The 72089-nt window shown below is 33.9% G+C and overlaps 4 protein-coding genes and 1 pseudogene across 4 annotated transcripts in view; 1 reads left to right on the plus strand and 4 right to left on the minus strand.

The window, feature by feature from the left end:
* Positions 1 to 200: 200 nt before the first annotated feature.
* Positions 201 to 12155, minus strand: LOC134237476 (uncharacterized; annotated as a pseudogene).
* Positions 12156 to 24212: 12057 nt separating this feature from the next.
* On the minus strand, positions 24213 to 26581 carry LOC134237461 (uncharacterized). Its single transcript, XM_062719546.1, has 5 exons — positions 26487 to 26581; positions 26076 to 26158; positions 25418 to 25864; positions 25028 to 25335; positions 24213 to 24272 (listed from the first exon to the last, which is right to left on the minus strand). The coding sequence occupies exons 1-5, from the start codon at positions 26579 to 26581 to the stop codon at positions 24213 to 24215; spliced, it is 993 nt and encodes a 330-aa protein (XP_062575530.1).
* A 19696-nt stretch (positions 26582 to 46277) lies between these two features.
* On the minus strand, positions 46278 to 47818 carry LOC134237462 (putative nuclease HARBI1). Its single transcript, XM_062719547.1, has 2 exons — positions 47079 to 47818; positions 46278 to 46578 (listed from the first exon to the last, which is right to left on the minus strand). The coding sequence occupies exons 1-2, from the start codon at positions 47816 to 47818 to the stop codon at positions 46278 to 46280; spliced, it is 1041 nt and encodes a 346-aa protein (XP_062575531.1).
* Positions 47819 to 48608: 790 nt separating this feature from the next.
* Positions 48609 to 51613, plus strand: LOC134237463 (putative nuclease HARBI1). Its single transcript, XM_062719548.1, has 2 exons — positions 48609 to 49348; positions 51481 to 51613. Exons 1-2 carry the CDS (start codon positions 48609 to 48611, stop codon positions 51611 to 51613), a joined length of 873 nt encoding a protein of 290 aa, XP_062575532.1.
* A 19989-nt stretch (positions 51614 to 71602) lies between these two features.
* The window catches only part of LOC134237475 (uncharacterized), a 4280-nt gene continuing 3793 nt past the window's right edge, over positions 71603 to 72089 (minus strand). The window contains exon 5 of the mRNA XM_062719564.1: positions 71603 to 71850. Within this exon, the coding sequence (XP_062575548.1) occupies positions 71606 to 71850 (245 nt within the window). The 3' untranslated portion in view covers positions 71603 to 71605. The remainder of the gene's footprint in view (positions 71851 to 72089) is intronic.

Genomic DNA, 72089 nt, shown 5'->3' on the forward strand with positions numbered 1-72089 from the left:
TTCCAAATCATGACAAGGAGCACACAGCGAGTGAGACCGGTCGGCAGGGGATGCTCACTCCTCCACTGCACCTGATCCCGCCTCTGATGTTTTGGAAATTCTTTGCTCTGCTCCTTTTTTTTATATTGTTATATGGACTTTTGACCTATATTGGGAATAGAAAAAACAGCAAACTTATATTGCACTATATTTTTTATTCCTTATTTTTTGGAACAGACAGCACAAACTATTTCTCTTCCCTCAACATATGGTGGACATTTTAACGAACCACACCGACCTTCTACGAAATAAAATAGGTAGCCATTTTGATTAGATTGACCATCAGGCAGTGTGTCTGGATTCTTGTCTACACATGTGTATGTTTTGCCCGCTGCATGACCATAATAACCAGCCATTAAATAGCCCTGGTACTCGAGTGCCCAGCCCTTGTGGCATGTTTTCTGTGCTGAAACAAAATTTTACAATTATTAAATAAATGATATTAAAATTTCCTTAAAATGTATAGCTTTTTATGTTAAAACACACCATCTGAAAGAGACAATGAAGGAACTCAAGGCATTTTGCCATTCATCCATAAAATGGATTCTCAAACTGCTTTCATTACAATAACAATGTGTCACTTTGTTAAATAGAGCGTATTCTATTAAAGATTTACCTGTTGATCACAATATTTTCAATTACAGTGTATTTGGTCGTTTGACTTCAATTAAAGAATACAACTTTGCATATTAACAGAGAAGCAAACAATGGCAGTGTTGTTGCCTATTCCAAATACCGTCTTTGTAAAGAATCTTTCAATCTAATTGGTCAGTATTATAAGCGTATTGTTGGATTCTCTATTTCATATCCAATGTAGTATTCATTTCATTGAAATCAAACATTCAATCGATGCGAAATGTGGTGAACAACAAGTATTAATACAAAAGAGACTATAAAAGAGCGGTATACATGTATTACAATTTATTAACAAGACTTTTTTTTATTTAACACATTAAATATCAATTCAATATCTAAAAGCATTAAGGGAAAAGAAAATGCAGAAAATCTGGCCTAATGTAACAGACTCACAGACAGAGAGACTGCTAGACAGACGGAGGGACAGACAAACTAATGGACAGACAGATGCAGAGAAAATCTCTTGTGGTTTTACCGGTAGGGATGTTATGAGATGAACGCTAAGATATAATAACAAACGTGTTATCAATATCAAAATTCAACATCAAAAAGGAGAAATATGTCAAAAATATTCTTGAAAATTCTAGAAATGTCAAAAAACAGAACGTGCATTTAATCAGCATCGAAACTAAAATAGTTCCAAATTTCCCCTCAAATTATAAAAGAGCAGCACCGTTATACGTGTCTGTGTTGTCTGTATGAAAGATTATGCATGGATATTGCAAACAAAAATATATCCTACATGTATATATAATGTAAACGTTTTTGTACTCTTGTTATCCCGTATCATGATATTCAATTATTACTATTTTTTATATCAAGAACTAAGTTAAACATAGATCTAGGATTTGAAATATAACGATTGACCCATGTTTGCTATTATTATGATAACTAGATACTTAATTTTCAAAAATCTGTCAATGACAAGAAATATTGCTCTAACCTGCTTTGGTCGTAATGAATACCGATTTCCTACGAATCTATATTTACGGTTAAAGGGGTTCTTATCAATTTTATAATTGACATATTTAACAATTTTTGACTTGTAAATTAAACCAGAAGTTTCGGTCTCTGTATACATGTAGCTTTACTGCTCTGTATTAGTTAGAGAGAAAGACAACGTACATGTAGCAGTTAAATCTGAAAATTTGCAAAGCAATAATGGAATATCGATCCAAATGATTAAGAACAGCGTAATTGTAAGCCATGTTTATTATAGTGAAATCAGGCCAAAACCAGGAAGAGTAACATTTTGAAAGAAAAATTTTATTTTAGTAACAAAGGCATCATTGTTCATCGAAAGCTAAAAAAGATATGTCGTTTATTGTAGTATACTTGTGTTTCAAAATATAAAGAAATCAAAATCAACTATAACAGTAGGAGCTGTAAACTTTTGATAGTATTTTGAAGAATTTTTTTATTTTTACTCACCATGGCAGCACCCTTCATCGAAATTAAAAACCGATACACAGATACACATAATTATGTACATGTATCTTTGTGTAATCTACTTGTGTACCAAGTTTTAATGAAATCAGTAATTGCATGAGACAGGAGAAGCATTTTGAAAGTTCTAAAGAGAGCTATTTTTAGGAAACTCGGTACCACCATTCATCGAAATCAAAAACAGAAATATTATCACGCATTCTCTGTAAGCACCAAAAAATCTTGGAAACGACATGTCTCGGATTTTGATGAAATTTTCACCATAGGTGTGTCTTGGTACAAAACTAGTAAATATGGTGTCGGAAGTTCCACACGTGCACTTGGTTGCCATTTTTAACCCATTTTGACTAAATGAAAACATAAAAATTGAGGAAATGTAAATGAATATTTATCGGTATCTAATATACTCTAACAAAAATCATTGGATCATTTGATAACATGACCTTTTAAGGTACACAGAGCATATAATCGTTTATTCTAGAAATATTCTTCCTGTAAGAAAAAGGTCATGCAAAATGACATGGTTTCTACAAATTTGAAAAATGGGAAAATTGGAATTTTTTGAGATCTTTGAGGCGAAATAAGAAAAATTGTCCGCGGAAATTTCCCAAATCTTATATGTGTAATTATACTTGGGAATAAGTAGTGTCATTTCATGAAAAAACATAAGTGGGCTTTTGCTCCTATTTTTAGTAATATGTATCTATAAATAGATAAATTTTAGAAAAATGTGAAAAATCAAATTTTGGCAAAGTTTTAATTGTCATTACTGCATAATTAGAACGTATGTTGTAAAATTTGAAATTTTATTGACAAGACCTGGACACCTCTAGCTAGTATGGATAACGGTTGAGGGGAATTCCCATTTCTATTTTTAGTAACAGGTGGCTAAATATAGATATGTCTCTGAATATTAGGAAAAATGGCATTTTTGTTCTAATTGGAAACTTCATATAAAAAGTTCTAACAAATATTAAGCTTTCTACAATATGCTTTCAGAATGTACACGTGTTTGTTCAAAAATTGCTACAGTATTGAGGTTGGACTCTTGTTCATTTTTTGGCAACAATGGTCTAAAAATAGATTACTCGAATAATTGAGAAAATGTAGATTATTGTACCTTTTCAGGCAATTTTTAGGTGTATTTGCTGCATAAATAGGAAATATTTTGTAAAATTCTAGATGTAAGTGACAAGAACTGGACACCACTAGCTGGTATAAATAATTGTTGATGGGAATTCCCATTTCTATTTTTAGTATCAGGTGGCTAAATATAGACATATCCCTGAATATTAGGAAAAATGGCATTTTTGTTCTAATAGGAAGCTTCATATAAAATGTCCTAACAAATATAAAGCTTTCTATAATATTTTTACAGAATGTACATGTGTTTGTACAATAATTGCTACAATATTGAGGATGAACTCTTGTTTCATTTCATATTAACAATGGTCTAAAAATAGATTATTCGAATAATTGAGGAAATCTAGATTATTGCACCTTTTCAAGCACATTTTAGATGTAATTGCTGCATAATGGGGAAATATTTTGTAAAATTTTAGATGTTAATGACAAGATCTGGACACCACTAGCTGGCCAGGTATGGATAATGGTTGAGGGGAATTCCCATTTCTATTTTTAGTAACAGGTGGATAAATATAGATATGTCTGTATACTAGGAAAAATGACATTTTTCTTCTAATTGGAAGCTTCATATGAAAAGTCCTAACAAATATAAAGCTTTCTACAATATGCTTTCGGAATGCACGTGTGTTCATACAATAATTGCCACAATATTGAGGATGGACTCTTGTTTCATTTTATAGCAACAATGGTCTAAACATAGATTACTCGAATAATGGAGAAAATGTAGATTATTGCGCCTTTTTAGGCACTTTATAGATGCCGTTGCTGCTTAATTAGGAAGTACATTGTAAAATTCGAGATGTTAATGACAATAGCTGGACACCATTAGTCGGTGTGGACAATGGTTGAAGGGGGTCCCCAATTCTATTTTTAGTATCACATGGCGAAATGTAGATTTGTCTCTAAATATTAGGAAAAAATGGCAGTTTTTTGCTAATTTGAATCTTCCTAGAAAATGTCTTAAATATAAAGCTTTCTACAATATGCCTTCGAAATGAACACTTGTTTGTACAGGAATTGCTACAATGTTTAGGACTGACCTTTTTTATGCCAACAATTGTCTAAAAAGATTCCTAGAATAACCGAGAAAGACATCTTAAAAACAAATTACAAATAAGAAAATGTTAACAAAGCAGTGGTTACCAGTATTCGCAAAATTTTGATACGTAAAAATTAATAAGCACAATTTTGACCTGAATTCGCAAAATGAAATCGACGTAAAAATTTCCAGATTTACGGTAGACCTTATGTAACTGACAAATACTTCCAAATTATTTAGTGAAATGCACACTATCTGAACGGGGGGCTCTCTTTTCTATTTATAGCACATCCACTTATATGAAGCAACTTCTCAGCAGAAGAAGAAAAATGGCAAAGGATTAAAGGAGCTTCATTGATAACATATTTACGAAATATACTGCTGTATTCAACATGTTCAATATGTCATGAGTATAATAAAGTTTTCCTAGTAAAATAATCATGTGACTGATAAGTATAAAATATATGTAATATCGGTAGTTACCGTTAACTAACAAGCATAAAAACAATGATGATATTCAGTTCTACTTATATTTGAAATATGCAAAATCAATGAGGACTTCCAGTTCTATTTACAGAAACAAAGAACAAGGTACAGTTTCAATACAAAATATTTAAAGCCCTTTATTTTTCTAAAATATGAAAGTGATATAAGAAATCAAAATTCACTTTTTCTGAATCATAAGAATTCCCTGCAGTAAAAATACACAAATCGTTTTTCTTATATGACCTCCTAAATGCTAATTGTGACGTCATTAACTTGCGTATTTTCCCGTATTTTCTTAAAAAGTTGCAGAAGACATCAATTTTCAGTGGAATATTTTCTTTCAGAAGACATACTCTGCCACTCTCGCCCAGAGAGATTTTGAGATAACCGATATGTGATTTTTCATAGCAGTTTACATAATATATCCAAAAATTAAAGAGGGCGACGGTGGCTAAAGGAAAATCAGCACAGAAATGAGTCATTTTGAGGCTTTTCTGTATTGAACTTAGAAGTGTACCAAATTAATGACGTCATATATCCAGAACGATCCTCCTTCATGTCATATTGTTTAATGATCTATCATATTCATCCACTCAACGATTGTGAAAGCCATTTTCACAACTTTCTAAGAACATTACATTTTAAGGGCACAATAAAGCTCAATCCGTACCTTCTTATAAAAGAGACCAGAGGGCATCAACAGTCATGAGAGTAACCCTGTAACAGATCAGTGAAATGGCATTTTAACAAGGTCTTGTTATTAGAGATTAGATTCCCTAGTATCTCCTCTTGTTTCAAGAGAAAATCCCTATGTTTAGTACATGTATTAACAAAAATCCTTAGATACTCTGTGACAATTTTGACAAAAAATGACAAAAGGTTCTTGAAATATGGTGACTATCAAAAAAAAAACAAGAGGCCCACGGGCCTTATAGGTCACCTGAGCATTATGCAACAACTTTCCAGTTACAGTGTATTGAATTTGATTCAATAACATGTTTTAAGCCAGATGCTATATGGCATTCACAATTTTGAAAGAGCACCATTGATCATCATAACAATAAACTTAGCAGTCGCTTAGCTTGGTTACTGAATACCCATATGCAGGGTAGGGAACAAAATGCACTCCAACTAATCAGTAATATTCATCAATAATCAGTAGTGCCACTAACACTCTGACCCTAGGTTGCACAAATTTTTAAAAGGCACCCTTAAAATTGCCTATCAAAAAGTATAAATGTTTTATAAATACAAAGGACCAGATTTCAAACAATTAATTCATTTCCAGTATATAAGTAGAGCCCCCCACCCTATATAGGTAGTTCATCTGCTTCATACCAAGAGACAGAGTAGAAAATTTTCAAAGAGCCCCACCCTTACACCAGAACCCCTGACCCTGGGGCCATATAATTCACAATTTTTGTAGAGGCACTCTTGCTCATCATAACTTTGCACTTAATTGGTTTATTTAGGAGCAGAGAAGAAGATTTTCAAAGAATTCATGTAATTTCACTATATAATCAATAGAGCCCCCCCCCCAACACCAGAACCCTTGATGATAGGGCCATGAAATTCACAATTTTGGATGAGGCACACTTGCTCATCATTACTATGCACTAAGTTAGTTTATTTAATACCTAGGAGCGGAGAAGAAGATTTCCAAGGAATTCACATATTTTCACTATATAATTAATAGAGCCCCACCCACCAGAACCCTTTACCCTGGGGCCATAAAATTCACAATCTTAGTTGAGCAACACTTGCTCATCATCACTATGTACTTAGTTAGTTTATTTGATACCTAGGAGCAGAGAAGAAGATTTTCAAAGAATTCATGTATTTTCACTTTATAAACAATAAAGTCCCCCCCCCCACCAGAACCATTGAAGCTGGGGCCATAAAATTCACAATTTTTGTAGAGGCACTCTTGCTCATCATAACTATGCACTTACTTAGTTTATTTCATACCAAGAAGACGAGAAGAAGATTTTCAAAGAATTCATGTAATTTCACAATATAATAAATAGAGCCCCCCCCAACACCAGAACCCTTGACCCCGGGGCCATAAAATTCACAATTTTGGTAGAGGCACTCTTGCTCATCATAACTATGCACTTAGTTAGTTTATTTAATACCTAGGAGCAGAGAAGAAGATTTTCAAAGAATTCATGTAATTTCACTATATAATCAATAGAGCCCCCCCCCCCCCCAACACCAGAACCCTTGACCCTGGGGCCATAAAATTCACAATTTTGGTAGAGGCACTCTTGCTCGTCATAACTATTTACTTACTTGGTTTATTTAATACCCAGGGGCAGAGAAGAAGATTTTCAAAGAATTCATGTAATTTCACTATATAATCAATGACCCCCCCCCAACACTAGAACCCTTGACCCTGGGGCCATAAAATTCACAATTTTGGTAGAGGCACTCTTGCTCATCATAACTATTTACTTACTTGGTTTATTTAATACCCAGGGGCAGAGAAGAAGATTTTCAAAGAAATCATGTATTTTTACTATATAATCAATAGAGCCCCACCCTAACACCAGAACCCCTGACCCTAGGGCCATAAAATTCACAAATTTGGTAGAGGCACTCTTGCTCATCATAACTATGTACTTAGTTGGTTTATTTAATACCCAGGAGCAGAGAAGAAGATTTTCAAAGAAATAATGCATTTTCACTATATACTTATTTAGCCCCGCCCTAGCACTAGAACCCCTGACCCTGGGGCCATGAATTTCACAATTTTGGTAGAGGACTCAATGCTGATTACAATCATGCAAATAGTTTGACTGCTTGATGTCCAGGAGTAAAGAAGAAGATTTTTAAAGATTGCATTAATTTTAGTGGTTTTTGCCCCACCCCTCAGGCCCCAGGGGGGCAGGGATCATGAAATTCACAATTTTTGTTCCCCTTTACCCATAGATGCTTTGTGCCAAATTTGGTTGAAATTGGTTCAGTGGTTGCAGAGAAGAAGCTGAAAATGTTCAAATGTTAACACACGACACACGACACACGACACACAACACACGACGGACGACGGACGACGACGGACGAAAACGGATAGCAATAGGTCACCTGAGTTTACTCAGGTGACCTAAAAATGCAGACCACAGAAACTGCCATATAGAATACGCTCTTTGAGTCTTCGTCTAAAAAATTTAAAAGTCTTTGGACAAAATAAACTTGTAGATGAAAATACAGGTACATTGTCAAAGGCTAGAATTAGGACAATCAGGAATTATTTTACAGAACAATTGAAAAGATTTTTAAAGTTTTCCTATAAATGGCCTAAATATCTATATTTCGCCGCGTGATACTAAAAATAGTAATAGAACCCCCCCCCCCCCCCCCGTCAACTATTGTCCACACTAGCTAGTTGTGGCCAGCTACTGTCATTAACATCTCAATTTTTACAATATACTTCCTAATTATGCAGCTATGACATCTAAAACGTGCCAGAAAAAGTGCAAAAATCTACATTTTCTCGATTATTCCAGGAATCTATTTTTAGACCATTGTTGCTTTAAAAAGAAAGAAGAGTTCATCCTCAATATTGTAGCAATTATTGTACAAACAAGTGTACATTCTGTAGGCATATTGTAGAACGCATTATATTTATGAAGACATTTTGTACGAAGATTCAAATTAGCATAAAACTTCAATTTTCCCTAATATTTAGAGTACTTCATATCAATATTACGCCACGTGATACTAAAAATAGAAATGGGAATCCCCTCAACCATTGTCCACACCTGTTTAAAGTGTCAAGCTATTGTCATTAACATCTCAAATTTTACAATATACTTCCTAAGTAATCAGCAATGACATCTTTAAAGTGCTTAAAAAGGTGCAGTAATCTACATTTTCTCCATTATTCGAATAATCTATTTTTAGACCATTGTTGATATGAAATGAAACAAGAGTTCATCCTCAATATTGTGGCAATTTTTGTATGAACACATGTACATTCTGACAGCATATTGTAGAAAGCTTAATATTTGTTAGGACTTCTTTTATGAGCTTCCAATTAGAACAAAAATGCCATTCTCCCTAATATTCAGAGACTTATCTATATTTAGCCACCTGATACTAAAAATAGAAATAGGAATTCCCCTCAACAATTATCCATACCAGCAAAGGTATTCAGATCTTGTCATTAACATCTAAAATTTTACAAAATATTTCCTAATTATGCAGCAACTACATCTAAAAATTGCCTCAAAAGGTGCAATAATCTACATTTTCTCAATTATTCGAGTAATCTATTTTTAGACCATTGTTGCCAAAAAATGAACAAGAGTCCATCCTCAATACTGTAGCAATTTTTGAACAAACACGTGTACATTCTGAAAGCATATTGTAGAAAGCTTAATATTTGTTAGAACTTTTTATATGAAGTTTCCAATTAGAACAAAAATGACAATTTTTCCTAATATTCAGAGATATATCTATATTTAGCCACCTGTTACTAAAAATAGAAATGGGAATTCCCCTCAACCGTTGTCCATACCAGCTAGTGGTGTCCAGCTCTTGTCATTAAAATTTCAAATTTTACAACATACGTTCTAATTATGCAGTAGTGACAATTAAAACTTTGGCAAAATTAGATTTTTCACATTTTTCTAAAATATATCTATTTATAGATACATGTTACTAAAAATAGGAGCAAAAGCCCACTTATGTTTTTTCATGGAATGACACTACTTATCCCTAAGTATAATTACACACATAAGATTTGGGAAATTTCCGCGGACAATTTTTCTTATTCAGCCTCAAAGATCTCAAAAAATTCCAATTTTCTCATTTTTCAAATTTTTAGAAACCATGTCATTTTTCATGACCTTTTCCTTACAGGAAGAATATTTCTAGAATAAACGATTATATTGTCTGTGTACCTTAAAAGGTCATTTTATCAAATGATCCAATGATTTTTGTTACAGTGTATTAGATACCGAAAAATATTCATTTACATTTCCTCAATTTTCATGTTTTCATTTAGTCAAAATGGGCCAAAAATGGCCGAATTCAATGGAACCGTCTCCATGGCAACCAAGTGCACGTGTGGAACTTCCGACACCATATTTACTAGTTTTGTACCAAGACACACCTATGGTGAAAATTTCATCAAAATCTGAGACATGTCGTTTCCAAGCCCTATAGTAAATTCGTTGGTGCTTACAGAGAATGCGTGTTATGTACCCTAGTGTAGTGGACCTGTGTACCAAGTTTTATTTAAAGCAGAGGAAAATCGTAGGAGGTGTAGCATTTTGAAAAAAAATGTTTTCAGATAGACGGATAGATGAATAAAGTTAAGCAGAAAGATAGACTGAAAGATAAGGTCGTAATATTATCTCACCTGGAAACATTTGAACGATTGATCTGTTTTGAACAAGGCACACAGCACACGGTACATCATGATCATGCACGGAAGTAAAGTGACTTGTAAAGGTATTTGTTTCATACTCTGCTCCAAATAAATAATCCTTATCTCCTTCATTTCCATCTTTGTATAACCCCCACTCTGGATCCCTCGGTAAACAAAGAGGATCTACAGCCGCTCCTGGATGAGTATAATGTGATCCTCCTACGAATCCTATTAAACGTTCACAAATACGTACTTTATGATTTCTTTTATTTTCTGTTATCATTTTCTAAAGTTGAGTCGGAATTTTTTTTTTCAACGAACAAAATTTACAAAGCAGGTGTTTTCTTATGAAATAAAATATTTTTACCTGAATAGAGAAGTTTTGCGTTTGAAGGACACAACTTCTTTCCCCATCTTGTATATATAATGTCCCTGTTTACAATACCTACAAAAATGTGTTTTAGAAACACTGACACCAATGTATCGCTATTAATTGTATAAAAAGGATTTCTTAGAGGGATGTCAAATGTCAAGGTCAAAACGTCAATATTTTTGTAATCCATTAAGGATCGTCTTGTCACAAGTAATGCACGTAGGCATTTCAACTGCCGCTAGGGTTCGCTGTTATGAACGATAACTCATTGATGAGACTTGGTTAGAGCAGGTCCGAGGTATATCGAACTGTAAATACACAAGTCAGTTTTTAGCATTTCCCAAGTGTTTCTTTGCTGTCAGTAGAATCCAGAGAAAATTTAGCACTAATGTTAAAATTATTTACTTTACTATTACGGGCATCGTTGAATTACATATACTTGTAAGTAAAATTTTTCATTAAAATAAAAGTGAAATCCACCCTTCTTAGTTCTAACCTACATGTAATTTAAGTTTAATACTCGGTCGTTTTTCTTCTTGCTTAGTAACACAAATAAAATAATTAATCGTTGTATTTACTTATAAAAATGTATAATATTTATATAGGAAACGCAATAGTGCGCATACATAAATCATGATATTAAATTTTCTTCTTGTTTTTTACCATTTGTGTAACTTGAAAAATTAGTAGAAAGGTCTAATGCACATGCCAACTATGAAAACCCTAGTTCTAACTGTTCAAAGGTGATGACAAAAAGTTTCTTTAAAAGGGAGTCAAACTACAAGGTCAAAAGGCACAGAAGCAAAACCCTAACACAACTGTTAAAAAGTAATCGCTAAGGTTAAAGTGGATCAAACTCTAAGGTCGAGTTCAAAAGGTCAAAATGATATAGATCTTTTGAAAGGTCTTTTCACAATAAATAATAACAATTGTAAGTACAAAAGCCCTAGCACCAACAGTTCAAAAGTTTGATTAGTTTTAATGTCTCGTGTCAAGAAGTCAATTTTGGTAGAGGAATTTATCACATGGGAAAACATCTGGGGAAATATTAATGTATAACCGACATCATCTCGAAAGTTTTGGACAAGATTAAAGATCTCCAGGCAAGCAGGCAAACCAAATCGGGACATTCCGGGAACAAAAAAAAAATTAAGATAGTTCAAACCGAGAAAACTTACAACTGAATTTTAAATTTTTTTCAGATAGATAGATCGATATCTGTCATAATAGTACCAGTAAAAAACCTAGAGAGTTTATATTCAGCAAATTAGCATGCACTCTAAAGTCAAATTAAGTAAAACATGGTATGAGAGTTTATATATTGTTGTTTTGATAAAGAAAGCCACAAGTGCCTTAAAAAATAGAATGAAATGTATTAAACATTAAGTCATACTTCCTTCCTATATGCTCACGTAAACTGCCTCCTTGAACTTTTTCATCGATTCCTCAATGACGTCGGTTAAGCTTTTGAATTCCCGTCTTAAAGATTCTTCCTGATACGAAAGTTGTCCTGTCAGGTAACCTTGTAAAACGTCTTTACAACTTGCGGTCTGTGTCTCATCTCCATGCGTCGTGTGGAGAATAAAAACCACGACAAGATATACATGCAGCGCCATCATCTTATAAAAATGTGGGAACACGAAAAATAATATCCAAATCAACATGTTATTGTACGTTCATAACATGCAAGATTTCCTTTATTAGGAAATGTTTTGAAATTTGATATAAGAATATTGTGGAATTTTATTTTTTAAAGCATACCTTTGTTATGACTAGTTCCTTTCTCAATGAAAGATTTTTTTGTCATTTTACATGTACATGTATATATGTATATATAACAAAAATCTATATAGTGTATCAAATGGTGTAAGTTTTATGAACATCTGTTATCAACCTTACAGTGATACACGAAAAAGAGAAATTAAAATGAAACTCAATACTTATGCAAAGTAGATAAAATTACACGTTGAAATCTGAACAAAAAATCAGAAAAAGAGAAAAATAAAATGTATTTCAAGTCAAGTATTAGTGATACAGATGAATGAAATCATTTGTATTTCAGTATCCAATGCATATAACTTTGTATCAAAGAAGTCAGTTTTAATAAAAACCTTATCAGCATGCTCTTCTATTCACCTTTTTTCTGGAACTGATTTCCTTAACTAATTCAATGTGATATTTCACATTAAATTAAAATGATATAGCTAAATAATTCTTTTGTTGGAAGAAAAAGCTATAATTCTCACAGTACTTGAAGATGTACAAATGTTTTTTTTTATATACTTTTATGTTATTTTTGAAATATTAATTATGAAAAAATCGCATAAATTAAAAAAAATAAACCTTACATTTCATTTTCAAATCAGATGTAGTGTGCATCTATCATTTCAGCAAATGCAATTTACTCCAATAAAGACAAAGAACTTACTTTAAAAGAAATTATTGGAATAAGTGCTGAAAAAAGTCTTTTGAAGGGTCACAAATTTGCAACACAGTTCCCAGTCCAAGGAAAGATAGCGTATTAGTTATTGATATGAATGCAGTTGACGAAAAGGATTCAACATGCGATGATTCTGGTACGTATGAGTCGTCAATTCCTAGCTGTGATTTGTGTTGTGCGTCAGGATTGCAAAACGTTTTAGTCCATCTCAGTGTGATATTTGTTGCAGCAAATGTGTTGGAGTGAATTCTATGGCATCTTTCTCTGCTTGCAAAGTCATGACATACAAAGTTGGACCCTTTTATACAACTTGCTTGAGTTTTCTAAACCCAATGTTTGTACATAAGGGAGATCAACAAAAGCATCCAACTTTGTTTGTGGGCATGTCAATGAGTACAGGTAGGCAAAAGGAGGATTAGATTTACCTGACTGGAAAGTTAAGATAAAATGGAATGGAAAAATTGATCTATGGAACTGACGGAGAACTTGCCTTGAAGCTAGGAATGGAGGTAGTTTTTCCAGCGTCTCCCAGTCAAACAAAAGTATAAAGTTAAGATGCTTTAATCATGTCAAAGATGACTTACTTACAGAGCTTAAGAAACATACAAGTCTTGAAAAAGAATCAGTCATTAAGTCAATATTGGTTGAAGAATATAACGGAAAGAGATGTTCAGGGCTGGTAGATTCGAACAACTTTGAGGAAGATTATAGGTTCTGATCTGCTCAAATGCCAATAAATTTAAAAAAAAACTTAGAATCGACAGAATTAAAGGTACCATCATTGAAGGATACATTGAAAAAATGCATGAGAAGAGAAACTAGAACAGCAGTCGGGCTTGGAAATCCTCCAAATAAGTATGACAATCAAAGAGCAGAATCAATAAACAACATACTGAAAGAGTAACTTGGGTCCCATTTTGTTGACCAGGCATCGGTGCACGCAGGGGTGATAAGGAAGCATACAAAATGTATACCTTGACTAAATCAGTGCTACATTATGACGTCATAGTAGGCTAGATGATGTCAATTTTAGAACACAAGTTTTCGTAATATATTGGTATTTAGAGATGTAATTTAACGCTTTAAATGATTAGAAACGAGTTAACATTAACAAAAATAAAATGTTTTTATCTTGTTATGCTGTATCTGTCATTTTGATTAAAATCTACCACCGATGACGTCATATGTGTACATCAAGTAACTTGGGAATTGATCATGTTGTGTAAAGAGAATTTGGCTAAAACGGCATGTAAAAAGATACGTAAAATGGAGTTTAAAAGGAAATATTGTGAATATTATGTGAAATTCATTTGGAGTTCAGTTAATCATACAGGTATGCTAATTTATTTTCATCGATTATATTCTCTTTCGAAGACAGTCAGCTTTATACGTATCCCGTTCGGCCTTTCCTCTGTCATTCCCGAAAAAAATAATGCGGTAGAACAACAATAAGCTGGATATTTCAAAACATAAGATTTGTACAGATGGAAAGTTTGCCCTCTGACAAACTTGGAAAGTGCTGCTAGAATCCCGAGTTAAACATGGTTTTACGAAAAATCTCGGTTCATATGTATAAAATTCAAAACACAGGGTAAGGTTTCGTGTGAATATATGGAATAATTATTTTATTGACAGGACAATGGGATTCTAGCAGCACTTGTTAGGCAAAATAGATAAATTTCAACTATATTATTTCCTCAAAGAAAGTATAAAACTCCGGGATATTGTTGTTCTATTAGCTTTTTTATTAAGGAAAGTTTCGCTATTAATAGAAGTCACGTGATGCCGTGGCGGTGGTGTATGTCTTTGCGTTAGACACTGTTTTATCTGTTTGCAATAGTTAATAACAGTTTACGTTTATCAGCGGTTTTGGTAATTTATCAAATTAATTTTCTTAAAAAAGTCTAAATTTCCCGAGAAATGACTTATATGCTTCCTTAACATACCCGCGCATGATCTTGTTAAAGAAAATGTCATAATTCCACAGGAAAGAGAATTGATAAAAACTGTACATGGACATGGTGATTATCGTAAAATCCATCTCAAGAATGAAAAACCAAAAAAACTTGCGATACAGCCTGAAGATTGCCGGTCTATCCTTGCTGCCCTTCCACAAACCCTTGTAAGGGTCATTGTCGTGATGAGGGGTTCCGGTCACGTGATGAGCCGAGCGTAAGTGTTTTTTTCCAGCTCCGCTGTTTTTCTCTTTATTTTGTCCTTTTTATCGTGTGAGACCTTTAAAATAGTTCAAAACTGTCCAGCTGGTTTTATAACAAGTATAAGTAACTTTAATTGAAATTTGTAAACTTTTGTTGTGAAGAAACAGTGATTTTTCCAACACCTTATGTACCGTGAGTAGCTACAATGTCAACAATGTCAACAATTACAACGCAGAAAGATGGTAAAAAATCAGAGAGTGGGGGAATCGATAAAAAGGCTAAGGGGGACAAGAATACTCCAGACAGAAAGTTGGTGCAATTGAACCTCCAGTCAATTCCTGCTTCAATTAAAAATACGGTGGTGTCAGGAAAAAATGCCGCAAAAAAACAAAGAAGTAGCAGTTCTGATTACGAGTCAACAAGTGGTGTCAATAGTGCATTGGGTGAGCTCAGTCTTATACAAGAAGGCATATCGGATATAAGGCGAATAATGGTCAGTAAAGATGATGTAAAAGGAATGGTTGCTTCAATCGTTACGGAATTAAAGGGTGAACTAAAAAATGAAATCCTCGCTGAAGTCAAAGAGTCACTCATACCTGAAGTTAAACAGAGCGTGACGGAGCAGGTAAAGAAAGAATTCGGGGAAAAGATAGACAGAAAAACAAAGGAGTTTCAAGATCAAACTAAAGATATCTCAGAGGGGTTTAATTTAGAGTTTGAAACACTGAAAGAAAAGTTTCACGAGCAAGCAAAAGAACTCAGGGCCCTAAAAGAACATTTGAAACGCTATCAATATTTGACTGAAACAGCGGTTACTTTAGCAAACAGCAATCAGCAGTATTCGCAAAAGGACAATATTAAGTTCACCAAATGGAATGAGCAAAAAAACGAAAATCTCCGTGCAGATCTCTGTGCAATCTTGAAGGAGACAGTTAACGTTGATCTACAACCAACAGATATACTGGCCATACACAGAGTCCCAGGATCGGGTGGTAATGTCGGACCAAGGCCAGTCATCGCCAAATTCAGGAATACCGAGACGAAAGTGATGGTCATAAAGAATCGCTCAAATGCGGAGTTGAAGAAGCGCTTTGTGATGCACGATCACGTAACTCCTATGAACGCCAAACTTATAAAAGACTTGAACGAGGACGAGCGTATTGAAAGTGCCTGGTACTTTAATGGCAAAGTATTTGCGTTGGATTACGATGGAGACAGACACCGATTTGACATCCTGGACAGTGTGTCTGACAAACTTAAATACAAATAGCACGATTTATGCATAAACAGCTGGAGCACGAAAAACTTCCAAGAACTTTTAAGATCGGGATCGGGAAGCAGTAAACTTTGTGATCGGGATTGATTGAAGCGAGAGAATGCGAAAGTGTGTGACATGGTATGTGTGTGAAGATTATCCACTTTTCTTTTGTTTTGTTGCTTATTTCTCCAAAAACTATATACTTCAATCGTCATCCGCTTCTTTGTCTAAGTACTATTCTTTTATTTTGTATCAGATTTAATGTCAGATAATATAAAAGTTGTTACAGTGAACTGTCAGGGCCTTGCAACACCATCAAAACGACTAGATGTTTTAAATTTTTACAGAAAAAAAGGATATTCAATTATATGTCTGCAAGATACTCATTTTACTACAGAAATTGAACCATATGTTGAAGCACAGTGGGGTTTCAAATGTATATTTAATTCTTTTAAATCTAATGCAAGAGGGGTTGCTATAATGTTTAATAATAATTTTGAATTTAAAATACACAGTATAAAACGTGATAATAGTGGGAATATGCTGGCATTAGACATTACAATTGAAGATAATAGAACTACTATCATAAACATATATGGTCCTAATTCTGATAATCCAGGATTTTATGATATAGTTAGAGAAACTTTTCTTGAATTTGATAATGAATATCTGTTACTTTGTGGTGACTTTAATCTTGCTTTAAACCCTTCTTTAGATACTTTCAATTATCGTAGTGTCAGTAACCCAAAAGCACGTGAGAAACTATTAGAGGTTATGGAAGATATTCAGTTAATTGACTACTATAGAATTTTAAACCCAGACAAAAAAATATATACCTGGTTGAAAAAAAATCCATTTAAACAAGGTCGCCTTGACTATATTCTTATTTCAGAAAGTCTTTCAAATTTGGTTGAAAACTTTGCTATTAAACCTGGTTACAGGTCTGACCATTCTTCAGTTATAATGGAATTAAAATTTAATTCTTTTGAAAGAGGGCGAGGTCTATGGAAATTCAATAACAGCTTATTAACAGATAAAACATATGTTGGAAAAGTAAAAGAAACTATAGAAAAGGTAGTTGCCCAATATTTACATGTTCCAAATAATGACGGTAATCAATGTAATGTTCAAATTGATGACAGTTTGTTTTTTGAAGTTCTTTTGATGGAAATTCGAGGGGTTACTATTTCTTATTCATCTTTCAGAAAAAAAGAAAGACAAAATTCAGAAAAATTATTACCAGAGGAAATTGAACATTTAGAAACAATGACAGAAATTAATTTTGAACTTTTAGAAGAAAAAAAGCTGAGTCTTGAAAATTTGAGAAAAGAAAAATTGCAGGGGCATATCATAAGATCACGAGCTCGATGGATTGAAGAAGGGGAAAAACCGACAAAGTATTTTTGTAATTTAGAAGCCAGGAATTTTTTAAATAAAACTATTAAAAAGGTAGAAGTAGAGAGTGAGGGCACAATATATAATCAGGCAGAGATCTTAAATCATGTGAAATTATTCTATAAGCATTTATATACAAGTTCAGATTCTGAGCTCTTAGATATTAATTTAGAAGAAATTATTCAAGGACAAGATGTCCCAAAGTTAGATAAGCATGCATCTGAGAAACTTGAGTGTGATATTAATGAAAAGGAAGTAGCAGAAGTGCTTAAAAATATGAAAAATAACAAATCTCCAGGTAGTGATGGTTACACGGTTGAATTTTTTAAATTCTTTTGGAATGATTTAAAGGCTTATTTACTTAAGGCAATTAAATGTATTTTTATCAATAACGAGCTCCCAATGTCACAAAGATTAGGTATAATTTCATGTATTCCAAAAGGTGATAAACCTAGACAGTTTCTAAAAAATTGGCGCCCAATAACACTTCTAAATGTTTTATATAAAATAATATCAGGATGTCTCGCACAAAGAATTAAAACAACATTAGATTATTTAATATCAGATACTCAATCAGGATTTATGAAAGGGAGGTATATAGGTGAAAATACAAGATTCATGTATGACTTAATCCACTACACAGATTCCAAAAGCATCCCAGGTCTATTAGTTTTGATTGACTTCGAAAAAGCCTTTGATTCAATTTCATGGACATTTACATATAAAGTTTTGAAGTATTTTGGTTTTGGTTCAAAGATTATAAATTGGGTCAAGATTCTAAATTTTAATTTTAAAGCTTCTATTTTACAAAGTGGATTTTTATCTGATCAGTTTGATATACAAAGAGGTTGCAGACAAGGTGACCCTGTTTCTCCATATTTATTTATTCTATGTGCAGAAATTCTGGCAATTCTAATTAAACAGAATAAGGACATTAAAGGTATTGTGGTAGATAATAAAGAACATAAATTATCTCAGTATGCTGATGACACTTTTCTTGCTTTAGATGGTTCACAAAAATCCCTTTTTGCTGCTCTTGATACCATTGATTTTTATTCAAAACTTTCAGGATTGAAAATTAACATATCAAAAACTAAAATAGTGTGGATTGGATCAAAAAAGTATTCAAAAGAAGTTTTCCATCACACAAGGTGGAAACTAGAATGGGGAACTACAACTTTCAACTTACTAGGAATTCAGTTCTCAGTTCATCTTAAAGAAACTGTTGATATTAATTATGACTTACAACTACCTAAAATAAGAGCTTTGATTAAACAATGGAAGCGAAGAAGCCTAACTCCAATTGGTCGCATAACTGTTGTTAAGACGCTTATCCTACCTAAGCTTAATCATTTATTTATTTCTTTGCCATCTCCTAGAAAACAGCTTTTAGTTGATTTGCAAAAAGATATTTTTGAATTTATATGGAAGTCCAAATCGGATAAGATAAAGCGATCCCTTGTCACACAAGACTATCTTTCTGGAGGTTTAAAAATGGTCAACTTAGACAATTTTATAATTGCTTTAAAATCTTCTTGGATGAAAAGGTTAACTCAAAAACAAAAGCCATGGATGGATTTCTTTTTTGCATTAAATGGAAAAGATGTTATTGAGAAGTTATTTCATTTTGGGGATCTGTTTATTTCAGAGCATTTACTTCCTAAAAACAATTTTTTCTGGCAAGATGTATTAAAATCATGGCTGGAAGTCATGAAGTGTTTAAATAATTATAAACATGTAAAAAGTAATTTTTTAAATATGCCGGTGTGGTACAATTCTAATATCTTGGTTGGCAAACGGTCTGTTTTTATCAAAAATTGGTATGAGAAGGGTATCAGAGTAATAGGAGATTTTTTAGATAGCGAAGGAAAATTTTTATGCTTTGATTCTTTACAAAAAAGATTTTGCCTCTCACAAACGGATACAAATAAGCAGATTATGCAATATAATAGTGTTCTTACTGCAGTATCAAAATATTTGAAATGTATGTCTATTGACAACCACTTATTCACAAAATCTTACAATACACTTATGCCCTTTTATTATGAATTGTTGTTACAGTCAGAAAAATGCACTAAGCCAATTTACTCCATATTAAACACAAATAATGTTAAACCTACATCTATATCAAAATGGATTTCCATTTTGAGTATCTATGGGCAGTGTAATTTTGAAATACATGATGTTTTTAAAGTTTGTTTTAAAGTAACAAGTGATACAGCTGTACAATGGCTGCAGTTTAGAATACTGCATAGGATTCTTCCTGTAGGTTATTATCTTAAAAAGATTAATATCAAAACTACTGATTTGTGTACCTTTTGTAAGAATGAAAGTGAAACAATCCAACATGTATTTTTATTTTGTAATAATATTTTGGCATTGTGGAGTAGTCTTAGCCAACATATATATAGAGCTACTTCAAAAAGGGTCGGATTTAACATTAATAATGTTATATTTGGAGAGATTCCTTTGTCAAAAAATAATAGAGCTGTGAATTTTATTATATTATACACTAAACAATATATCTTTACTTGTTTGATGCAGAAGAAAATGCCAAATCTCAGTGCACTCTTATGTCATCTAAGAATCAAATATAATGTTGAAAAATTTGTTTCAATCCAAAAGAATAAAATTGTGTATTTTAATTCTATATGGTCTACATGGAAACCTGTTTTTGAGGAGTGACAGTTCAGATGGCATTCACTATTGTTACTGTCTTTTTTTTTTTTTTTTTCTTTTTTATCCGCATATTGATAAAAGAATATATGTATAATTCAGATAATTTATGCACAATGTTATAAGGCGTTGGAGGAAATAGTGACGAATTGAATTTACATTTATTATCTTTTTTTTTTTTATCTCTCTTTTAAAAATTATCTATAGATGGATAGTGGATAGTGTGAAAGGGTGAGTGTGTTTGTGTGTAAGGCATAAATGTAAATATGTTCATCTATCTCTTTGTTTATTATGAGAAAAAATATAAATAAAAAAAAAAAAAACCCTTGTAAGGGACCTGTGGAAAGAAGCAGAATTGATTAGTTCAGACAACAAAGTGGATGAATTGCAAAACGGCAACTTTTGTTTTGCCGAGGATGAACAGGTTTTCATACTAAAGGAAACACCGAAGGATTTTCTTGTCAGTGTTCAAAGTTTAAAAAACTTCGAATTTGTGGTTATTTGATTGTTGTTGCTGATGACAGGGGTAGACTGCAAGATATACCAAAGAACTTTAAATACAATCTATCAATGGTTATCTACAAGAACAGACCAACTTCCTCTGATGAAAAAAGAGTAAAAAAACCAAGAATATTAAGAAAATGCCAGTCATTGTCGACGAAGTAGAAGGGAGTGGCGTCACTTGTGAACTTAACGTTCAGCGACCATTCAAATATTGTTAGTCATGGCATAATGATGAGCCATTTAAAATTGTCAGGGTTGAATCTATTACTGGAAAACGAGCAGCATTTTGTGCTATATACACATCTTTGATCAGCAACAGGAATCCTTTGCCCCCATTGGACATCATCTTTTCCCATCAAGAAAGATATAAATATCCACAAAAAATGAGGATGGGTAGTTGGTTTGGAAAACAACGAAGAAAAAATGAGACCACATTATTATTATATTAAGAAGAAATGTCTTCTGAGAGTCACCCTTACTTTTGGTTAGATCTCATAGATAAAAGTGAAGTAACCCTTCAGGATATTCACATAAATATGTTAAGAGATGTTTTAGGATTTGAGATTTGAAGTTTTCCTTAGCTTGAATTACAACATTGATAGCAATAAGTGAACTCGTTATATTAACGAGAAGTGTATCTGTATTTTGCACATGTTAGGCTATTTCTTGTTTATTTCATTTATAGTTTCTCCTTTAATTGGGTAGATTTGAAACAAATGTGTTGTTTGTTTTATTTTCAAAACTACAGTTAATTTGTATATTTTTTATTTATGCATACATGTTTTTCAATAATCTTATTCTTTTTAATTTTATTTTGTAAGAATGTTCATATGTAGGCTATTTTTACCGAGTAGTTGCAATGAGTACTGAGTATTGGTTTCACTGTATTATTTTATTTCGGAAAGTTATTTATGATACGCTGGCTAAACTAACAGGTAGTGTTCTTTAGGAACAAATATGAAGAGCTGTTAAAAAAATTGTTTATAAGAATATCTGATTAAGCATATTGTTGTATTTAAAGGACTACTTAATTGACTTGGCACAAGTTATTCCAACTGAATTTTGAATATGAGGAAGAATGCAGTTGTAATGAGAAGGATTATGTATTGAAAGAAACATTAAATATATATTGTTAGTTGTACATCTAAAACAAAACAAACGAGTTGAACATATAGATACGAGTATCTTGTATCTGTCAAGTGTCATGTTACTTGACACATAGTGATTTGAATTTTTTTGGAAATATGTCTTAAACTGATGGAATATACTTTGATACTGTTATGTTGTCATATCCTGGTGTAATTGTGTATGATGATCGTGTGATAGAGAATCATGATTTGTGGTTTTCTCATTTCAGAGGATGATAATGTGTTAGAAGGTGGAGAAATTATAAATTTTCTATAACTAATTATAATAAATGGAAAATAACCAATAAATGTCATGCTTTACTATGCTGGATATATGAATAACTTTCCGCTAAACGTCTGCGTCTCTTATATCTCTTATATTTTATTTCACCACCTATACATTCAAGCTTAACTGTGTTTCGTTTCGTTTCGCTAAATATTTATACCCACACAGATATTAGTATTTAGCGGAACGGGACGGAATCAGAGAATGGCCATACTTGCAAAGCGCAACAACTCTCTTTACCTTTAAACTGCACATGAACGATATTCTTTTTATAATAAGCTATTGACAATAAACTTTGAAAGAAAAACAATAAATTTTTACATCAATGATAGGGGTACGTCTCTCATTCAATGCAGACCACATAGTAACTACAGATATTAGTATTCAGTGGAACTAAACGAATCTCGGCAAAATTGAAACACAATGAAATAAATACCGGTATATGAAGAAATAAGTTGTTACGTGAATGTCATATATTTCTTTAATCAAAAATGACTTGTTCTATCAGGTAAACTAATTTTGGAATATTCCGATTTACCAGGATTCATGAAGGCTTAAAAATTGGCTGTTCCATACTACTGCAGATTTATGTTGTTTTTGGTTGGTTCTTGTTTTTTTTCTTTCCAATTGAAAAGATGTGGTTCTGTTTGTTCCAAAAAGTACCGATACCCGTGTGGATATTAGTAATTTGCAGAACGGAACGGAAGAAGATTTGATCATTTTGAAATACTTTTCTTACCTCTTCTTTTCAAATATAAATGGTGTTTAATTTTCTTACAGAAATGAAATGTTATCAAAACCTTTTGTTTGATTGTATGTAAAGAAAACAAGAATTTTTTGGACTGTCGCCGGTCAAATTAATTTTTTCTTGCTAAGCGTGATTTTTAAATTCAAATCATTACACGAACGAATATGACGTCGTTCATTCACAGGGTTTTGAAACCCTTGATATTGTTGTTCCGTTTCGCAAGGTACTAATATTGTATTTTGCGAAAAGGGAAGGGAACCTGTTATGTGTGTTTCTTTTCTTATTAGCGCAGAACTGAATGTTTAAGATAACAATCAAGGTTCAGGTAGTAAACATATTTGTTAGCATACAGCAAATTTCAAATCACGCGTTTTAAGATCTACCTTTACACCATAATGTTAAACTTATTTTGCATATCGATTTAGTTAAAGACAGAGATATGGTATTTACGTTTTTTATCAACATCAAGGCCTGCGATTTTATTTGTATAATTATATAACTGATATAAAGACAATACTTTTGAAAAAGCTTGAAAGGTAAAAATATAATGCTTTATTATGCAGGAACGGAACCAGAGAATAAACATACTGGCAAAGCGCGACAACTCTCTTTACCTTTAGACTGCACATGAACGATATACTTTTCATATTAAACTATTGTCAGTAAAATGTGAAAGAAAAGCATGAATATTTTTTTACATTAATGATAGCTAAGTGTACACCTCTCATTCAAAACAGTTCACATAGTCACTACACTTGACACAGCAGATCAAAACTCAACAACAAAATAATTCATCACTTATAGACATTATATTTCATGGTCCTCTACTTAAGACATTTGACACTTCTTTGGTTGGTTTCCTAAGATATAAAATCGAAGAATAATTTGTAATAAAGTAACGTATTATATTAATTTTTATTATATATAATATATTCATATTTATTCCATCCCCTAGGGTGCCCCACAACTGGTTCCTTTCCGTTTCGTTCCGCAAAGTACCATTAGCCCTGTTCACCAATGCTTTCAATGCTTCTTAAAAGGTTGTTAATCTTTGTGAAAGCTTGTGATAAGAAATCTTTGTTAAGCCACCAGTTGTGTTTCAAGATTTGTTTGAAGCATTAACGGATTATCAGTAATAGCCTGTTTATAATAACAATAAAAATATCATGACGAAAAAACACATTTCTCTACTATCCATTGTAGATTATTGTTGCTAAAGCAACGCTTAAAGGAATTCTTGTAGTGATATGGCAAATTTTTACTTTGAGGTAAAAATCAGCTTATTGACTTTGTTCAGTAATTCATATTCTCAGATATTTAAGGAACAACCAAAATGCAGTGTGGATTACCTTTGACTCCTGCATATATTTTGCAACAGTTTAACAAAAATATTACACCTGGTTTTCCGGCAGGGTCTCCAAATGTTCTCGGACTTTTCTCATTAATAAATTCTAAATAATCTAATATATAATTTTAGTGCCTTTATCGATGCTTCTTATTCGCAACCTTCAGTTTAAGATGATTACACTAAATTTTGATTGCAGTACCTGAATTGACTTGAACTTTATTAAGAAGATTGGTAAATGCAATGGTAAGTTGAGAATACATCAGCTGAAAATGACAACAAGCTGAGAAAGTTTCTGCAGAAATATATAAACAAATGAAAAAAAACCACATAAATATTTCGAAAAACCTACTCTGAGTATTATACATTTCTACCATTCATATACAAAAATTATAAATACCTCAAGAAATGAAAAGACTCCAAAGACTGTGGAAAAGTGAGATTGGCTTAATTATTCTTTGAATTAACTTTTTTCACAGACTTTTTGAAGAAGTTTATGCATTTGTATATGTCTGTATATACAGATTTTAGTGTTTTTCAAAGATCCAACCCATAGACGATGAGATTTGTAATCATAGCTCAGACTGTATGGATCTTCTATACCTTGTTGCTCTGTCAGTAGCACTGACAGAAATTGACCATCCTTGTTAATCATCTGTACTGTTCTGGTGGTAGAATCACACACAAGGACGTTTGACAGTGCATCTGTGCAAATTCCTCGTGGTTTAAATTCTGATCCTGGTTTACTCCCTTTATAAGTAAAACGATGGATTCCTGTACGGTCTGTCACGACTACATAACCTAACTCAGAAACATTATCAATCATGTAAGAAACAATCACGTCTCCGTTTTGGTTTTCTGTTATGTATATGGGATTACCATATAGTTCCTGTTCTGGGTCATGTTGGAGTTCTTTTCCTGTATCGGTATACCGGCCTACCCTTGCTGTACATGTATCCTGTCTTATCATTCCAATCAGTAAATTCCCATTGGAGGGAGAACAATAGAGACAGTGTGGCTTCCAATGCTCTTTTGTCACCTTTACCGTTGACTTTGTTATAATGTCTGACTTGATTTTTTTTAATTTCATAGTCCTCATCTATATATATGAGATCTCCCTGTCCTGTCACTGCATGCACTCCATTTTTCTTACATTTATCCTTAATATCATGCAAAGTCTCACCTGTTGTATATATTAACTTAAGATTGTTCCGACTGCTGATCCAGGCAAAGTCTGATGATACGAATGAGATATGACGGGTATCGTCATCAAATAACCATGTACGCTTCGTTGTGAAAGATATCTGTAAAAGTGGTGTAGGGACAAGTTCCAACAGTTGTTCTACTCCTGTTTGTCTCTTCCCTGTCTCAGAGATTTGGATTTCTCCTAGGAAGTGAAAAATATCTTCATTATCGATACCTTTTATCAATGCTAATGGGATGTTCTTAATTGTGTAGAAGTTAGATTTTTTTAATGAGCTTTAGAAATTGTATAGCTTTGTTTGCTAAATGTTCAGATCTGTATTTAAATTTCTCTATGAGTCCAAGTCGTCTCCTTTGTTGTTGAAGTTTAGAGTTAAGATATAGTTCTAATTCACTTAGGTGCTCTTGTAAACGATTTATCGTTTTCTTTAGCACAGCACCTTTGTTCATCATGCTCCACCAGAGTTCTTTGATTTCTCTATGACAGGATTTTAAATCAGAATTGATTCTTGCCTGGATAAAAAGACTACGTTGCATAATCTCACGTGTTACGTAAAAAAATCTTTCGTTATTTTGTTTCTGATAAGTTTTATACATTGTCTTAATATCTATTCCATATATTCCATAACAACTCCTGTCTTAACATCTAGAACAAACTGGAAACTGACAATTTTCACACCACATTTTACACAACATGTTTGGGTGAATCGTACAAGTCTGTAATATCATAATGTCGCCATACTTTAAGCGGTCAATCACTACATCGTGGTATTTTGTGTCAAAGTCTATCACATGAACCTCCTTACAAATCTTGTTTACATGTCCTACAGTAGTATTCTGCACTGCTTTTACACCGAGAACATTCTGGCGGTTTCAGCTGTGTTGGGAATGATTTCCCCATAATGGTATGGTTATATTGATGTAACATCCATTTTGCTTGTTAAATTTTCTTTATTTGCTTTTATCACATTGTGGATCACACAATCTACAAAAAAACCCATAAATCATTTAATCATCCATCAATATTACATTAGCTTCCGATTTCGGTCAAACATTCAAAATACAGCAATTCTTTCGATTACCAATACTGAAATATTCAATTTAGAGGCGCGATTAGTCGTTTGACCGAGACAAAATGATGTAGTGGAAAGACAAAGCAAGATGATCTTAATCCAATTTAGAATGCAAAATATGCAAAATATACAGATACATATATGTAAAGGCTGTCTGAAGGTTTGATATGCATTAAAAATTTACATTTTATTTTTATCAGAAATAGTCTTTGTATTAATTTGCAGTCAAAATGATATTAGAGTTTAATCAGGTACGTATTATTAAAAATAGCATTTTTGATATGTCACTTGCATAACTTTTTCGATCAAGTATGAATTTATTCGGCATACATAAAGGATATGGAGATTACAAATTATTCAATATCAAAGTCCATAAAACAATACAAAATTGGAGCAGAGCAAACGCAGGCCTCCGAATCATCAGAGGTGGGATCTGCAGGTGCCATGGAGGAGTTAGCATCCCCTGCCGACCGGTCACACACGCCGTGTGCTCCTTGTCATGATCGGGAAATGAAGGAGAAATCCATCGTCAATTCAGTGTATAAATAATGGACTAACAATACGCATGAAAAACGTCAGTCAGCATTTGACTCAATGATAAATTGTTCTTGCTGACAAGGTTATTTCTTTAATGAAGCATACATTTGAGATCTAATTTTTACCTGAGCTTAATTAAAGAACAACCTTTAATTTTGTTTGGAGAATTAAGAAGCAAAAATTGAAAACTAAAATTGAATATGTTCTCCGAATTGATTTTTTTTTAGGTATTTTATATGCAGTGAATGTTTTTTATCAATTGAGAGTGATGGAACTTCATAATTTCTATTTAAAATATAAAATTGACGCTAGTATTTTATATAATTGAGCACGACAATAAGCTATAGAGTAGATATTTACAACGCAATTATACAAAAAATCTTTCCATAAAAGATATAAAATGTAAGTAAGTCGTGTAGAATAATTACGAAAAAACAGTGTAAAGAAAAGAATGTAAATTATTTCCCGCCTTCGTGGCTTACAAAGCCTTTATACTATTGTATTGAATATCCCATTAATTAGATTCCCCAAAAAATCCCATGTCGTTTCTCTGTCAGTCCCTGACATTCTCCAGTCTCTCGCCGACTTTCTCCTATGATTCCCTGTCGTTGTGCCTACCTACCCTTTCCACACCCTGTTGTTATCCCTGTCTACACTGTCTACTCCCTGACGTTTCCTGACATTGTTCTTGCCTAGACTCCCTTTCCCCTGTTGTCCCCTGACATTTATTTTGGCCAAGAAAAGGAGTTTAAAATATATTCTTGTTGCAAATTAAATGTGAAAAATGCTATAGTCTTGAAAACTCTTGCTCTGTATATAGTTTCTGTGATTTTTAAGTTTGGTATCATTTTGGAAAAAAAAGTCAGCAAAAATAAAAATGCATTGTCACTAAAAAAGAAAAAAATCCTAATTCAATGCATCTTGTGAAGCTAAACGGCATTCGAATGTACGTTTTAAACCTTAAACCTTTTATTTATTCTTTATTAACTTTTCATTTAATATTCGTTTACTTTGAATCATCTTTGAGCGTAATATCTGTTTTTTGTAAAAGAGCTAGATTTAAATTTTTGATGATAAATTATCAGATCAAAATATTTGTTTTCTAGTCAATTAATAAAAAAATAAATGAAAAGAGTAGACAGGGTAGTTAGAGACGACAACGATAGGGGATCATAGGAGAAAGTCAGAGAGAGACAGGAAAATGCCAGAGACTGACAGGGGGACGACAGGGGATTTTTTGGAATCGAAGGGGATACATGTATCTAATTAAGTAGTGTATATAAAATTCTAAGAAAGGGCATATCACAGTGTTTATGTGAAAAAGAGAACTAACCAGTATAGTTAGAACAATACATGTAGATGAACACAGCATAGTTAAGGCTAAAGTAAGGAGGCGGGGCCTAATTTGTTCCGGAAATGTTTACTATGATGTCACACATAATATAATGTCTGCAAAATACCACAAAATGAACTTATTTGCTATTTCAAACAGCTGAATAGCTGTATACTACTTACAAAGTTACTATTACATGCAGTTTTGTCGTTTGACAAATCCCACACAACAGTATATAAACGATGCATCGACGCAATGCACTTGTCAATGTGACGTCATCTTTCAAAAATAACGCAGTCTGTACACAGTGAGAGGCTGATCAAGTCAAATTTTGTACAATGAAAAATGTATTTTGTTCTCAAATAAAATATTTGCATTAAAAAAAAGGCCGTTAACTTGGATGCGATGTCAATTTTAGTATTTTTTTTTTTATAAACTGTCCTTACATTCTCCAGACAAGTGATGCTGTCGTGTATTTGTATGCAGATTCATCGAAAAAGTAACGGAAGGGCCCTAATAAATCGATTTATTGCAAGGGCATACCCTTAATGTATCTTGTAAAGTTTTTACACATAAACTCAAGAAGCATTAATATATTTGCAAAGTGCTGCCAACCTCATGAAATCTTGCAAATAAATTAATTATAGCAATATTAATTGTAGTTGACCAGCAAAATATTCAACTTGCTGTCCAACAAATCAAATTTTAGTAATGAAAAAAAAGGGAATCTATATAGGTTCGCAGCATTTTTCACAAACTTCATATAGTGTTGAAAAGGATTATTAATTTAACCAAGATTTTTAACTTGGTTATGCCCTTTCAATATTTGAATTTATAGATGACCTCTGAACTGCAAGTATAATTGCTAAAACTATCTGACGTCGACATCAAGTGACAAGTCTAAATAAATCTAAATGTTCCCGACATGTTGATTTAAACCACATTACATTTTTTTGAAGTCCTAAAAAGAATCGCCCATCCTAACAAAGTATGTATTTTTCATCTTAAAAAATCGCCGATATATCCATTTGTAACCTTTAAAAACTGTGCTGCGCATGAACTTGTGTATGCTCGATGTAGCATAAGCATAATTTATAAACCTTGGTTATTGTTCATAGGGTATGCACCAAAGAGCTATACGCGGTATATTGCATATATTTGCCCCCACAAAGGTCAAATTTTGAAAACTTCCTGTACTGTGCTGAATTCAATAAATTGTATGATAAATATAAATAAACAGAAAATATTATAGTGTCAAAGCAGTGTATTCATAATTTTTGTTTTTATGACGTTACAAACTAGCCCGATTTTATATCCTTTTTTCAAAAGAGGATAAAATGGACAAAATTTCAACAATTTTAGCCTTAAAATTGATAGAGCGCAAGTTTGTTCAGGACTGATATTGACATATTTCATTGATATTAATAGATTGGCAACATGCATTGTGAAGAGTTCAATAACAAATGATAAAAATGAAAAATGTAAACATGTTTGCTCCTATCTACCATGTGTTTGTAGCTTAGTGGCAAAGAAAATTATTAATTCTATTATATTATCACCTATGGCAATTACAACTGCTTGGACTTATTGTAGAATAAAATGCCACCAAAAAAGAGGAAAATGTGACGGGTCTGGAGCCTCCCAAAAAGATGAGGTTACGTAGTCAACCGGCTCAATTGCTCTCTGTGGATTCAGTTTGGGCAATTCGGGGGATTCCAATTGATCATCGACTCAAGTGGCTGCTCCAACAAATCAGCTGGCAGCAGCAAATCTTAGACAACAGCAACAGCCTTGACTCCCAGCAACGATTCTACAAACAAGATCGCTTCAAAGGCTGCACCACTGCACCGCAGACTTCTATTACCTCTTCTAGTGATTTAAATAGTTCCAATTTGGTAAACACCCTTATAACAGCTGCATTGTTTTTCCTTATAACAGTTGCATTGTTTTTCAGGTGTGTCGGTAGCAGAAACATTTAACAGCAACAACCACATTCTGTCCCATTATCAGTAGACAAAAAAATAAATAAATAAATAAATAAAATCTTTAATGATCATTTCATTGAACTCAAATGTTTACTTCTAAATTTCAAAGAGGAAAATATTTCAATTCAGATAGAAAATAATGTTTATCATTAAATCCTCAGGCAACTAGTTTTAATTGTAATGGGAACCATTTCAGATGTTCACATAGTGCTCCCCCAAGTTCCTTTTGGTGTCTTATTCCCGGAAAGCTTCATTAAATAAGGCAATCTAATATATTAGTCATTTAAGGGTTTACACACACGCAAATACATGCACATACATAATGACCATGTCAAATTGTATACACTTTTAATGTATCCATTTTAAAAGCAATTCATCATAAATAATTGAAAATTGGCTATATTAAATGTATTTGTCATTTTACACACGTGCATGTATGTGCAGATTTACCATGTCATTTGGTGAACACTATCACTGGTATTATATTCTGATTTTTAAATCATTTCATTCTCAAAAACATATATATATATAGATATATATATATATATATATATATATATATATATATATATATATATATATATATATATATAAATGCAATTTATGTAATAAATGATTTTATGCTGACAACTGTACATATTTTATTTTGTAACCTGTGGGGAGCCTCAATTATTTAACCAAAGCTAATGCCCGTATGTTACCTCTTAGCAATGCTGGATTTTGATTGGCTGAGAGATAGCGTCCTTTCTTTATGTAACTTTAGCCTGATAGAAGCGCAACATCACAAAGAAATTTTTTAACGAAATTTTTGTTTTCCCACCCTCCTCCCCTAATGGACCCCACCTTTGCCCATTATTTGATTATTAACATTTGAACTTATCTGTTAGTCCCATACCTGTTACTTTTTATGTTTACGGATATGTATTTATGTGTGTAAATTTGTATGTATGTCTGTCCGTTTTTCAAGACAGATTCAAAGTCAACTTTTAACTTAGCTATGTTCATTGTTTGAAAAAGTAAACTCTTGAGTGTTTGGTTTTGAAGTACTGATTGCATTTTGTACATTCTTTTGTATTTGTTTATTTTTGTTAACTGTATAATTGCATGTAGTTTAGGAATATTTTGGTTGATATTTTGATTTGTTTCTACTACATGTTTGGATTGTTGATCAAGATTTATTTGATCAATAAATTACAATTTCAACATATATATGGTGTTCATGTTATGTTGAGGTAAAGGAAGGAGGAGGCATAAATATATATATAGATAATTTGGCGATATAATGTATTATCAGTAAATGAACACATTTTGTGAAAAATAAGTTGTGCAATGTGACGTTAATGAAAATGTATTACAGTTAATCAAGAAGTGTCTGAGAGGGGCACTTATGGCTAAGCTAGACATAGTAGATGATTTTAGAAATATCCCAAAGCACCTTCAGTCTATCATTTGAACAATCATTATTATTTGATAAATGTTAACCAATGGGTGCTAGTTCATCTTGTCAGTTTTGTTTAAGTTTATGTAATGGTTAATGTTGGAATAAAAATCAGACCAATATCTCAAAATGTCTCTCTGATGTTAGAAACTTCAAACGTTTACGTTTGAGAGTATTATTTTCCTCTAAAGAATCAAAAACTGTCTTCTCAGCAACTTGTTTGACTATATCTGGAATTGAAGTAAATTCTATTCCTATGGGAAGTAGATTATCTAAGACATTAGAAACAAACTCATTAATATGAGACAAATGTTGAGAGGGACGGTCAATGATAAATGTTCAAAATTTGCCTGTCAAGTGGTCACACCTGGTCGTGCATTGTTTGAGACTCTTCATAGATTTGACTCCTGAGTCCATGATCCAATTGTAAACCAAACCATTACATAGAAAATCAGCTGCTAAGGAACATGTTGAATTAAGGCAATGTAGCTTTTATAGATCATTTTTGTGGCAAGTCAATATTTCATCAGTATTAGTGGTGTTCTTTACAGAAGCTACATTTATAAGTAGATAGATGCATCTGGTGCTTTGGGTTATGAAACTGTATATGGTTTAAAATGGTCTGCTAAATCTTAGTTAGATATTCATATAGATTGTAAAATTTATCTTAAGGTTCTTCCAATCACTTTGCTAATAGACATTTAGGTCCCATATTTCAGCTATCAAAATTTGCCTTTTCGCTGATAATAAAGCAGTTATACCTTCAAAACTCAAAGTTTACGGTTTTATCTTCCATCTACAGAAATAATTATTTGCAATTTTTAATCTTATGACCCAAATACTCCTTTATGGTAGGAAAGTTGCCAAAATAGCCCAGAGCTTCCAATCACAAAACCCATCTTAATGAATTAGTATCTGACTTATTTCACACTTTTCAAAAAGCAGACACAAGAACCAACTATCAGCAGTCTTCCTTCTTGCCTTGAACGTTTTTATGCACTTAGGCAAACTCGTTCCTATAAACAACACATACAACTCCAAAGTAATTCAAAGACAAGCCATAATATTCATTTACGATAATTCACTCTAGATAACAATGAGATATTCCAAACTATGAATGATAGGCATCCTGTGATACTTACTTTAACAGCCAATGACTTAAAATGTCAATTTGTCCAGTTCATGCCTTAAAAGTATACATTACTCAACATAAACACAAATCTGGTATTTTATTCACCTTCAGATCTGATGAACCAGTTAAGTACAGTTCTGTGGTGTTCCAATCAAAACATGCAATAAGTTTTCGAATGATTGCTTTATTGTGGTCATAGTTTTTGTGTTTGTACTGCTAGTTTTGTACTGCTAGTGGCAGCATAGAATGGTTTATCTGAAAATGTAATCCAACAACTCGGTCGTTGGCACTCAAAAAACGTTACATTAAAATAAATGCATTCAGGTTTTGAATTCCACACTTGATGTTAAGAATTCCAAACTAAATGTTCCCCTTATACATATACTGCAATTGACTATGGTGAGAAAGAAGTGAGCATATGGAAAATTGTTTCTCTCCAGAATTTAATTAGGATCTGATAAACCTTTTACATCCATTTTCAGTGATTTAACATATAAATCAGTTCCAAACTAAATGTTCCCCTTATACATGTACTGCCATCGACTATTGAAAGAGAGAAGTCAGCATATGGTTGTTTGTTTTTTCCAGAATTTAAATAGGATTTGATAAACTTTTTACATCCATTTCAGTGATTAAACATATAAATCAATTCCAAACTAAATGTTTCCCCTTATACATGTACTGCCATCGACTATCGAAAGAGAGGAGAAGTCAGCATATGGTTGTTTGTTTTTTCCATAATTTAATTAGAATTTGATAAACTTTTTTACATCCATTTCAGTAATTAAACGTATAAATCAAGTCTATTAGACCAGCTAATGGTTGCTGTGATAAATTGTAAAATTTAAAAGCATCCTATCAAAATGAAACAACAAATTTAAACCTTCCTAGGTCAGCATTAGGCTGCTTAAATAAAATAGTACTTTGTTCAGTGATCTTGCAAATTGTTCGCTTTGAAAATTAAGTGCTATTTAGATGCACATTTTACTCTTCAAATTGCCCTTAAATTTGCGAGGTAATATACTTGAGGACAGCACCCAGCTGCTCATAAAATCTATGTATGGTAGTTGGAATTCAGCTTTAAGTTTGGTCTTGAGAATTGTGTATCATGTCAGCATATGTCTGTTTACAAAATTTTATCATGTTATGAGCTTAGAAGTTCAAAAATTTGTATATCAGGTCAGTGTACAGCTGCTTATAAAAAACTGTATGTTAGTTGGAGCTAAGCAGGATTTTGTTCTGAATTTTGTGCATAAGTTCAGCATATAGATGTTCATAAAATATAAATTGTAAAAATGAGCTCATGTTGTCTAAGAGGTAGCATAGGGTCTCTTTTTTAGTCTCGTTAACCTTATGTTACTCACAGGTTTAGTAACCTTTGTCCTTTATATTTTGTTACTTATTCAGATATAGCTTTGTGCTTATGTGGGTTTTTAATGTTTATGCTTATTTAGTCCATACGGTTACATGATATTCAGTACACAATTTTATTATCCGTTAAAGAACACATGTTTGCTACAATTAATATTGAGCAGTATATAATTTATGAAATGCCTTTCCTTGGGTGGCGCTGCATGCTTCGTGCAAGCATTTAGCATGCTGTGTGGCCTCTTTGTTTACGCCACCTTCTTGTTACACAAAATTGGTAATCATTATATAACAATAGCTTGGATAAGCACTAAGTCGGAATATATCATATCTAAGTTGAAACTTATCATTATTTGGCCTTTTCCCAGCTATAATTTACATGATTGTATGTAATATTGTATATTTATGTGTTTTTGTTCACTTTCGTCATTTATCTGGTCAATAAATGACATTTTCACTCTACTCAATCTCTAATGTCTTCACTAGTGTTTCAAGTAACAAGAACAAGCTACGGAAAGGCTTTTCATATTGCAAGAGTTACTTTTATTAGTGGAAAAGTTGTGGATATAAATACAATTTTATGTCTCATAAAATGTTTTATATACAATCTTGTTTACATTGTTTTTGAAAAATTTAGATTAAAATTGCAGTTGTTATTGATTTTTAATGTAAAAAGAGTGGGATCGACTGGATCGGGATCGAACTCATGTTTGGATCGGGTTCGGCTTGATCGGGATTGAGTGCTCAATTAATTTAATTTTACGCAAACATGAGGTTGCAATCAATTTACCGCCACCTCCCATTCTCCTCCTATTTAACACCAATATTTGAATTTTTGTTTGTATGGAATTTTTCCTCATTGTATAACATCAAGCATTTACCATGTCGTTTGGCATCTTTGTTTACGCCACCTTCTTGTTACACAAACTTGGTAATCATTATATAACAATAGCTGGGATAAGTACTAAGTCGCAATTTATCATATCTAAGTTGAAACTAATCATTATTTGGCCTTTTCCCAGCTATAATTTACATGATTGTATGTAATATTGTATATTTATGTGTTTTTGTTCACTTTCGTCATTTATCAGGTCAATAAATGACATGTTCACTCTTCTCAAGTTCTCATGTCTTCTCTAGTGTTTCAAGTAACAAGAACAAGCTACGGAAAGGCTATTCATATTGCAAGGGTTACTTTTATTAGTGGAAAAGTTGTGGATATATATACAATTTTATGTCTCATAAAATGTTTTATATACAATCTTGTTTACATTGTTTTTGACAAATTTAGATTAAAATTGCAGTTGTTATTGATTTTTAATGTAAAAAGAGTGGGGTCGACTGGATCGGGATCGAACTCATGTTTGGATCGGGTTCGGCTTGATCGGGATTGAGTGCTCAATTAAGATATCGGATGTAGAATTGAACACGAGAGCTCGGCATTTTCCGGAACGACCTCGTTAGATTTCGGGGAAATGTAAAAAATCTTTAAAATGAATATATTTTTTTATTCAACTAGATCAGTACTCATATATAGCAATTTAATGACAAATTTGATACCCGAAAATTATTTTTTTGAGTTTAAAACATAAAATATCTAAATATCTCGTGACGTCGTTACAAACAGTTTTCAATATGGCGGCGTCCATGTTGAAACGAAACAAATCAGGGCGCTTCAAAAAGTCACCGAAAACTAGTGTGTTAGTGGAGCACAACTGTATATATGGTCATAATTGTGAGGGAGAAACATGTGAAACGTGGTGAAACGTGTCTTCCTGGGATGAAAAATGTTATAAATAGCAAGAAGTTTAGTTCAGACGGTTGGAAAAAGGGCGGACGCGTTACAGCTGCGTTATAGAATGGATTACAGTTATAGATGCCCCTGGAAAATTGCTGCCACTGTCAATGCGGGCCTCTACATCTTACACGAAAAAAACAAAACATAAAAGGTGAGCTGAAACTTGGATTGGGCGGGCACTTATACGTACAGCGTAGCTTTAGTCTGAAGCTCAACAGGAATCCCTATGGCAAAACACACAGAGATGAGGTGCATGAAAAGGGGATGCCAAGCTTTTGTATAAATACAAAATGTTGGTGCAGGTATGTTGATTGCCTATTTCTCGGCTTTTATTGTTGCAAATGATGTTGTACTCTGTTGTAAATATTCAACAGTGAAAAGTATGTCCATAGAAGCTTGCTTTACAAAGTCCCTTTACATGACCCACTTTTATATTCTATTATTATTATGCTAACACATACATATTGCAATGAACAATACATGTATGTAACTTTAAAAATGCTACAGAAATTGAATAGAAAAAAATGAGAGAATATCCCTTACCAAACTGATATGTTTGCTGCAGGCCTGCAGCAAGTCTGCTGCAAGCTTGCAGCAAACAAAATTGTTCGCAGGAAGAAAATTTTCTTGTTCGCAGATGATTGCCGCTAGCTGCGATCTTGTGGCAAACATTGCAGCAATTGCTGCAAGCTTGCAGCAAATTCGCAGGAACCCAACATGTTTGCAGGAACATTGCAAGAAACATACACGCCAATTTAATGTTCGCAGGAAACTTTTCACTATTCAAATGTTTGCAGGAAGTTCGCAAGAACAGTAAACAAGTCCAATCAGCCAATGAAATGCAGATAATACTGGGTCAACACAAAACTGGCCATTTTGAAATGTTGGAATTGAAGTTGTACACGTATCAGTATTTTGTTACGAATACATCGTTTTGAATGATTAAAAGTGCCAATCTCTGGATGTAGATGTTCATTCTATCAATGATATCTAATTGGTAAGAAATGATTTCGATTTATTTTGATTTTTGAAAGAATATTTCTTAAAAGCACGTTTGAGTAACTCGGGTGTAAATGCTAGGTCAAATCTAAATCTGCTTCTTATGAATTTCAGTCCTCTTTTTGATATCACATATGTATACTTTTTAAAAGTATTAATGGACCCAAATCAGTTAAATGTTATCAAATTAATTAGTAAATGTGTAATCACAAAAATATTCCTTAAAAATTATATATAAAGTTCTTAAAGTTCTGTTTATATAAAAACGCTATCATGCACTTTAATTTTAAAAAGGTTTGAAAACTTTGTCTAGGAACGTAAAGAGGGCCTCCTAAACTGCATCATTTCAGAAACATGTGGTGGATTTTCTCTAAACTTAGCAGATTTAGGTCAGGACAAAGGCTTTCTGTGAACTTGCTGCTTGTACAAAGGAATGTGCCAAAACCATAAGGAAATTGTTTGCTGCAAGTTAGCAGCAATGTTTGCCGCAAGCTTGCAGCAAGGTTTCCTTATTTGGAAAATCGAATGTTTGCTGCAGACTTGCAGCAAACCTCATTTGCATGGTAAAATGTTTGCAGCAAGCTTGCTGCAGACTTGCCGCTAACTTGCTGCAAACACCAAGGCTTTGTATAGACTGTCATGCTTTCTTTGGCTACATTGCCGCAAGCTTGCAGCAAATATTTGCAGGAAGGCAATATTTTCGGTAAGGGATTTTATAGGGAAGATAGGATTCATATTTATAAACATGCATTACATCAATTATAGACTTTAAAACAAAATGGCCTTTCACCAGTGTATTTCAATGAAAAGTATTCTGCGAAGCTGGACTCATATAGGGCCAAGAAACGGGTAAAGGCCAAGCTTCCAAAGGCAAAACAGAGATGATTTATCATAAAGCAGGAGAGACTAACAGATAAAGGGGCCTAAGAGGCTACCGAGGGCTCAACACGCCAATCCAGTACACTTGATACTTACATAACCAAGTATACGTATTAATTATGATGCACTTGCATATAAACAGAAAATTCATAATCATTTGTAATCATCTATTACAGAGATTGGTCTGAGCACTGATGTGAGCATAGCCAGAGTGCCTGATGCCACTGTAAAGTCTTCCTTTTCTCCAGTACAGCTTCGTAAACCATTTTGTAGTCATCGATTTGGAGACAACAGGACTGAGTAAGATTTTGTTAATAATTCACAATCTCTACCAATTAAAAAACATGAAGGTATATATATTTTTATATAAAGCACTGGTTTAAATAATGGAATAATGGAATGACTGTTGATGATATTTCTTTTTCCAGTATCAAGGAACAGCATCAAGGAGTATCAAAGAACAGCATGCCTCACATCACACGAATTGCTTGCTTCGATGTAAAGAGTAAGGAACAATTTTCTACATATATTCTTCCCAAACAACAGTTGGATGCCAAAGCCGAGAGAGCAACAGGTATTGTCTTTGATGGAACATCTCTATATGTGAGGGGACAGAGAGTAGCTGCAATCCCAATCAAAGAAGCCTTGGACAACTTCCTGGAGTGGCTGGAGAAATTCAGGGATGTCGTGCTGGTGGCACATAATGGAAGGGTTTTTGATTTCCATGTTTTATGTAGTGCTATTACAAGTGTAACCTGCAATATTCCGAGAAACTGTTACCGCATTTGTTTACTCTCTTAGTGTCATGAGAAAAATGTTCCAAACCTTCCTAGTTACAAGTAGAAGTGTCTTGCAAGACATTTTAGTCTACCAGACTACAATGCACACAGTGCAGTCAATGATGTTCTTATGTTAGAAGGAATTTTCTGTGCTGCAAACTTTAGAAGCTCAACTGTTGAACCACTATAAGTTGATATGTTTATATCATTTTCATTTCTGTATAGATAAACAATCATACAGTCACAGAGATATTACATATATTTGTATAAATATATTCCTTTCTGCTACATGATTTATTCAGTTGTACCAATATAAATTGATATACATGTACTGTGGAACGTTTGTATCATTTTTATGTCGGTACAGATGTATGATCATACAGACAGATAGATTATATACATGTATGCATATTTGGTTGTACCAGAATCCATTTATATTCTTAATGAAATGTTAGCAAGTTTGATTTAAGCATCTTTAATTCTGCTAGTGAAAATTCATGTTTTATATGTGTCATTTATTGACTGAATTGTAGATGTATAATTATACATAATTATAATGAAAAAAGGACTTTCAGCATTTGAATATAAATGATTGAAATGCATCATTTTTTGATGACTTACTAAAAAAAAGAAAACAATTCACCATTGATGGAGTTAAATATTTTCATTAATAACTTAATATGCATATATTTACAATTTTCAATACAGTATTGTTTCATGGTGAAATGGTTCATAAATATAATAAGTGATTGTTGTGCGTGTACACATTTTCTACACCATGTACACATTTTTGGGCTTAATTATTAAAATAATTATTGTGTATAAATTCACATTAAACATCTTATTATTACTATTAGATTCTTTTTTATGAAAGAAAATGATTATTATGTGACTTTAAAAAAAATAAACTTCTTTGATAACGAAAATTTTCAATTCTTATACATAAATTGGCTTTGGTCAAGAGTTATCTCCCCAAAAGAGTTGTTGCCCCTGATGACCTAATTTTTTTATCTGTCATGACCAATGTATTAATTTTAGAACATCAAAAAATTGGGTCACCAGGCACTAAATTTTACCTATTTGTACAACTGATACCTTAATTTAATTTTACGCAAACATAAGGCTGCAATCGATTTACCGCCACCTTCCATCCTCCTCCCATTTAATACCAATATTTGAATTTTTGTCTGTATGGAATTTTTCCTCATTGTATAACATCAAGCATTTACCATGTCGTGTGGCATCTTTGTTTACGCCACCTTCTAGTAACACAAACTTGGAAATCATTATATAACAATAGCTGGGATAAGTACTAAGTCGCAATATATCATATCTAAGTTGAAACTAATCATTATTTGGCCTTATCCCAGCTATAATTTACATGATTGTGTGTAATATTGTATATTTATGTGTTTTTGTTCACTTTCGTCATTTATCTGGTCAATAAATGACATGTTCACTCTTCTCAAGTTCTCATGTCTTCACTAATGTTTCAAGTAACAAGAACAAGCTACGGAAAGGATTTTCATATTGTACATGTGAGAGTTACTTTTATTAGTGGAAAAGTTGTGGATTAAATCAAGATGTAAGACTCGGAAAAATTCGGAGCATGTCACATGATATGCATTAAAACAAGAGCGGGCTACTTTAAAAAAATATGAACATTGAAACCTATGTTTTTTCTTATATGGAAGTTATTCAATTTGTTCGCGAACTTTTTGTATCATTCAGAACATAATTATTTCTTACTTTCCGTTTCCAACCAAAATTCACTCAAATGTAACGAGCATATTGATAAATATCGTTGATATCAGATAAAAAAAGGTATATTTTTAAATATACTGGAATACTACAATTCTTATTAAACAACTATGGAATACAGGGTATTTGAAAATTCATACAAGCTTTATCAAATAAAAATACTCTAATACAGAAAATATATCATTACTTATTTTGACTTTGATTGGATAATATACTGATCTATAATTTTTTCAGGTAATTTTTGTTCAAAAGCATCATTTATCGGACTAAAAGAAAATTATTGTAAACCCTGTATAACTCTTATTGCAAGAGGATATACCGTATAACAGATTGTTTTCTGCATTTGGAAATTTTTCTGATTTAACCCCTAAAAGGTAGCAAATTATTTTTTTCGTTTTCAATGTCTGTGGTTGCACTATACCGCAAAAATGTATTTACGGGGTACTGTAAAGGATAATCAAAGTTAAGATTTATTAGAACACTGCCATGATAACACTTTGTAAATTCATTCAGGCACATGAATTAAAGGAGCATGAGAACAGGCAGAATTACACTATTAAACTTGATTAATCTACTAGCTTTTAATTATTCTTTGTAACATTATGCCTAGTCTCAATTGAAAAAAAAATTGTTTGATCAGTACTAGTACCTTTAACAACAATCTTTATTCTAACACCGAAGATCTTTATTTTATATAATCTATCATAATAATTTTAATTAATATAGGGCTGGATATTGGCCCGAAATTTAGTATATCGATATATTGCGAAATTTTTAATTGTATTGCAATATGTATTGCAATATTTTCAATGTAATAAAAATGAACAGTGCGACATTTAAGTCCGGACACGACAAAGTCCGGACTTTTAGGTACCCTTTCGAAAAGACATAATTTAAAAATTTTCCTGAAGTTTGGTGGGATTTTTTATTCTCATCTCATTATGTCAATTTCAACTTCCATAATGTTGTAGTTTTCTTATAAACTTCTCCCAAAACTAAAAATCCCATGGGAGAATGGGGGATTTTTCATCCCACCTGAAATCCCACCAAAATCCCATGGGAGAAAAAAAACTGTGAGGGATTTTTCCTCCCATGGGATTTTTTATCCCATAATTGAAGAAATAGGATTAAAAATCCCATATTAGCCATTCATAGGATTTAAAGTCCTATAAAGTGTTATTTGGGAATTTTTATCCAATAGGATAAAAAATACCTTACTATAAGGACATGTGTCCTTAAGCGAATGCTTCATTAGATCACAGTTTACTACATTAATTAGGTCATTCTTTAGCATTGTCATTGGCGTTGTGGTAAACTTTTCACATTTTCATTTTAACTGATGTGAAAATATTAAGTCCTATTGAAATATTTATTTTACATTTCATTAATTTCAGAATATTTATTTCTATTGAAATCAATTAGCCATAATTAGCCATATTATTACTAATATCCTTTGATCCACCACAAACTTGAAAAAAATAATATCCACTCCCCTTGGATCCATCACATGTTTAGATCATGATCGATCACACATGACATATAAGCTAAATGTTTGAAATCAATAACCCATAATCACTAATATCCTTTGATCCACCACAAACTTAAAAAAAAATAATATCCACTCCCCTTGGATCCACCACTTGAAAGTTTAGATCATTATCACACATGACAAATAAGTTAAGTGGTTGAAATCAATTAGACAAAATCATTAATATCCTTTGGTCTGCCACAAATTAAAAAAAAAAATATCTGCCCCCCTTGGATCCACCACTGGAAAGTTTAGATCATGATCACACATGACACATATACACTGTAAGATAAATGGTTGAAATCAATTATCCATAATCATTATCCTTTCATACACCAAAAAGAGCTTTATTTTTTTAATATAATATCCACTCCCCTTGGATCCACCACTTATGAATTTAGATCATGATTACACATGACATATTAGCTGAAATGTTTGAATCAAATAGCCATAATCAGTAATATCCTTTCATCTGCCACAATTTTTTAAAGGAAGATAATATCCACTCCTCTTGGATCCACGACTTGTTAGTTTAGATCATGATCACACATGACATAAAAGCCAAATGGTTGAAATCAAATTTAAGTTTACACTAACTGAGAATGCTTCCATAATCCATATATTTAAAGATTTTTCCTGTATATTCCTGTGTAAAATTTTGATCATCCATGGTGGGCTGGCCCTGCCCTACCACCCTGAATCTATACTTCGATCCATATAAATATGACCAATCATGGCCTTGCTGTTCTCAAGAAGAAGATTTTTCCTATATATTCTTATGTAAAACTTTGATCATCCATTGTGGCCCCGCCCTACCCTCGGGGTCATGATTTGAACAAACTTGAATCTACACTACCTGAGGATGCTAGATTCTGTGAAAGTCTCATCAAATTTCATGCAGTGGTATGAGACTCAAAGGAGTTGTTGAGAAGAGATGAGTACCCCCAAAGCATAACAGACAGATGGAAGGATATTTAAAGCGGGGGGTACATGTATAATAACCTCTAAAATGTCAGGAAGATAAACAAAGCAGGGACAATGAACAAGATGAAATAAGACAACACTTTAATACATGTACTAGGCCCCGACTGTTTACTACTGATGACTGTTTTTTAAGTCCCTCCCTATCACATCGCAGCAGCTCGACTGTTAAATTTACATTTGATAACAAATTAATTAAAGCTTACATTACTTACATCAAATACAATATACATGTAATCTGATAATGGTGATATGTCAAATAATGACAAATAATTTCCCTTTGATCCATCACACACACATATAGTCTTAGTCAAATACCTACTATTTATATTACCTTAAAGATTTGAAAGTATCATCATGACCATGAAGAATATATGAGCCATATATTTCAGTTGAAAAAACAGGAAAAAGGGTTTCTCTGATCATTTTGGTATGCATACCTGGAAAACCTACTTTGATGTTTAACAAGTGTTTATATTTGGAAATAATCAAAAGTTCTTTGTACACTGTATTTCTAATTTAGAGAAAAAGAGGTTCTGGTATTAAGTAAATGAAATTTTCATCGTGCATGGTGCAGTCAGGCGATATTGATCTGTTACCTAAATTGACCCATATCACATATTTTTTTCTTTTTATACATAAAAACTTTCTAAATATATTTTAACATATAAGAAGACCCAAGTTTTAAAAGAAAGCTTCTCTATGAATAATCAGGTTAGGGTCAGTTAATCCCTCTTGGTGTGTTTTCTTGATTTTTTCCCCATACATTCGGAAAGCGAGGGGACATTTAATTTCATTCATTTGTCCGTCTGTAAGTGTCTGTCTGTCTGTCACAAAATCTTTAACTCTGGTCATCTTTTGAATCATGAGAAGAGACAAGCTTTCATATAACACATGTGTATCACTTGTGACAAGACTTTTCTGAATACAATATGATTTTTTACCCTGTGACCTTGAAGTATGACCTGGGTTCATATGCATAAAAAATCTAAGAATTTTTATTAAGTATTATACTTATTCCCAGATCAAACTGCTTAACTAAGAAACATACTTTAAGTTTCATGCATAAAAATTCTAAGTGCCTTACTTAGTGCATCATAGCAAAGCATATCACTTCTTGCTTAAAATAAAACGTCACAATGGTGTGACGTCATTGCGGGTTTTGACGATATTGAATCTCCCGTTTTACGTCATCATCATCGTCTGAATATGGCAGAGAAGAAACGTAAACCAAACTGGACACTGGAAGAATGTTTACATTTAACGCGTTTATTTAACGATAATAAGAAAATTTTGAGGGCTAAATTCGGCGCCGGAGTGACCACTCAAAAGAAGAGGGAAGTATGGAAAAATGTTACTGAAGCAATTAATGCAGCCAACCCTTCAACCGTCCGGTCTATAGAAGTCGAAAAGAAGTGGCATAACATCCACATGAAGGGGAGGGGAGAAATATCTGATTTTAGAAGAAGTTTGCAGAAAACAGGTTCGTGAAATGCTTGGTATGCTTGTTATGTCAGCCATGTTGTTTACCGTACCTAAGATACAAGTGATATAAGGGTGATAACTCTATTGTCGGTATTGAGGCATTATATATAACGGGATGTAAGCAGTAGGCCCTAGATCTAACTGTGAAATTCTGAAATTGATATTCCAAGTCAAGAGACTCATAGTGTATTAAAAATTTATTTTATAAAGTACCAAAGTTACATGTGTAATAATGTACCGTAGGACTTTTGGGTCGTTTAAATTCGAATGACAGGCGTCAAAGACTGAAAGAGTAGACTGTGTCAAATTTGGAAATTATTTTAGCACGGAAAGATTACGGAAATTTGGACGACCTTGGTAATCATGCAGATTGTTTATTTTGATTTATTAGTATATTATAGGTCATAGTCTCACTGTGTTTACCCTAATGGCCTGTGCGAGAATATAACCATACCTTTATTTTATATAACCCCCCCCCCCCCCCGACAAGCAATTTCATTTACCGAAAATACTTTACACAATCTAATAAATAGTAGATGGTAGATCCTCTCACATACTCGCTACACTTACATTGGATCTAACATCTACTTTTAATTAGATTGTGCACACCGCGAATAACTTTTAGATTTTCCAAACAAATGCGTAGATCTATGTAATAATGATTTGTTCAGAAAAAAAATCATATACTATAGTGAATTACAATCAGCTCGAAATTAGCAAGCCATAGTGAAAAAAATATTACTATCTCAGCTAAAGTGATCCCCGGTATTTTTTGATAAAGAAAATGTAAACTTTTTTATATACATGAAATAATGGATATATCTTTTTGAAAGCAACAAAAACAAATTTTAAATAAAAACAAAATGCTTCAATTTGCATAGGTGGAGGACCGGCAGAGAAACCATTAAGTGCATTGTCACAAGCTGTTGAGGAGGTAATTGGTGAGGAAAATGTTTCTATCTGCGGAATATCTGGGGCCTTTGATTCCTCTTTGATGACGTTTAACAATTTCAACAGGGGCATGGAAGACATTTCATCGAGTTCACTGCAAGGGTAAGGTTTTCTTAAGTGTCAGTCAACTTTATTACCTTTTTTTTTAAATCTCGATAATGACTGTTCTGGCTGATTTTTTTTTTTTTTTGAATAGTAAATCGATAATTTGATGCTCATAAATGACGAGTATAATTCTTTAAAAATTATTTTTAAACAGACGAGTGGTGGAGGATTTTCAGCTCGACCCACAGCTCTCAACGTGCACGAGTCAGCCCATTATCCAAGAAGACGTGTCACTGGCTATCTCGGCCTTCCCGATGCCGCCAAATTCTCCAAAAGAAACTACAGCTACATGTAACCTAGCTAGAGAGAAACTTCAACTCGAAGTTGAGAAGCTCCGTCTGAGGAATGCCCTTCTGAAGCAACAATTGAAAGACTTCAATAAAAAACACTTGTAAAACTTTTTATTAATGTTTATACTGAAAATAAATTATATTCGATAAAGGTAAAATAATAAATGTCTTCTCTCTAGAAATGATTCATTGTAATGTGATTTCTGTATGCTCTGCCATCCAGATTGTCGGGGACACAGTTGTTGTTGTCAGCATCATCGTCATCACTGCCCTCATCAGAATCATCGTCACTTTCTCCATCCTCGTCAATGATTGGCGTGTTGAGCAATTTTGCTAAATTATGAAGAACTGCGCAGGCCATAATAATCTTGCAAGCCCTCTCTGGACACAACGTTATCTCAGAATGTAATACATGAAAACGTCTTTTCCATTGTTCTATGGTTCTCTCAACAATGCACCTCGTCACCTTGTGTGATCTATGAATGAAAAACAAATAAATACAGGCACGTAGCATCGTTTTTGAAAGGGGGGGCAACCTGATAAATTTTTTTTACTTACCTAAAAAAAGTTGACAGGCAAAGAAAAAAAAAAACTCGAAAATCTTATATATATCTAATGATTTCCTATATTTCCGTGCTATGAATATACTGTGGTAGAAAACGGGGGGGGGGGGGGGGGAAGGGGCAACCATCTTTTCAATGGACATTTTCAATAGTAAAGGTAATGTTGGGGAAAAAAGTGCCCCCCCCCCCTGTTGCTACGTGCCTGAAATAATTGATTAATGAAGATGTATGCAATAATTAATGGGAGAGTAGGTTCTAACTTGAAAAAGTATATTATTTCTGGTTGTTTTTTTTTTTATCGAATGGTGATAATGCGGTAACTAACTGTAAATCAACCCGGAAATATGTCGATGCAGAAAATCATGAGAAAAAAGTTCGCAGTATAACATCATTATTGAATAAGATATATTTACCCATTGTATCTTCTTTCCTGTTGGGTTGCAGGGTTAAGGAAGGGAGTCGGGATCCAGTTTTTGCACGGATAGCCACTATCACCGAGAAGGTGACATTTAACAGGAATTAGTCCGGGTGTTTGAAATAATTGGCTAATGCCACTTTCTCGCAAAATTCTTGCGTCATGTGTTGACCCTGGCCACTTGGCGACTATGTCTAGTATATGACAATGTGCATCCACAACAAGTTGCACATTAACACCGTGGAAGTTTTTTCTATTAACAAATTCTTCTTCATTAACTGTAGGACGCAATATCTTAACATGGGTCCTGTCGATAGCGCCAAGCACTCCCGGAAAATTGGCGATGGCACGAAAGTCTGTCTGGTGCCTGTGAATTGTCTGAGCGTCGGTAGGAAATTTTATATATCTTTGAATGATATGTGGTCGAGTTAAGGCTGTAGAGACCCTTTGAACAATCCTAGACACAGTGGATTGGTGAATTCCGAAGTCATCCCCGTTACATAACTGCATTTTTCCTGTTGCGAAATAGCGAAGAGCTATCATGACTTGTAAATTAGTTGGTATGCTACAATTTCGACTTGTTGCTGGTGAAACGAAATCGTCAATCAGCGTCCCGATATGTTCAATTCCTTGTCTATCAAAACGGTAGCGTGTGATAAGTCCCACAGCATTGTATTCCGTAAAGGGATCTAATCTCCGCTTAAAAACACGACGTTGTCTTTGCTGTCTTGCAGCCATTTTGCTGTGGTAAGCAAAATGCTTAAAAACTTTAGACAAGGTGAGGGGTTGTTTAACTTTAAGCATATTCTAAGACATATAAGTAAGAATAAGAAACGTCATGCAATCCACTTACAACGTAAAGTGACGTACTAAGTAAAAAACGTCACTCTGCTTAAGGTAAATCGGCACTTGAGAATATACTTAGCAGAATAAGAATTTTTATGCATATGAACCCTGCTCTTCAAAAATGTAATTCTTCTAGAAGAGATTTATGGCATTTTCTTAATATATTTACTTTAATTTACAAGCGGAATGTACATATCTGTGATAAGTAACTAACATCATGATGGATAAAAATCTTGTTGAATTCATTTAAGTTATGTTCTGAAATGTTCCCACAAAATAACTTCTATCTTAATATTGATTGCCATCAAAATTGAATTGGTGTTTTCATTTTGAGCTAAAACAAACAGTTGCATAATCAACCTCTCTAAAAATCACACGTGTCACGTGCATTGGGGCGTAACTTACATTATTATACTTTCATGTTAAATACTAAAATCTGATTGGTTTAGACGCAGTTAACAATCAGGGTTCATATGCATAAAAATTCTTATTCTGCTAAGTATATTCTCAAGTGCTGATTTACCTTAAGCAGAGTGACGTTTTTTACTTAGTACGTCACTTTACGTTGTAAGTGGATTGCATGACGTTTCTTATTCTTACTTATATGTCCTAGAATATGCTTAAAGCTAAACAACCCCTCACCTTGTCTAAAGTTTTTAAGCATTTTGCTTACCACAGCAAAATGGCTGCAAGACAGCAAAGACAACGTCGTGTTTTTAAGCGGAGATTAGATCCCTTTACGGAATACAATGCTGTGGGACTTATCACACGCTGCCATTTTGATAGACAAGGAATTGAACATATCGGGACGCTGATTGACGATTTCGTTTCACCAGCAACAAGTCGAAATTGTAGCATACCAACTAATTTACAAGTCATGATAGCTCTTCGCTATTTCGCAACAGGAAAAATGCAGTTATGTAACGGGAATGACTTCGGAATTCACCAATCCACTATGTCTAGGATTGTTCAAAGGGTCTCTACAGCCTTAACCCGACCACATATCATTCAAAGATATATAAAATTTTCTACCGACGCTCAGACAATTCACAGGCACCAGACAGACTTTCACGCAATCGCCAATTTTCCGGGAGTGCTTGGCGCTATCGACGGGACCCATGTTAAGATATTGCGTCCTACAGTTAATGAAGAAGAATTTGTTAATAGAAAAAACTTCCACAGTGTTAATGTGCAACTTGTCGTGGACGCACATTGTCATATACAGGACATAGTCGCCAAGTGGCCAGGGTCAACACATGACGCAAGAATTTTGCGAGAAAGTGGCATTAGCCAATTATTTCAAACACCCGGACTAATTCCTGTTAAATGTCACCTTCTCGGTGATAGTGGCTATCCATGGAAAAACTTGATCCTGACTCCCTTCCTTAACCCTGCAACCCAACAGGAAAGAAGATACAATGGGTAAATATGTCTTATTTAATAATGATGTTATACTGCGAACTTTTTTCTCATGATTTTCTGCATCAACATATTTTCAGGTTGATTTACAGTTAGTTACCGCATTATCGCCATTCGATAAAAAAAAAATAACAACCAGAAATAATATACTTTTTCAAGTTAGAACCTACCCTCCCCCTTATTATTGCATACATCTTCATTAATCAATTATTTCAGGCACGTAGCAACAGGGGGGGGGGGGCACTTTTTTCCCCAACATTACCTTAACTATAGAAAATATCCATTGAAAAGATGGTTGATCCCCCCCGGTTTTCTACCACAGTATATTCATAGCAAGGAAATATAGGAAAACATTAGATATATATAGGATTTTCGAGTTTTTGTTTTTTGTTTGTTATTTTCTTTGCCTGTCAACTTTTTTTAGGTAAGTAAAAAAAATTCTTAGGTTGCCCCCCCCCCCTCCTTTCAAAAACGATGCTACGTGCCTGTTTTTATTTATTTTTCATTCATAGATCACACAAGGTGACGAGGTGCATTCTTGAGAGAACCATAGGACAATGGAAAAGACGTTTTCATGTATTACATTCTGAGATAAGGTTGTGTCCAGAGAGGGCTTTGTTACAACGCGAAATGTAATAACAACGCGAAATGTAATAAACCTGGCTTATTACATTTTGCGTTATTACATTTTGCGTCGAAATCAACGCAGAATGTAACAACGCAAAATGTAACAACACATTTTGGAGAATTATTACATTTCGCGTTATTACATTTTGCGTCGAGATCAACGCAAAATGTAATAACGCAAAATGTAATAACACGATTTTTAACATTTTGCGTTGTTACATTTTGCGTCGAGATTAAGCAAAAGACAGGAACACAAAATGTAATAACACATTTTTTCGTTGGACAGATTTTCAATAGTGTAGTGGCTGATGAAAAGAAAATAAAACATTACAAATGAAATAAATAGATCAATTTCTTACAATTCATATTTTTTAGTACTTTGATTTAATTAGTTACATGTAGTTCAAATCAGTTTAATAAATGCATTCATATATGATATGTGTTGCAAATTTGAAACGTGCATCTGTGGGCAGGTTGTTTTGATATTGAGCTGTGTGTTTTTGCCTTTTTATAGACAATTGCAATGAATTTAAAAAAAAATATTCATTTGTACTAGCAGGTGTACATGTATAGCGGGAAGGGGATTATTGACAATAATGATACCATACTGTTCCATGCAAATCTCCAGCATTGCAGACAAGCAAAATCAAAATATTCTCTCTCTCTATCTCTGTCTCTCTCCATCCTATAATAAAACGGATTGTTTCTGCATGTCCACAGTAATACAATAATAAACATACGAAGTAAACACCCCGCCCTATCCCTGCCTCTCCGATCATCGCTTGACACACACATACACTTCTATTCATTTGTTAACCAATGTATACGTGCCGAAAATGCATATCAAGAGCTTTTAATGAACCTATTGTCAATCTTTGTTAATTAAATATGTTATATTTGTTAGAAATTTAATAAGATTATCAAAAATATGCCAATCAAAGTTAAATAAATTCTTTATAATTAAGTACAGTGTATTCAATACAACTAAAATCAGAGTCAGAAAAACGATACATTTTGATGTATTATGTCCGGAAAAAGCCCTAACGTTGATCCATTGTTTTAATTTAAAATATTTTTACAGCGCATTTCCCATGTTGGTTACATGTATATATTTGAATCAATTTTATGATCTTTTTTGTTCAACGCAATCAAAAATATTAATTATATTTTGTTTTATTACTTATTTTTTTTATTACATTTTGCGTTGTCTTCAGTGAAAAAATAAAATAACGCAAAATGTAACAACGAAAAAGCATCTTATTACATTTTGCGTCGAGATCAACGCAAAATGTAATAATGCAAAATTTTTGTAATAACCTAAAAATTGTGTTATTACATTTTGCGTTATTACATTTTGCGTTGATCTCGACGCAAAATGTAATAACGCAAAATGTAATAATCCAGGTTTATTACATTTCACGTTGTTATTACATTTCGCGTTGTAACAGGGCTTGCAAGATTATTATGGCCTGCGCAGTACTTCATAATTTAGCAAAATTGCTCAACAGGCCAATCATTGACGAGGATGGAGAAAGTGACGATGATTCTGATGAGGGCAGTGATGACGATGATGCTGACAACAACAACTGTGTCCCCGACAATCTGGATGGCAGAGCATACAATACAATGACTCATTTCTAGAGAGAAGACATTTATTATTTTACCTTAACGATTATAATTTATTTTCAGTATAAACATTAATAAAAAGTTTTACAAGTGTTTTTTATTGAAGTCTTTCAATTGTTGCTTCAGAAGGGCATTCCTCAGACGGAGGTTCTCAACTTCGAGTTGAAGTTTCTCTCTAGCTATGTTACACGTAGCTGTAGTTTCTCTTGGAGAATTTGGCGGCATCGGGAAGGCCGAGATAGCCAGTGACACATCTTCTTGGATAATGGGCTGACTCGTGCACGTTGAGAGCTGTGGGTCGAGCTGAAAATCCTCCACCACTCGTCTGTTAAAAAATAATTTTTAAAGAATTATACTCGTCATTTATGAGCATCAAATTATCGATTTACTATTCAAAAAAAAAAAATCAGCCAGAACAGTCAATATCGAGATTTAAAAAAAAACAGTAATAAAGTTGACTGACACTTAAGAAAGCCTTACCCTTGAAGTGAACTCGATGGAATGTCTTCCATGCCCCTGTTGAAATTGTTAAACGTCATCAAAGACAGAGGCGTAGTCATAAACTTAAAAGTGGGGGGAGGGGGGGGGGCTCAACTCCAGAAAGTCTTTGACAAGCAAAAAAAAAAAACCAAACTTAAAAGTGGGGGGGGCTCAACTCCCGAAATTCTTTGACAAGCAATGAAAAAAAAAACAAAACCTAAAAGTGGGGGGGGGGGGCTCAACTCCAGAAAGGGGGGGGGGTAGAGGCCAACTTTTTCAAACTCAAGTTACTTTCAAGTCCAATTATACAAGGTTCAAACCTTGGGGGGGGGGGGGGGGTCCATTCAATGAATATTTCCTATAGTAAAGGTAATGTTGGCTGTGATTTTGTTCTTCTTTAAAAAGTAGGGGGGGGCACAGACATACTCTTGCCCCCCAGATCTGAAAGTGGGGGGGGCTAGTGCCCCCGCTGCCCCCCCCCTGTGACTACGCCTATGAAAGAGGAATCAAAGGCCCCAGATATTCCGCAGATAGAAACATTTTCCTCACCAATTACCTCCTCAACAGTTCGTGGCAATGCACTTAAAGGTTTTTCTGCTGGTCCTCCACCTATGTAAATTGAAGCATTTTGTTTTTATATAAAATTTGTTTTTTTTTTTTTGTTGCTTTCAAAAAGATATATCCATTATTTCATGTATATAAAAAGTTTACATTTTCTTTATCAAAAAATACCGGGGATCACTTTAGCTGAGATAGTAATATTTTTTTCACTATGGCTTGCTAATTTCGAGTTGATTGTAATTCACTATAGTACATGATTTTTTTTTATTTCTGAAAAAATCATTATTACATAGATCTACGCATTTGTTTGGAAAATCTAAAAGTTCTTCGCGGTGTGCACAATCTAATTTAAAGTAGATGTTAGATCCAATGTAAGTGTAACGAGTATGTGAGAGGATCTAACATCTACTATTTATTAGATTGTGTAAAGTATTTTCGGTAACCGAAAGTGCTGGTCGGGGGGGGGGTTATAAAAAATAAAGGTATGGTTATATTCTCGCACAGGCCATTAGGGTAAACACAGTGAGACTATGACCTATAATAAACTAATAAATCAAAATAAACAATCTGCATGATAACCAAGGTCGTCCAAATTTCCGTAATCTTTCCGTGCTAAAATAATTTCCAAAGAATGACTGCACTTAAGGACGTTATTTGGAACCTTTTCGGCTACCCATTTGAAGCTTAACATTACAATAAATCGCTGAATTAATCTATGATTAATGTGCAAGCATATGCTTTTGACATTTATTTCTATAATTTTTCGTCATACATATTTCAATAATTACATACAACGCTATTGAAAAGAACATGTTTAACCCATAAATTCCGGAAAATTGAACTGGACCGCTTTCGATTTTAAGGTCGCAGCAAAGGGGCGGAGACATTTAAATCGCATGGAAATGGATCATAAGCGCATGGTTTTCCGTATTTGATTTATATTTTATATATATATATAAAGACCGAGAAGAGGGTTTTGTGTTCATTTTGTACAAAAAATAAATGATTTATAACCATGCATATAATTTCATTAATTTGTATCCACGTAAGTAAGTAGAGTAAGTAAGTAAAGAGCAGAATATTAAGAGAAAAAAACAAAAAGTTCATAAAAATATACACAATTGTGATAAATATATGTATGCATTTTGTACGCTTAGGTTGGTAGTGTCTGTTTTGAGAATTATTGGTAGATGAAAATGACACTGAAATACATTTTATTTTCTGAACATAATGGGCTGTCTTCGCATAAATGAAAAATAATTTGCAACCTGTCTATAGGATAATCTGAAATAAGTACACACAGTAAATCCATATATGACCTTGCCATTTGATTATTGGCAGAGTTAATTTTCAAAAAAGTTTTGATCGGTATTCAGAGTACAAAGGACAAATGATTGCAGTAAAAAAAGTGAATTTCGGCTTCTACATTATCAAGCACTGCATATTTTTCTCTATCTAACGTTCTTATAAAATTTGGAATGCTTAAAATTTCGAATTCACTGCTCATGTATTATTTGCTGTCAAGCAGCGAATTACTTAAATCTTAAAATTATTAAGTGTTCGTACCTACAGTGTATTAAAAAAAATGACATTTTCACTTTATCTTAATCGTATTGAATAATAATTGTGCACTTATTAGTAACATAAAAATAAAATAAAAAAATAGTTTTTTTTAATGATGACGCTTCTACCTTGACCTAAAACTGGTCGGGCTCCCGTTTTCAAATTTCTGGATCCGCCACTGCTATATGTACAGCATGTAATCAGCAAAAAATTACCTTTTCCCTTTAAAATACCCCGAACAAAAACACTATAGTGAAAGAAATCAACGTAAACTTTAAAACGCTAATAAAATGTACGCAATGATCTTCAATATTTTGAAGATGGAAGTACATGTAGATATGAAAAGAATTTTCCAACGACTGACACAATGAAAGCGTGTCGAACACTTGAATGTCAAGTGAGAAAAGTGATTATAATATCAAAGGGGTCACATGGGCTGAAACTCGTAACCTGCTAATTTAGTAGCTATCTCGAGCGAAGTTTGGGTACATTTTTTTAAAAATTAGATATGAGCCGCAACTTGACCAACATTGTCCTTCGGATATGTATAAGTTTTAGTTAAAATACACATTCCAGGCACGTAGCATCGTTTTTGAAAGTGGGGGGGCCAACCTGAGAAAATTTTTTTTTTACTTACCTGAAAAAGTTGACAAGCAAAAAAAAAAAAAAAAAAAAAAAATTAAAAGTTGCCCAAACACGAAAATCCTATTTCGTTTCGTGTGTGTGTGTGTGTGTGTGGGGGGGGGGGGGGGTAGTGGCCTTACAATCCTTGCTATCACTATACTATGGTTATAAAGTGGGGGGGGGCAACCATCCCATCAATGAACATTTACTATAGTAAAGGTTATGTTGGGGAAAAAAGTGGGGGGCCAGGCCCCCCCTGCCCCCCCTCCCCCCCGGATGCTACGTCCCTGCATTCTGGGCAAATGAGAGAAATGGTCAAGTTGCGGCTCGATGTAAACAATGTCGTTGAAAACTGGTATGCATATGAATAACAATAGAAATGAGACAAAACTGTTAGACCCCTGTTTCAAAAGCTAGTGTCGCTCGGCATTATTTAATACTTTCATGTAATATAGTAAACCAAAACCTGCTCTTAAGATATTGTTTAATACCTATAAAACATAAATTTAATGAATTTTGGAATTTTATTTTGCGCAAATCATTGGGATCCAACTCTCATAGCTTAAGTGCAGTCATTCTTTGACACAGTCTACTCTTTCAGTCTTTGACGCCTGTTTTTTGTCATTCGAATTTAAACGACCCAAAAGTCCTACGGTACATTATTACACATGTAACTTTGGTACTTTATGAAATAATTTTTTAATACATTATGAGTCTCTTGACTTGGAATATCAATTTCAGAATTTCACAGTTAGATCTAATGCTTACATCCCGTTATATATAATGCCTCAATACCGACAATAGAGTTATCACCCTTATATCACTTGTATCTTAGGTACGATAAACAACATGGCTGACATAACATGCATACCAAGCATTTCACGAACCTGTTATTTGCAAACTTCTTCTAAAATCAGATATTTCTCCCCTCCCCTTCATGTGGATATTATGCCACTTCTTTTCGACTTCTATAGTCCGGACGGTTGAAGGGTTGGCTGCATTAATTGCTTCAGTAATATTTTTCCATACTTCCCTTTTCTTTTGAGTGGTCACTCCGGCGCCGAATTTAGCCCTCAAAATTTTCTTATTATCGTTAAATAAACGCATTAAATGTAAACATTCTTCCAGTGTCCAGTTTGGTTTACGTTTCTTCTCTGCCATATTCAGACGATGATGATGACGTAAAACGGGAGATTCAATATCGTCAAAACCCGCAATGACGTCACACCATTGTGACGTTTTATTTTAAGCAAGAAGTGATATGCTTTGCTATGATGCACTAAGTAATGCATTTAGAATTTTTATGCATGAAACTTAAAGTATGTTTCTTAGTTAAGCAGTTTGATCTGGGAATAAGTATAATACTTAGATCTAATAAAAATTCTTAGATTTTTTATGCATATGAACCCTGTTCTATTACGGCCTTAGCAACACACGTGACAACGGGTAACACAACGGTAATGCCACATGCCTGGAACTTATGCGCGTACGGTTCACCGTAGAAATCTCGAAACGCGTACGTCAGTTGCGCGTTTGAAAAAACCGAAATAAACTTGACGTCAATAAAAGCTTGCGTCCGATGTAGCTTTCTTGAAAACAACAAAAGTCAGACGAAACATGCTTGCGAGTGCAGAAATAACGAAACTTTAGATGATAAAGGACTCGTAGAGTATCAAATAAACAACTAGTGCTAATTGTAACGGGGACCGTTACAGATGTTCCCCAAACGCTCTCCAACTTTCTTTTGGTGCCACATTCCCTGTAAGCTTCATTAAATAAGACAAACTCTATGCATTTGAGGCTTTAACAACATATACCCAGAAAGTACCAAGTTAATTCAAATTTTAGAATTCCACGCGTGCGCATGTGAATGCATGTGCGTAAAGACCATATCATCTTGTCTATACAATCTATTACTAAATATTAAAGTATTTAATCCAAAAGTATAAAAAAAAATACGCTCATTAAACTGTATTTTTGATTTTACTCATTTCACGTAGAAGCACGTGCATATATGAGCATGATGGCATACCTTCTTGTAGAGGTCCACTACATCTATCTATGTTCTAATTCCCACCCCGTTTGGTTGAAAACCAAGGGAGTTATAGCTGTTTAAAGTTTCAGCCAATCAGATTGCAGTGCACGTACACGCACGTGTATGCATGTGCATGATGACTATACCATCTTGTAGAAGTCCATTATATCTATCTATGTTCCAAATCCCATCCTGTTTGGTTGAAAACCTAGGGAGTTAAAGCTATTTAAAGCATAAGCCAATCAGATTGCAGCGCATGTGCATGCACGCGTTTTCATGATAATTGCTATATATCTTATTGTAGGATATCCTAATACATGCCTATGTTTAAAATTTCAAAGGATTTCGTCAAAAAACAAGAAAGATATTGAGACTTTAGTTTCAGCCAATCAGAGCGAAGCGCACGTGCATGCGCGTGAGATCTTACTTTTTTGACCATGTCATTTTGTTTATGCTTCTAATATATACTTATAATATGAGTTTCAAAGCATTTCATCAATAATTTAAATAGTTACGTCTGTATCAATTATATTGGACATTTCTCGTGTTGCACGTGCGAGCTCTTGCAAGCACATGTGCATGCACATGCTTTCATGATAAATCTTATAATACAGGCTGCAGATCTCCCTAATATATGACTATGTTCAAAATTTCAAATGATTTTATCAAAAAACAAAAAAGATATTAAGACTTTAGTTTCAGCCAATCAGAGCGAAGCGCACGTGCATGCGCGTGCGATCTTGCTATTTTGATCATGTCATCTTGTGCTTACTACTAATTTATCCTTACATTATAAGTTTCAAAACATTTCGTCATAAAATAGAAAAGTTACGGTTATATTCATATTATATTGGTCATTTTAAGTTTTGCACGTGCGCGCTCTTGCAAGCACGTGCGCGCAAAATGACCTTGATTCCGCAAATCTACATAACATGCCTACTTACCCTAAAAAGGTTTCACCTAAGTCGGATGTGTAGTTTACAAGATCACTCGCGGACAAAATTTTCCCAGGAAGAAAAATAATAAGAATAAGAATAACTAGTGCTAATTGTAACGGGGACCGTTACAGATGTTCCCCAAACGCTCCCCATCTCCCTTTTGGTGCCATTTTCCCTGTAAGCTTCATTAAATAAGACAAACTTTATGCATTTGAGACTTTAACATGTTTAACAACGTTTACCCAGAAGGGTACCAAGTTCATTCAAATTTTAGCATCTTGCACGCGTGCACATGTGAATGCATGTGCGTAATGACCATATCATCTTGTCTACACAATCTATATACTTTAATATACTAAATATTAAAGTATTTAATCTAAAAGTATTAAAACATACGCTCATTCAAGTGTATTTTTGATTTTACTCATTTCACGTGCACGCAAGTGCATACTTGAGCATGGTGGCATACCTTCTTGTAGAAGTTCATTACATCTATCTATGTTCTAAATCTCACTCCGTTTGGTTGAAATCCAAGGGAGTTATAGCTGATTAAAATTTCAGCCAATCAGATTGCAGAGTACGTTCACGCACGTGTATGGATGTGCATGGTGACCATACCTTCTTGTAGAAGTCCAATATATCTATCTATGTTCCAAATCTCATCCTGTTTGGTTGAAAACTAAGGGAGTTATAGCTATTTAAAATTTCAGCCAATCAGATTGCAGCGCACGTACACGCACGTGTATGGATGTGCATGGTGACCATACCTTCCTGTAGAAGTGTATTATATCTATCTATGTTCCAAATCCCATCCTGTTTGATTGAAAACAAAGGGAGTTATAGCTAATTAAAGTTTCAGCCAATCAGATTGCAGCGCACGTGCATGCACGTGTTTTCATAAAAATTGTTATATATCATGTCGTAGGATATCCTAATGCATGGCTATGTACAAAATTTCAAAGGATTTCATCAAAAAACAAGAAAGATATCGAGACTTTAGTTTCAGCCAATCAGAGCGAAGCGCACGTGCATGCGCGTGAGATCTTGATATTTTGACCATGTCATATTGTCTATGCTACTACTATATCCTTATATTATGAGTGTCAAAGCATTTCATAAAAAAGGTAAAAATTTACGCCTATATCAATTAAATCGGTCATTTCACGTGTTGCTCGTGCGCGCTCTTGCAAGCACGTGCACACAAAATTGCATGTTGACAATGTCATCTTATCTACATTTATAATATGTCTATATATTCTAAATATCAAAGCATTACATCGAAAAATGTAAAAGTTACGGCAATTTCAAGCATATTGGTCATTTCACGTGTTGCACGTGCGCGCTCTTGCAAGCACGTGCGCGCAAAATGACCTTCGTTCTGCAAATCTACATAACATGCCTACTTACCCTAAAAAGGTTTCCCCTTAATCGGATGTGTACTTTACAAGATCATTCGCGGACAAAATTTTCCCGAGAAGAAAAATAATAATAATAAGAAACAGAGTAAAAACAATATGTTCCCCAACTTCGTTTGGGGAACATAATAAAGAGGTCAGTAAATCTTTTCCGAAGTAGCGGAGAGTTTGAAAGCTTTCTAAACGCGAACGAAAAGGCGATCGACGATTTGTATTACTGATATATAATAAATCAAGAAGACATTCAGTATAATAAAATAAATGGTGCCTGTTTTGCAGGGTAACAGTTGAAATTGACACCCCAAGGAAAACCATTGTTAACCTCCACCCTCCAAAACAGGCACCATTTATATACTGTCAGTCGTCTGATTTGGCAATCTCTCTTGCATTGTTGTTGTTTGTTCCTCATTCAGACCCATGTGAATGTATGAACCGATGGTAAAGAGTGCTGATTTGGATGAAATTCACGAGACAATCAAGCCATATTGTATACACAAGCAGTTACTTTACTCAAGGTCTCAAGACAAAACACACGATTAAAGAGTGGAAAATAAGAAAGAAAAACTCATATTTTGTTTGCAGCTACATGTAACGTAGTTTCAATATCAAGGAATTTTCTCACTAACGAAGACACGTCCACACATGAGTCTGTGGACGTACCACTTATCATGCTTGCATGTATTAAATACCTGGAGGCATAATAAAAATATTTTGCGATTGTAATTTTTGCGGATTTGTCCTGTCCGCAAAACTTGGAAAACCGCAGAAAATACGTGCCTGTTATAAGGTTTATGGATTCTAATATGTATTTGTCAAATCAATGGACAATAACATCCTCTAGGTGCAGAACTTAGTAGAAAAAACTCAATGGAGTCATTAATGCCCTTCCTCGATATAAAACATGATTTCTTATAAGAATCTGAAATATATAGAAACACGTATTGTTATAATTGTGGTCCGATTAGACTGTGTAATGTAACATACATGCCATATAAAATTTCACTTTATACAGAGGGCATATTTCGTTTCGTGATGCTACATAAGAAAAAAGCCTCTAATATAATGAATACCAGTGTGTAATTGTATCTTTTCAGTGAAAATTAACACTGTAAAAAAAAAAAAAAAACACGCTGATATTATTGTTAGGGCTTTATGGAAACCTAAAGCTTACTAGGGTTTAAAGTACATGCTCACCTTTTATTTAATTTGAAGAATTAAGTAATAAATGTGGAAAACTAGGGAAAATGATTATACGTGTGTACAGAATTTATTGTTGCAGGTAGTATATCTTCAATGGACTTTGTATGAATTAAGAGTAATGGAAGTACATGTACAATTTTTTTTTAATATGAATTGATACTTAAAGGTATTTTATGAGCATTTTATTTGAGTAAACATGAAAATAAGGAAAGGATAATATGATAACGAACAGTATTCAATATCAAAGTCCATAAAACAATACAAAATAGGAGCAGAGCATACACGGACCTCCGAAACATCAGAGGTGGGATCAGGTGCCATGGATGAGTGAGCAGTCACCGGTCACACTCGCCGTGTGCTCCTTGTTATGATCAGGAAATAACGGAAAAAATCCGTCGTTACTTCAGTGTATAGATGATTGACTAACAATTAGTATGAAAAACGACAGTCAGCATTTAACTCCATGATAAATTGTGTATGCCGACAAGGTCATTGTATTGATCATAGAACTTACGAAATGATGACTTTAAACGAGACTACTGATATTCTTGTTTCATCAGCTTATAATTCCAATCTTCATTTTATCTATTGATTTCCGTGTTTTGATTGGACGAGAACACGTTCCAGAAAATTTTTACACATCGATAAATTCTTTCAATCAGAACTACTTTCTTGATGACACTACTAGGTTATCGTATAAACAATGAAAGCAGTTATTTCTGGGTCTGTTCTGGCTAAATAATGAATACAAGAAACTTTAAATTTAATTAGGGCTTAAACAAAACTGGCAACATACTAGACTGCCTAACTGATGGACGCCGTGAAAATGTTTATGTCACTGTCCGATCACGAGTGTGAATTTTAAAAATCGCTGTCTCAACGTTCATACGTAGAAAATAAGCCCAGTCTGTATCGTTTTGACAGGGAAAAGAAACGTACCTCAAACTCTTGCCCTATTAGCATCAAATTCATATTTACATTCTATATTGTTCCTCAATATTTGAATAAACAAGTGCAAATTGAAGGCGTCGTCGGTCTGCAACTTTCGATATGAGAGTTGTTGTTTATGTCAACATGGCCATGGTCAACGAACTATTCTGAAGTAAACTCGTAATTACGATATTTGTTGACTTAAACAACATTCGATTACTCGTAGTTGTTATAAATTTATTTATCGATTGTTTTGACAATTTAAGTTAAACTCTATCGAAATTCATCTCGATTACGTTCCTTTACGGTAAAATGTATTCCTCCGCTGCCCAGAAATAACGGATTGTATGGAGGCCTCAAAGAGAAATAATTTAAATATTTTTAAAAATTCGATATTGGAATTATAAGAATTAAACGTTCTTTTTGAAAAAATTTATCGATGTGTAAACTCTTGACATTTTACTCACAAAATTAACATAAAAGTGCTTCGCACTTTTATTTAGTTTGTGAGTAAAATGTCAAGAGTTTACACATCGATAAATTTTTCAAAAAGAACATTTAATCCTATAGTAAATAATTTTCCTCGTTTTATGTAATAAGTTATAGAATGAATATTTACATTGCATTTACATTTACATTATGTTTTATTCCTATCATAAGATATAAAATATCTAAACAGCTAATGAGATAAGTACAAAAACAAGAATTTGAAGGAATGGATATGTATTTCTCATTTCGTATTTAGCTTACAAAGCCTTAAGGGGGGACCTATGTCGTTCTACGTCAATGCAGCGTTATGTGACGTCACAATAGCGACGTTTGTTTTTACCTGGTGACTCTGATATAGGCATAACATTGTTAACAATCAAAAACGTACCCAATTTACAAAAAGAAAATTTATTTGTCATTAATAAAAGTTTTGATTTATGGAGTTTATTAATATTAGAATTTTTCATTCTTTGGTTGATAATTAATAGCAATTTCAGTTGTGAATAAATACCTCGATGATATATAAAATACATGGTTACTGTCTTGAAATATAAGCGATATTTGGGCGAGGGTAAGAAAACGTGATAGAGGGCGAGGCTTGCCGAGCCCTCTTACGTTTTTGACCCGAGCCCAAATATCGCTTATATGTCAAGACAGTTATCATGTATTTTGTTTATCCTGCAACAAAATTTTACAATTGAGCGTCCAAAACAAGCAAATTCCGACAGATTTAGGCTCATCTCTGCAGTTGAAACTATGACGCCATGGCGTAAACATTGCAGTATACGTGACGTCACAATGCTTTTGGAACGTCGGAATACATGCACGAGGCTTTATTAGGGCAGTGACAGGATAAAGCTTTGGTTTATTAGGTTACCTTTATTAGGTCAATGCAAGGGGTGGTTGCAGGATAAATGCTGATATATAAGTGCAAAAAGATAAGATAAAATTCCGCAAAGAAAGCGGCTTAAATCAGGAAAATATGTTTAATTTTATGTTTACCATTAATTGTATTTTCTGGATAAAACTAAGAAAAAAAGAATGTTCTTGTACCTATATTTTCTTAATAATTCATTTATAGTACATGTAGATTTTATTGCGATAGAGTCATTCCTATGTTCTGATAGGTGTTGGTTGTTGACGGGGAAATGGGGGGGGGGGGTGGCAGAATGTAGGAATGAATAAGAAAAGAATAAATCTGTTTAAATTGTTTCTAATCAAATCAAAATACTCGTTTTTCGCAAAATAGGTTTATATTAGGATTTTTGTCAGTGCTTACGTACCTTTTTTTTAGTGCAGAAAGGTCAATATTTATGACACAAGCGTACAAAAATAAAAGAAAACGTCATATTTCTCGTTTATTTTATCATAAAGGTATAGTTTTTTCTTTGCTTAAAGAAAGAGATGAATCATTTCTTTCAAATAATATGAATTACAACATTTTCACACAAAGACTTTTTAAGATATTACCTGTTATGCATGTCGGTATGGTAAAAAATACGACAAGAAAAACGGGGTGATACTTACATTGTGCTCCATTATAATTTTTCATGCGAGATTAATTACATTAAATTTGCTTTAAATATAAAGATACAAGTCATATGAATGAAAAACCTGTTGATTTTTAATGTGATTTGACATTTTTGGTTCTTTTTAGAGCATATTAAGGGTAAAACAATAATGTCTCAAAATAATCTATTTTTAGCATTTCACACTGTTTTTGCAAGTGCTCCTGTGTAAAAATAAGCATATAAAGGTATTGTTTTTAATACCTAAAAATTAAGAGCAAGTGGTCAGGAAAGAAATGTCAAAGTTTTGAAAATTTCACACAAAGACTTTTCGGACATAGGTCCCCCCTTAAATTAAAAAAAAAAGATATATCACAGTAGTAATGTGATTAAAAGAAAACTTACCGACAAAATCGGAACAATAGAGGTCTTGGAATTGTGTTAGCTTCCAACAAAATGATAATTTCAACCTACATTTTTGTTAGGGGTTAACGAGCTCGATCAAGTTATTTCTCGTGCAAATTTTCAACAACCTTATTTTCACAGTCCACAGATTCAGTCATTTGAGACTCGACGGCGGTTATATATTTAATCAAGCCTCTTTGCTTCTGCAGTATTTTTGCTAATAAATAAAAAAAAGCTTATTTAAGTTTATGCATAGACAGTATGGCACCTGATATAATTGATAGAAAAACAAATAAATCTGAAAAATTTCTGGATTTTTAGAAGTCAAATAAAATATGAAGAGAACAAACAGTAATTTTTTTTTAAAATTCGGCGAAGGTATATAGATCAGGAGCAGAACAAAATGGACCTTAAAAACAACAGAGATAACAATGATGTTTTTTCATTGCGTGGATTTATTTCAGTCAAATTAAAGTTAAAGGATACTAATGGGCGTTATGTTGAGTTTTACAGGAATTGCATTGAAATGGATAATTGACTTGTCAACAGCTTAAAGGGATCTTTAAAACATATTGAAAAACTAGAAAAAGAAGTCTAAGTTGTTTCACAGGCTGAGGACAGTGTAAAAGAAACTGAAGAAAGCTTCGTGGGATATCAAGGAAGAATATCGTAGATTTATGCCTAGGTCACATTTCCCGGCCGGTAGCCGTAGACCGGTGGTAATCGGTAGTAATCCGTGGTGTTAACAATGCCCCAACATCGGTCCACATCGGCCAAGTAGTCCTTAAAGTATCAGTCACATTATCCAGCGATGGGTATACGATGGACAACCAATGCGTTTTATGAGAAAAATGGCGTGGTTGCCGGCCGGACTTACAAAGGCCCAGCGATGCATTGCTAGTCATAAAAGGATGTTCCAGGATAATCGGCTGATGTATTTACATCGCTCATACATTGGTGAACATCTATCGTACATCGGTCGACTACGGGCCAATGTTTGGTCGGACATCGACCGATGATCGGTCGTTATCTGTTGAACACTACTCAATCCTCCGATGACCTCAGATTCAACGAATATTGGACGATGCTCGGCCATACATCAGCCGATCCTTGAAAGATGTGTTAATGATGGGTTGCCGATGAGGAGCGATGTGAGGCATCGTTTGAGACATCGCTGAATTTTAACTACGAATTATTCCCTACCGATGACCCCACCGATTCGGAAAAAAAGACTCAGTCACCGTCCGATCACTAGTGGTGCCCGGCCGGCAACCACGCCATTTTCATCAAAAAACGCATCGGTTTCTCATCGTAAACCCCATCGTTGGATAATGTGACTTATACTTAAACTGGTCGTATGGAGCATAAAATAGAATTAGGAAGTGTGCAGTGTACTTAAATACACATTTAGCGCTTTTACAAAAAGCGACCATCCAAAATTCAGAATAAACCAATGCAGCGACATTCATGTCAGCGCCCAGTGGATATTTGGCTCCTTATGCCTAGGTAACATTTCCCGGCCGGTAGCCGTAGACCGGTGGTAATCGGTAGTAATCCGTGGTGTTAACGATGCCCCAACATCTGTCCACATCGGCCTAGTAGTCCTAAAAGTATCAGTCACATTATCCAGCAATGGGTGTACGATGGAAAACCAATGCTTTTTATGATAAAAATGGCGTGGTTGCCGGCCGGACTTACGAAGGCCCAGCGATGCATTGCTAATCATAAAATGATGTTCCAGGATAATCGGCCGATGTATATTACATCGCTCATATATTGGTGAACATCGTTCGTACATCGGTCGACTACAGGTCAATGTTTGGGCGAACATCGACCGATGATCGATCGTTATCTGTTGAACACCACTAAACTCCCCGATGACCTCAAATTCAACGGATATTGGACGATGCTCGGCCATACATCGACCGATCCTTGAAAAATGTGTTTATTATGTCTTGTCGATGAAAAGCGATGTGAGGCATCGTTGGAGACATCGCTGAATTTTAACTACGAATTATTTCCTACCGATTACCCCACCGATTCGCAAAAAAGCCTCAGTCACCGTCCAATCACTAGCGGTGCCCGGCCAGCAACCACGCCATTTTCATAAAAAACGCATCGGTTTCTCATCGTCTACCCCATCGCTGGATAATATACAATTATGGACTCTTTTGGTGTTGAATATGGTTTGTTATTCACCAGAAAAATATTCATATTGACCGAGGCGAAGCCGAGGTCAATATGGATATTTTTCTGGTGAATAACAAATCATATTCAACACCAAAAGAGTCCATAATTGTTTTATTATATAGTCGGGATTTGAATAAATAAGACAATGAAGGCTGTATGACGACACCATTTTGATTTGCGATCTTCCATTGTTAAAAATAAAAAAAAATATCTCCAGATTACTGTTTGTAACCTCCGTGTTTTCCTTTCCGAGTTTCGCTATATGTAAGACGTCCAAGTGTTAAAAAATAATCCTGAAATAGGTGGGAATAATTGTTTTCCTGCTCAGATACGTAGCTCGCTGCGGCCGTTGCAACCATTGTTTACAACGTTGTTCGATGTTTTGATTGTGACGTCACAATGCCGTTGCACGCGCATTGACCCTCCGGTGAATACGGCCTAAAATCCGGTGAATATGTAGTGTTATGAACTGTTTGCGTTTGTATAGATTATATAGGGACTATAAATAGACTATATAATAATGTGACTTATACTTTACGCTAGCGTGCTTCAATAACCCATGTGAATAATTTTCTTTAAGGCTAACGCCTAGGTCACATTCAAGCCGATGATCGGGCGACTAAATTTTTCTTGTCTTGTCGGTGAAAGAACATGATCGGCCAACACAAGTATCAGGCGACACGCAGCAGTCACATTAATTCCTAGGAACACTGATGACTTAGATAAATAATACTTTAAATCTTTTTTCTTTAGAAATCAGCAATATTTTTTCATAGATCTATTTTCTGATAGGTTACGTGAGTAATGTTTGCAAGGCAAAATGGCAGAATTTTACAGAATTGTGACTCAGTATTGAAAATGTGTGCAAAATTGGTATAAAATTGCATGAAAACGACAAATGGTGTATATGTAAGCAGCACAGAATACTTAAAATTATTTTTATATCTAACGGATTTATGCTATTTCCGTTAAAAATATATATATGAATATATGCATCAACATTTGTTTATGTTATGTATCCTTAATAAGTTAAATATTCGGAGGTCGGCTAATCGTCGTCCGATCATCGAGCTCTAAGCTACAGTTTGATATTAACCGTAGGCTGAAATTTTGGATACCCTTAGCGTCGAACGACGGACGACCGACTTTATAAACTGACTTCCGATGGTCGGACACTGATCGAAGGTTACGGATAACTTCAATTGAAGAAATCGGCCACCGACGCAGAAAAAATTATAAAATGGACAGATAGACAAAAAATTGGTCGACCGACAAAAAAAGAGGTCACAATCGGCCAAGACAACGGCCGATGAACTGACGACTCTCACCTCTCACCCGACGAATACCATTTTTGCTTCAAAACTCGTCGGTCGTTGGTCGTTTTTGGAAATGTGAGTGGATTTTAACATGACTAGTAAATGGGCACGTGCCATTTTACTTTTACTCCCGTTATTGGCACCGGGGTATAGCCTTTGCATTCCTTACACCTGTTTTATTGTGACAGGTACATCTGTACCAGCGTTAAATGAATGACTTGTGAATATTCTTATTATCCTTTATTTCTTAATTTAAAATTTTATTGAAGTGTACGTGTATTTTTATTTTTTTTTGTATGCTGCACTTGACTTTGCAACTTTTCTAAGGTGTATTTCTCTCGTTTCGTCGAAGAATTACACAGTTTTTTGTTGCTTCGGAGTATCTAACAGCAGCTTTGTAGCATGTAATCTATACAGGTGATACTGATTAAACTAAAAAGTGACTAAATGAACAGCTAATGTAGGGGCTCTCAGACACAATGACTGAATGAAAGAATCTGGCGAATTAATTCCCTTCTACAAATTGTGTTCAGATTTAAGGATGACGCTTTTCAGGGTTTAAGTTGCCAGAAAGGGGTTACTACAAGGGAAACAAATATAGTTGACTGTGTTAAACGGAAGAAAAATAATGTTAAAAATGAATTTCATTCTGTAATGAAGACAATTACAAGTTCATGGGGAAGTTATTTCGTGTATTCTCTTACACCTACAGAGGCAAAAAAATATGAACCCCAGTTCATTAATTAAGTACACTCCTCCATTTGCGCTGAGATACGCCGGTAGCCTAGGATCACACACATTATCGGCACAAGACGGATTAATACCCAGGAGCATTTAATCCAACACTGCAAAATTAAATAAAGAACAGCAGGATATGCTTTTTCTTATGGGTATTGGAAGAATGACTTTAGATTTAAAATTGCTGAAAATTTTCTTAGCTAAAATTTTCATGACCTTACCATGTGCCCATATTTACTTGTAAAACCAAAGTATGCTATTCCAAGAATGAGGAAGGGTGCCTCTTGTTTGATACTGAATACTGTTCTTTATCTCTATATCCTTCTTCTAAACGTTTGAATTTCATGGCACCAAAGGCAAGGGGTCTAGTGCTTGCGCAGGGCTCTTTTGAGTATATAGTGAAAATGCATTAATTATTTGAAAATCCTTTTCTGTGCTCTTGAGAATAGAACAAACTAACAAACTAACAACAAACATTGTTATGATGAGGACGTATGTTTCTTTGAAATTTTGAATTATATGGCCCCAGAGTTAGGGATGTTGATAATAAATGATATATATATATATATATTTATATATATATATATATATATATATATATATATATATATATATATATATATATATATATATATATATATATATATATATATATATATATGTGTAGGACTCCAAAGTGCGATGGGACTCCAAAGTCCGAAGGTCACGCCAAAGTCCGGTGGTCTGCTCCAAACCACGATGACTTGACACGCCAAAGTCCAATGGTGCGGAGAACAATTAAAGTTTATGACGTCATGGTACTACTGCGCCAAACTTCAATGCCGCGCCATGCCAAGGTCTTAAAAATAAGTATAAATAAACAAATAAATGCGAAAACTAATCCTTATCTCTCAAATAGATGCGAGACTAACCCTAAACGCTCAAAAAGTGTGTATCAACTTTAAGCTAGATATCTTGGTTGTTTGCAAGACTAACCCTATTCACTCGACTAGTGTGCGAGGACTAACCCTAAATCTCTTGGGTTGTGCAATGCAAGCACTAACCCTAATAAATCGAGTTGTGTTGTGCGAGGACACTAATATATCTGAATTTGCAAGCAATAAGCAAAATGTGATAGTTAAGTTAGACGTTCAGAAATGATGGCTTTTGAATGCAGGACAACGGCGTCAAAAGCGAGGATTAGTATTTGACGTATTTATGATATTTTGTATTTATTTATTGGACTTTGCGTGGCATCGCACTTTAGCGCAACGTGTCTTCATAGGAAAGTTAATTGTTTTCTGTGCCATCGGACTTTGGCGTCATAAAGACCATCGGGGTTTGGCGCAGACCATCGGGGTTTGGCGTGACCATCGGACTTTGGCGTCACCATCGCACTTTGGAGTCTTACATATATATATATATATATATATATATATATATATATATATATATATATATATATATATCTTCGAGCAATTACTTGTATCTTAAAAAAAACGTTACAGTACTTCTTTTGATATTTCAACTCTATTTATCCCTGTGAGCTTAATACAAAAAAATACCTCAATCAGATTACTAAATATGAATTAAATTTGGATAATTTACATTAAAAGATCTTGCATTTTACCTAACAAAAAGGCTTATGATAAATGAGGTGACTTCAATGTTTCAATGGTCAACTTTCCTTACGTATGTAGCAATATACATGTACATATCAATTTTCATGAGAATTATGTTTCCCTACAGTCGCTTTGACATGTACCTAAACGCGTGCTATTTGTGTAAAAAACAAGGGCACCGCTAAGCGGAGCATCCCCTCGCGACAGCAACTTAACTGGTAATGGCAATATTTCATAAGAGATAAATTCTCTCGAGGGACGTTAAACATATTAAAGATGGATAGTATAATGTATTTTGTTTAATGTCCCTCTCAGGAATTTTTTGCTCATATGAAGGCTTGCCGATGGAGAGCTGCACATTCTTTCCTATCATGGAAACTGTCCGAACAAGCGACCATTGAGCAGTGAGGGATTTTTTATTGTGCAAGCATCCACTGGGACATGGTCCCTTGGTTTACATGGTCTCATTCGAAGGACAAGCCTCCACGTCCCACAAAGGGATTCAAACCTGCAACATTACGATCAACTCCCTTACTTTTGACAAAATTATTAGTGGGTGTTGTTCTTGATTCATTTTTTACAAAATACAAAGTGTCTTGATTAAGGGGGGGGGATAAGATGGATACCTAACTTTGGGTAGTAAAGTTTAATTTAAGATATTAAATTGTTTTTCAGCACTATTTATTTTTTAAACAAATCATCTGGGTGGGGGATGTCTATTTTTAACAAAAATCAGATTGCATAGCATTTTAGTGGGGAGGGGGGGGCATAATATGTATACGTAATTGGTCTGTTTCCCTTATACCTAGCAGAAACATATCACGTATGCTATATGTATGTTTCAGTAATTCTAATTATTTACCAACCTAGTTATATCTCACCGCTCCAGGCATTATGTATTTTTTTTTCGTAATGAAAAATAACAATGTACATATCTACATCGAGAGGTTAATTGAACTTGTGGATTGTATTTACAGCTTACAGGAAAAACATGCACCCCAAATTCCAAGACACCTGTTGGAATTTGGTAATTAAACTGCGACGTTCATCAAATTCTTTTCTGGTTCCTGCAGAATCGACACGCCTTTTAAACTGCTTTTAAACTGGTTCCCCAGCAGAAATGATTATTGTCAACTCGTACATAAAATGTCAGGGTTTCAAGACAGTGAAAACGCGATATCTGAAGAAGTATTTCAACAATGAACTTGAAAATGAATAGGCTTCATCTTTTGATAATGCCACACAAGTATGTAAATGCTGAGAGTAGTTAATGCAAAGGTTTTCTGTCAATCTTGCCCACAAATGATTATTGTCAACTCGTACAAAAAATGTCAGGGTTTCGAGGCAGTAAAAACACTGATATCTGAAGAAATATTTCATTAATGAACTTGAAAATAAATAGGCTTCGTCCTTTTATACTGCCACACAAGTATGTAAACGCTGAGAATGGTTAATGCAAAGGTTTTCTGTCAATCTTGCCCACAAGGCGTAACAAACACACTAACACACAAACACACTAACACACACACATATGCACATTCGCGATCCTATATCCCCTCCGCAACTAGTTGCACGAGGGGATAATAATGAGAACAAATGTAAAGACACTGTTTTGACATACAAGTTGATAAAAGAGGATATGAAAAGCCTCGTTTAAAATCATCATTTCGCAAGTTTAATGGTCGATACATTGGCTTTGTCTGGGAATCATTTAGTTAAATGCTCACTGATGTTTTTCTGTCTTGTTGTCGGGCCCTTTTCCCCTTACTTCCCGATAACATTAATGAGAATACGGCGGATTTAACCAGTCGGCAGGGGAAACCCACACTTCAGTGGCATCCGATCCCACCTCTGAAGTTCTTATAGTTCTTATAGTGTTTTCTTCACTCCCTACTGGCATTGTTTAAATGTACAATGAATACTGTTCGTGATTTTGATATTTCATTCAAATGAGGAGAATTATCAATTTAAAAAAAAAGAGTTTTGTATATATTTGAAACAATAGTTTTATTTTTCACTTTTTAGAACAGACAGCACACACTAGTTCTCTTCCTTCAACATATGGTGGACATTTCAACGAACCACAACGGCCTTCTACAAAAAAGAATAGGTAGCCATTTTTATCCGCATGGCCGCCATGTAAAGTGTCTGGATTCTCGTCAACACACTTGTATGTTGTACCAGCTGCATGTCCATGGTACCCAGTCATAAGGTAACCCTGGTACTCCAGTGTCCAGCCTTCAAAGCAGGTTTTCCTAGCTTAAATGAAATGAAATCATTTTAAATATCAAACAACAAAGTAAACATGCACATTTGATAAAGCCAAAACATCTTGTATTTTGAGACGGTCCCTAAGAAAAAACTAGACTGTATACGTAGATTTTCCCTATATTTTTTATGTACACATAAGTCTATATGAGTTACCTATGATATAAAAATTAAAAGAGTTTCTCTTGTTTATTGTTATTTAGTCATTAAACAAGATCGAGGTCAAATCC

The sequence above is a fragment of the Saccostrea cucullata genome, unplaced genomic scaffold (genome assembly GCF_032062105.1).
Source record: "Saccostrea cucullata isolate Sc308-1 unplaced genomic scaffold, CSIRO_AGI_Scuc_v1 ctg999, whole genome shotgun sequence".
NCBI classification, from domain to species: Eukaryota; Metazoa; Mollusca; class Bivalvia; order Ostreida; family Ostreidae; genus Saccostrea; species Saccostrea cuccullata.

Excerpts from the sequence above, each read along its gene's own strand:
- LOC134237461 (XM_062719546.1), bottom strand. The coding sequence starts at position 26,581 with ATGGGGAAATCATTCCCAACACAGCTGAAACCGCCAGAATGTTCTCGG. Across the intron at positions 25,865-26,075 it reads TCGTTTACAAGAGCACCTAA|GAGAAATCCAAATCTCTGAG; the intron begins GTGAATTAGAAC and ends TTCACTTCCTAG. Across the intron at positions 24,273-25,027 it reads ACAAATCTCATCGTCTATGG|GCTATTACTGATAATCCGTT; the intron begins GTTGGATCTTTG and ends TATTATAAACAG.
- LOC134237462 (XM_062719547.1), bottom strand. The coding sequence starts at position 47,818 with ATGGCTGCAAGACAGCAAAGACAACGTCGTGTTTTTAAGCGGAGATTA. Across the intron at positions 46,579-47,078 it reads CAGGAAAGAAGATACAATGG|ATCACACAAGGTGACGAGGT; the intron begins GTAAATATATCT and ends TTTCATTCATAG.
- LOC134237463 (XM_062719548.1), top strand. The coding sequence starts at position 48,609 with ATGGCTGCAAGACAGCAAAGACAACGTCGTGTTTTTAAGCGGAGATTA. Across the intron at positions 49,349-51,480 it reads CAGGAAAGAAGATACAATGG|GCCAATCATTGACGAGGATG; the intron begins GTAAATATGTCT and ends ATTGCTCAACAG.